Source organism: Mauremys reevesii, linkage group 8 (genome assembly GCF_016161935.1).
Source record: "Mauremys reevesii isolate NIE-2019 linkage group 8, ASM1616193v1, whole genome shotgun sequence".
Lineage (NCBI taxonomy): Eukaryota > Metazoa > Chordata > Testudines > Geoemydidae > Mauremys > Mauremys reevesii.
This window is the reverse complement of record NC_052630.1, coordinates 81,264,758-81,325,242: the sequence shown is the minus strand read 5'-3', so window position 1 is coordinate 81,325,242 and position 60,485 is coordinate 81,264,758. Positions and strand designations below refer to the sequence as shown.

The 60,485-nt window shown below is 42.6% G+C and overlaps 1 protein-coding gene and 1 pseudogene across 4 annotated transcripts; both read left to right on the top strand.

The window, feature by feature from the left end:
- The first annotated feature begins 14,310 nt into the window (after positions 1 to 14,310).
- Positions 14,311 to 26,391, top strand: LOC120371022 (annotated as a pseudogene).
- A 3,205-nt stretch (positions 26,392 to 29,596) lies between these two features.
- DNASE2B (deoxyribonuclease 2 beta) lies at positions 29,597 to 58,460 on the top strand. Of its 4 annotated transcripts, none has more exons than XM_039485237.1 (6): positions 29,597 to 29,791; positions 47,187 to 47,364; positions 51,295 to 51,376; positions 52,982 to 53,143; positions 55,057 to 55,254; positions 57,831 to 58,455. In XM_039485237.1, the coding sequence occupies exons 2-6, from the start codon at positions 47,251 to 47,253 to the stop codon at positions 58,184 to 58,186; spliced, it is 912 nt and encodes a 303-aa protein (XP_039341171.1). In that variant the 5' UTR covers positions 29,597 to 29,791; positions 47,187 to 47,250; the 3' UTR covers positions 58,187 to 58,455. The 4 variants fall into 4 exon arrangements, with proteins under 4 accessions (XP_039341171.1, XP_039341170.1, XP_039341173.1 ...); XM_039485236.1 differs by lacking the exon at positions 29,597 to 29,791 and adding an exon at positions 43,267 to 43,559; XM_039485238.1 differs by lacking the exon at positions 29,597 to 29,791 and adding an exon at positions 43,595 to 43,690.
- Positions 58,461 to 60,485: the final 2,025 nt, after the last annotated feature.

The window sequence follows — 60,485 nt, the reverse complement described above, 5'->3', positions numbered from 1 at the left end:
CCCCTTGCAAGCCCTGGGAATTTTAAATCTCATTTCCTGTTTGCTGGCTTCCCAGAGGAGTTTCCCAGGTGAGCATGGCTGGCCATCGCCCCAAACGCACTCCTGCTTGGACCACCTCTGAGTTGATGAATTTGATCAGTATATGGGGAAAGGAGTCTGTTCAGTCACAGCTGCGAGTGACCCATCGGAATCGGGACACATATGGGCAAATTTCTCTGGGCTTGTGTGAAAAGGGCTCTGACTGGGACATGCAGCAGTGCAGAGTGAAGATAAAGGAGCTGAGGCGGGTGTACCATAAGGCATGGGAGGCAAACCGTCGCTCCGGTGGTGCACCTAAGACCTGCTGCTTCTATAAGGAGCTGAATGCTATCCTCAGTGGTGACCCCACCTCCATCACCGATTGCCCCGTGGATACTTCACATGCAACTGAAAGAGGGGTTAACCCAGAGGCAGAAATTGTGGATGAAGACGTCGAGCTAGAAGAGGAGGTGGTGCTCCCAGCTGGGTCACCCGGTGGAGCAGGCAGCCAGGAACTTTTCTCCGCTCCAGAAGTGCTCAACAGGGAGCAGGAAGCAGATGAGACTCTGGATAAGTTGCTGTGGCTTGTGTAGGGAATCAAAAAGTGGGAGGCAGGTAGTGTTTTCTGTGAGCTGGACATTGCCCTGTGCAGCTAATCTGCGTGGCCAAGCAGGGTGTTGATGGACATCGAGACCTGCAGGGAATCCTCCAGAGAGAGGCTCTGGAAAGTTTCCAAGAGGTACTTGTTAATCCTCTGCCGCAGATTCCAAGGGATTGCAGCCTTGTTAGTTTCCCCATTGTAGGAAACTGCACCATGCCATTTAGCAATCATTGGAGCTGGGACCAAAGTGGCACATAGCTGAGCTGCGTATAGACAAGGGTGAAAGCCACAAGCATTCAGCAGCTGAACCCTGGTTTCCCTGGTCACCCTCAGCAGCAAGATGTCAGCCAGCAGGTTAGCCGCCTGTGAAAAAGTGTGGGATAATTTTAGGATGAGTCCCCTGCAAGCCGTGACCTTTTTGTCCGTATGCACAACTGCCTTCCCCTCATTCCCAAAACTCACCATGATTGGGGTGCTTGCAGAGCTGTGTGCCTGCCTAGAGTCTCACCAGAGAGAATGTGATTTCTACTAGGAAAATACCAGTTTTACTAAAATATTTCAGTTGTTTGCTGGAATGTAAGAATCCTTCTTCTGTTCAGCACAGACCTGGAAGAACACACCACACACACACCCCGGACCGGCTGCGGCAGATAAGAAAAAACCCTTGGCACAGTGAAGAAGACTTGTTCCGCGAGGTTATACAGCAGGATAAGAGACAGACCAGGGAATGGAAAGAGTGCTGGGAAGCCTAAAGGCAGGACAGAAAAGAGAGTGCTGCTTTTGCTAGGCAAGCGACAGAGCGGATGATAAAAGTTATGGAGGATTAGACAGAGATGCTCAAGTCTCTGATACAGCTGTAAGACTGAGCAGATCCGAGTTTGAATGGCACTGCAGCAGATGCACAATTCTTTGCCAACCACACCCCCCTCTCTGCCCACACATTCCTTTTCACTTCACAGCACTCCTGAGTTTCCCCAATACTCCACCCCCTCTCACAGCTTGCACAATGATAGCTGGAGCTACACACCGTTGTGAGGTTTTACCCTTTTTAACAATAAATAAATGCTAAGTTATTTAATGGTACAGCGTTTTTATTCTGTGTTCTACAAAAGCAGAGAGCAATCAATTCACTCTCAGGAACAGGTTCCTAAAGCATTGTGTTGCACGCATCTTGGGCCCCAAAATTGTACATGGCTGCAACAGGGAAGCAACTCCAAAGCAGACATGTGTTCCTGCCCCTCATTGTCAAAGTGGTTCCTCAAAGCCTCTCTGATGTTAATAACAGCCCTCTGGGCTCCCCTGACAGCCCTAGCATCCGGCTGTTCAAACTGCCTCAGTGCTTCACACTTGAGCAAATATTTCACTCTTAGATTCACACAGATTATGCAAAGTGCAGCACATGGCTATGACCATGGGAATATTATCCTTGATAAGGTCTAGCCTGCATTTAAACACCTCCAGCAGGCTTTCAAACGGCCAAAGGCACATTCAACTGACATGCAGCACCTACTCAGCCTGTTGTTAAAATGCTCCTTGCTGCTGTGCAGTTGTCCTGCGTAAGGTTTCATGAGCCAGGGCTGTAAGGGGTAAGCTGGGTCTCCCAGGATTACTATGGGCACTGGTGACTCACAGGTGGTGTTTCACTGACATCAAGGTGGGATGGTCAGGAAAGGTGCATGACGTGCACATCTTTAGTAAAACAGATCTGTTTAGAAAGCTGCAATCAGGAACTTTCTTTCCAGACCGCAAAATAACCACTGATAATGTTGAAATGCCAATAGCGATCCTGGGAGACCCAGTCTACCCCTTGCTCTCATGGCTCACGAAGCCATATGCCGCCCATCTGGTCAGCAGTAAGGAGCAGTTCAACAATAGGCTGAGCAGGTGAGAATGGTGGTGGAATGTGCCTTTGGGCATTTAAAGGGTTGCTGACGCAGTTTGCTCACTAGGTTAGGCATCAGTGAAAGCATGGTTGAGGAACCCAGAAGTCACCATGGGTAGTGGGTCACATGCTCTACTGTTTGTGGTCCAAGCACTCGTAATGAAAACTTCCCCCATTTCCGCTAGGTGACCCTATGTGATCTCAGTCTCCTGAGGGTGAAAGAGCAGATGCTGTGAGCATTTGGGAGCAGACCTGGTCCTTATGCTGCTATGCTGTGTACTGCAATGATGCCAGCAGAGCTAATAATGGAGTGGTGTGGGAAAGTGTCCTACCATGGTGGAAGAAAATAAGGCAGCCCTCCCCAGAAACCTTCTGCAATGGATTGTAGAGTGCCTCCATTAAAGTTTCCTAGAAATCTCCATGGAGGATTCCCAGGCCATCCCCGTGCACATAAACAGTATTTTCCGAGGGGCACCCTCTGCGTAGCTGGAATGGCCACTGTGAAGCAGATACCCACTGCACTTCACTTTTTCTTCAGATTATACATAAACTATAAGAGTATGGGACCCCTACAGTTTGACTGGAATTGCATACTCACCAGAGGTGTCTTCCCTAGCATCACGCTCGGCCACCATGCTGTCCTGTGACCGGCTGGGCTCCGGGGTTAAAAACAGCTCCTGGCTCTCGGGGAGAATGGATCCACCACTCGCCTGTCTCCCATTCTCCTCTTCCTCATCCATAATGTCTTCCTTGTTCTTGCCTGAGGTAACTCGGGACTCAGACTCCTGGGAGATGTACGTGCTGCCTTTGGGGGTAGTGGTGGGGTTGCTGCCGAGAGTCAAATGCAGCTCATCATAGAAGCAGCATGTCTGTGATGCAGAACCAGAATGACTGTTCGCCTCCCTTGTCATCGAGTGCACCTGCCAAAGTCCTTTGATTTTCACACAGCCCTGCTGGACGTCTCTGCTGTTTCCCTTCTCCTCCATGCCCCATGTGATCTTTTCATAGATGTCTACATTTCGTCTGCTGGATTGGAGCTGTGCCTACACAGACTCTTCTCCCCACAGACCAGTAAAGTCCGCTTCCAGGCTGGCGCATTTTTGGGGTGTTGAGTCACCATGATCAGCTGGGCTGGCAAGCTCTCCACACTGCTCAAACAGAAAATGGAAATTCAAAAGTTCCCGGGGCTTTAATAGGGGAAGGGCTGTGTCCTGTGTACCTGGCTGCTAAGCAGCGGAGTTGAAAACTATCTCCAGAGCCGTCACAGCAGAGCACTGAGAGACACTGCTTGGAGGCCAATTCAGTTGGTTTACACCAGGCTGCATCTACACCACCTCTCTGTCAGCTCATCAACATCAAATTAAGTGTTCTGTCTCTCACAGAGGTGGCGTAATTAAGTTAACATTAGAGGTGAGTTAGGTTGGCAGAAGGTATCTGGCTCTGTCATGCTGGCCGCTAGGAATGACATCAGAGAGCCCTATGTACGTGCGGTTTCCTTGGTTCTGGAGAGGGGCAGGTTACTCTGATGCTGAGCCATGATGAAGTTCAGAGGGGTGCATGTCCCTTATCTGCCCCCATTACCATAGTATCTGAGCATTCCACAAACATTAATTGTATTTACCCTCACAACACCCCAGGGAGGAAGGAAGGAATTATGAACCCTATTTTGCAGATGGAGAACGGAGGCACAGAGCAGCTAAATGACTTGCCCAGAACACCCCTCACAACATCTCCATCCAATGCTCCCCACTGGCACTTCCTCCCTTTTCGGGAACCATCCTCATCCACTTTTCTTCTCACCCAGTTCTTCTGCAGGCCTTGTTCCCAGGAGCTGTGCAAAGATAAATTGGAATGAAGATCTGTGGAGGGGTCCTTGGGAAAAATTCAAGGGCATGGAGCTCATTTGAAAGATCTCCCCACCTTCCTGAGCATCTCTGTGGGTCCCATCATGCAGCAGGCCTGGACAGCAAGGAGAAATGTGGAGGAGCCCGGCTCTCCCTCCTCTGCTAAAAGCAAAGTTAAAGTCCCCCATCCACCCCATTCTGTGCTCCCCCTTGTCCCATTCTCTTCCCTATGTCATGCAAGGTGATACAATGTCATCACCACATGATGGCAACACCCACAACTACTTACAGCCGGTAGAACTGTTGAGCTCCCCCTTCTATTGGGCTTTACTTCAACCACTCGGTACAGAGTCCCTGCTTGACCTCTTCTGTCAGTGCAGTACAGGAGGGGACTCTTTGGGGCACCCAGAAGGCCCTTGTTAAAATTCTGCCACCACATTGCGTGAGGACTGGGACTATTTCCAGGCCCTTTAAGGAGTTCTCTCTTCCCTGGATACTACTAAAGCTTTTCCAGAAAGATTTGTGTCTCTTGCTCATAAAATACTTCTGAAGAGCTAGTTCTATTTCCTTAGAATGAGCTTGACTCCACTCTGGCAGTATTTATAAAAAATGCTTAGGGCAGAGTACACCTCATCTGTCTCCCCTACACTCCTTTCAAATGAGACGTGTTTCATATAGTGCTGCACTATCAATCCACTCAGTAGAGTTTTCAGGGGGAAAGTACAAACATCTCCAGAATGAGTTGCTTGCTAACTTGGCTACATTCAAAGCCCCCATATGCTCCATAGCAAGCTTGACCTAAATTATTTGACAAGGCCTCCAAGTTTCCATGGGGGCTCCTGCAGATTCAGTGGCATCTTTAGATACATTAAAATGGAGACTATTAATGAAATAAATAAGGGAATGAACACTAATATCAGTGCCTCATCCCTTTGGTTATTTAATTTGATATTAGATTTCATTTGTTTCATGGACTTTAAATGTTTAATTTTCAGTGTGTTGCAGGGTTGTATTGAATATGCATAATTGTATGCCGAGAATTGAGGAGAGGAAGAGTTGGACTGCTGGTTAGGGAACAGCTGGATATTTCTGGTGCAGTGAAAGGTGTGTGAAGCAGTTTGGGTTTGCATGGTCAGCTAAATGTTTTGCCTAAAATAAATTGTTAGTGAAATAGATAACAATATTAAAGCAATAAAGGTGTGAGATACACAAGTGTCGCTAAGAAACTCATTTATTTCATGGTCTCAGTCTCAAAATGATTCTTGGTTACATAAGGTTGATACCACTATCACATAGCAGGGGTCACCATTCACTGCCTCCAGTGGTTCCTCTTACATATGCCCTATTTTTGAAAACCAAATCCAAATAAAACATAATATCTACTAAAAATAACAGCCACAAACTAATATGGATACTTCATAAAATTCACCAATACAGATGTCTAGACTGGCAGTCTGGGCATTGGTCATCTGTCAATAACTACCATCTGATTTTCTGTGGCTTTTTGCTCATGTGGCAGCTTGTTGTTCTCCTAACAGGTCCTGGATTTCCTGAAGGGCAGGTGTGGCTTTATATGTGGGAGGTAAATGCCAGTAACTTTCTGTTAGTAGTAATTAGGTATAGCTTGAGCTTTATTAATAAATACATGTGCATTACATGTGCACACTAGGAGCATTACATGTTTCCATAAATGTTTTACACCGTTTACTACCTTTCGTTATTTCAGTATTAGTATTAATGTCAAAAAGTGTACCTGGGACTTTACACAGACATAAGAAAGGTCCTGCCACAATGAGTTTACACTTTAAATAGACAACACACAAACTACACAGAGAAGAGCAATGGGTTATACACCTAGAGTTTTCGCCCCAGTATTGTTTTGTTTTTAAAACTGTTTTCCCCTGCCTAGTTTGTCCATTTGTTTTTATTAACCTTTGCCTTTTTATTGTCAGTTTATTTGTAACCATTTCCAAAAATTGATATTTACTTCACCCCTGTCCCTTCTCTGCCCCCACCCCTTGACCCTCATGATCAGCATGATGCAAACACCCAACAGGGAAAATTTCAGTGTGAACAGTTACAATTTGAGAAAGTTATGAGCAACTGAAAACGAGATCTTATAATGGGAAATGTAGACAACCTTAACTCTAGGAGGCACTGCCATCTTCACCTATAATTCCCCCACAGAAAACTTTAACATAGTTAAAGAAACTCTGTTAAGTTGAAGATGCTATAGAAGCAATTAAGTCAGGGAGACTCCATAAGACACCTGGAACCAAATAAGAATGGATTAGAGGGAATCCAGGGAAACAGGCTAATCAGATCACCTGAAGCCCATTTAGAACTGGCTGGGACTAGTTTAAAAGGAAGCTCCTTCAGAGAGGTTAGCTGGTAGGAGCTGGGAGTAAGAAGGTATGTTGTGGGAAGACTGGAAGAAAGGAGGTGTGCAGTGAAAGAGCCGGGAGAACAAGGGTCTGTTTGGGGAAGTAGCCTGGGGAAGGGCAATAGCTCTGATAGTATAGGAAAACTACCTGTTGTCGGTGCCATTAGGGTTCCTGGGCTGGAACCCAGAGAAGAGGGCAGGCCTGGGTTCCCCCAACCCTCCCCACACCTCTACAAAAACGCTCCCTGAGTAGGAGGACAGGGACTAAAGAGGGCTCTTACACCAAACCCATTGACTGGCTGATGATGATGGATCAGTAAGCTGTAAACCTTGCCTCTAGGAGGGGAGAGCAGCTACACTGAGGGTCCCAGAAAACCTCCGAGGCAAGCCCAAACCACCTAGAAGTGCAGAACCCCCTGAGACAAAGCTGAAGTTCTGCTACAGTGGGCAGAAGGTCCCTCTCAGTGGAGCCACCCCATACTGCTGTGTCAAGCATGGCTGGAAGGGGAGGCAATGACTTCTGAGTTTCCACTCAGAGCCAGCTGCGATGAGGGGCTGGGCTCCTTCGTCTCCCCCCATGCTCCCCTTCACTGCAGTGCATCTCTGTCAGAAGTACCAGAATGCTGTTCCAGCTCTGGAAAAAAGTGCTAAACACCATTGTGTTCTGGCACCACCTGAGTGCTGCTGCAGAGGCAGGCTCGGAAACTATGATCAAGGAAGCGTCTGCTGCTGTTTGTTTCTACTGTGTTCAATGACACTGGACTTGATGAACAATATTTGTAAATAAGTAGGATTGCACCAAAGAAATAATTGGCTTCTACTGTAATTTCGCATTCTCACCAGAACAACCTAACAAGGCTCCAAATATTGGCTAACCATTCCACCCAAAGAGACAACAATACAGTTACTTTAGGACCTTGTAAAATGTATGAGGTTTTTTCTCAAGTGTGCACTACTTTGCATGTATTGACCCAGGGCACCATTTGCCATCGTGTTATCATGTTTGCCTAGTGTGCTTAGGTCTCTCTGAAGTTCCTCATAATCCTCTCTTGTCCTGGCTAACCTAAATAAGTTTGTGTCACTTGAGAATTTTGCTAGTTCTCTACTCATTTCCCTTTACAAATCTTTACTAAATATATTAAACAGCACAGGAACGAACATGGAAATTTGAAGCATCCCTCTGTATTGTTTTTGTTATGAAGAAAATTGACCTTTTAATCCTACTTTTTTCTTTCTCCTAGCTCTTTTTTTTTTATCCATGACAATACTTAACTTCTCACCCCATCTCTACTTGACCTTTTTTGCAGCCTTTTGTGAGGGACCTTGTCAAAGGCCTTTGGGAAATCTAAATAAGGTCAACTGGTACTACTTAACTGAAACATTCAATGAAATTTAAGAGTTTAGTAAGAATTTCCCATTACAGAAATCATGCTGGTTAGACTCTCTATTATTATGAACTTCCATGTGTTTTATTTTATTTGTAGTAATCGTCTGTACTGCAACCAACCACCAAATACCCATGGAGCGCAGTTTGGGAACTGTTATTCTAGGAAAAATAGCCAAAAGCCAACATCACCAACAAAAAGGTAAATACCAAGCTAATCCATTTTTTAAATGTTTATTAATGTGCACAGACATTTTTGTCTTAATTGTTCATTTGAGGATAAGGATCAATGTTCTGTGTGAATGATCAAGTCCTCGGCTCAGAATTCTCTCCTTACGTTCCTCTTGAAATTGGTATTTTGGACTGTTGCTGATCCAGGGCACTTTGCATTTATATTTCATTCCTAACCTATCTATTTCAAGGTACTTAAATAAAAAAGAATAAACAAAAAAAATCAAATTCTTGGTTCATTGCTGTAATCCTTGTTAAAGCTGTACAGTAGAACCTCTGAGTTAAGGACACTGCGGGAATGGGGGTGTCTGTAACTCGGAAATGTTCGTAACTCTGAACAAAACACAGCTCTGGCTCCAGCAGTTAACACTCGGGGCCTACTTCCTGAGGCAGCTTCCTTGCAGACAGCTTCTTTCCGGGGCAAGCGTGTCCCCCTCCCAACTGGGGTGAGGGGGATGGTGGTGAAAATAGTGTGTCCCCATCCATGTGTGTGTGAAAAGAGTGCCCCCTCCTGGTCTCCGGAGTGATAACCACACTCACGGCTTACAGGAAAGCAGTGGAGACCCCAGTGGTGCTCCTGCTCCAGCTGGCAGTGAGGGCTCACAGCTCTGCCTGTGAATCTCAGTGTCTTCAACTCCTTCTAGCTATAAGTGGGTGCCCCGTACGTGGGGGGGCGGGATAGCGGTGGGGACAGGCAGCCCACATGTGCCTACCTTTAAGATGCAATACAGGCACAGTACAGTATTTGCTTTTTTTGTCTCCGTTGCCGCCTGATTGGTTACTTCTGGTTTCACATGGTATCTGGTTTACTGATCAGTCTGTAACTCTGGTGCTCATATCTTTGAGGTTCTACTGTAATTCCCTTTTAACTATAGTTCTCCATATCTATTGTTCACTAAATAGTGGTTGCTATTTCAAAGCCTTACCTTCCCTATTAAACTTCATTTTTTCATTTTCTTGTATTTCCTCTGTAAATATTTTGCAATGTCATATTTTTTTCCCTGCTGTACCCATTCTTTCTTTTTCAACCTGACCCTAACTCACTTCCAAGTACTTTAACCTACATTGTGGTAAAAACACCAGAAGCCATCAGAACCTTATCTATGCTACAGTGCCGATTTGTGTTACCACAGGTAGCATTTATGGGATTTTTTCCCAAAACATTCTTATGTGTAGACACTGTCTAAAGGTCAGTTTATTCCATAAATGACGCAGAACTGGACCAGCCACTGGTCAGTTAACCCAAAATGAAAGTCCCAATGTCTGTCCTTATTACATGACCAGAAGCAGCTTCTCCCATAGGATCAGCTAAATCTGACAGTTACAACTCTAGGATAAGTGCTATTTCGCATTTGTAACTAGGATTAGCACAAGACCACAGGACCCAACAAGCTTATTGGAGACCTTGGCCTGGTCTACACTAGAGGTAGGTCGACGCAAGGCAGCTTACATCAACCTATGTAAGTGTTTACACTAAAATTTTGCTCCTGCTGACGTAACTGCCCCATTATGCCGACTTCATAACTCCACCTCCACAAGAGGCATAGAATCAGTGTCGATGTGGTTAGGTTGATGCAGTGTCAGTGTAGACACTGCGTTGCTTTCATCCATTGTTACCAGCTTTCAAAAGCCATACCACAAAGCCCTGCACTAACAGTAAAATCGATACAAGCGCTCCTGGTGAGGATGCACACCGCCAACACAAGGGGTAAAGTGTAGACATGGACAAGAGATGTAATTACTGCGGCAGCTGTATGCTGACGTACATTACGTCGACTTAGTTTTATAGTGTAGACATGCTCACAGTGTCTCTATTAAGAAATGTTTGTTTAGCAGTAGTTTGTTTTAATTCATTAGTTAGGGCATTTACTAAAGTATTGTACCCTTGTTAGTGAGCTGATCATATTCTTAACAGGTTCAGTGTTATTTTCTTGTTTTTGTAATTATTTTAACGGCCTCTTCTCTGCTCCAGAAAGTTTTAGCATTTATATACATCGTTGTTGCTTGGTGCAATTTTTGGAAGAAAAGCCTGGGGACATTAGTAGCCCACCCTTCTGTTTTGCTGAGCAGGGTACAGATGTCTTTTTACAAGCATGCAATGAGCTTCTTACCTGTCATCTCGCAATGTGTAATCAGAGCTCCTGTTCCAACAAGAAAGGCATCACAAGTCAAGTAAATCTGTGCATTTTTGGCCTAACACCTTTACTGATGGCAATTCTTATTAAGCCTCATTAAATGGTTTCTAGATTCCTAGAAGCACTCCCAATTCTTCTCTTTTTTGTAATTTTATATCAGTGATTTATCAGTGTAAATTAACACAATTGCTCCTTTCAGGATTTCCTTTTAAGATTATCATTTTGTTCATCCTTATAGCTTTGTATAATACAACAATGAAGAAAACAACCTTTCCTTTATTGATAAGTTTCAAGTATTATTGGAAACATAGTTTGTGTTAAACATGATTTATTTTTCTACATATCATTGCTTAAAGGCTTTTAGTTAGCCATTCCCCTTGCCACTTCTGGTTGTGAAGCCCATAAAGATTTTCATGAGGCTCAACAGTTGCGGAATCTGTGTCAGGACCAAAATTAGCTGGCATTACACCAGAATAATCTGCATTTTTTTTTAAAAGCAACCCCTGTTTAATTTTTCTCTCATTTACAGCTGCAGTCATTAGGAGTAACTCCACTGAAATCATATGAGTTACACCACTGTAAAAACAGGTCACATGACAGGAAAAACAGGCCTGAAAACTCTGGCCTGCACCCTTTTTCCACTAGCCCCATATAGGGTTGCCATATTTCTAATTTCTGGTAACTGGACCCCCAAGGCCCATGCCTTGTGCTGCCTCTTCACCAAAGGTCCTGCCCCTGCTCCCCCCCTTCCCCGAATGCCCCCACCTTCATCACTCACTGGATCATCTCAAGAAGCCTGCCTGCAGGTAGGAGGCAGCCCTGGCTGAGCAGCAATTCTTGAGTGGCCTGAAGAGAGCAATTATATGGTCCCACCCTGTCTCAGAATTTGTCCTCAACTTATTCTGGAGTTTGAGATTAAAGAACAAAACTCTCAGGTGAAATTCTCCCCAACAGCATGAAGCTTAAAAGTTCAGGTTCTATGCAGATGGAATTTGGAAAGGTAAAATTCACCTTCCCCAAACCAGCACCAGGGTCTGAGATTGCTGCTGTACAGTGACCCTCAAAGCTGCTTTGGACAGGAAAAGCAGTTGCAGCCTCCCTGTACCTAGCTGCCTAGGACATTGGATCTGCACAAACACAGAGCTGCAGCCACCTCAGTTCTGTCCTGGCCTCAGATTGGTTAGTATGGAGACTAGTTCCATGACATGTGGGTGTGCAGACACTCCTGCCTGGTTGCTCAGCCAACCAATGCCCAGCACAACTGCTATGAGGGATGTAAGTGGTATGGAGGGCCAGCCCAAGACCCTCAAAACTAATAGTTAATTGCATCTATGTGCAAATATGATGAGACCTGCATGTGTAGGCCCTAAGATTTACCAGCCCAAATAAATCTAAGTAAAAAGATTTGGGGTCATCACAGCAGCCATGGTACAGTTGTAATGGTGAAATTGACTTCATCTGTAACCTTTAACATTTTCAAAAAGGCTTGCTGAACAAACATTCCAAGATGACATGCAAGTATATTTGGTTTCCTTTTGAACATCAAACCACCCATGATTTTAATAAAGCTGTGAAGTATCTCTAGTTCTGGGAGTTCTCTTGTTTCATCGTCATAGTAATTAAGCATCTTGGCACAATTTCGTTCCTTGCAGATAAAAATAATGATTTAAAATATATGCTAATTCATCTAGAACAGTGGTTTTCAACCTGTGGTCTGTGGACCCCTGGGGGGCTGTAGACTATATCTAAGATGTCCAAAGGGGTCCGCACCTCCATTTGAAATTTTGAGGGGTCCACAAATGAAAAAAGGGTTGAAAACCACTGATCTATAATATGGATTTGTATATATTGACACAAATAAATATCACTTAAGTAATTTGAGAATATGGGGGGTCTCAGACTTTTTTTTTTTTGCAAGTTTATGTCCACAGTGTTCTACGGTTCATTAAAAAAACCCAAACACTACAGGGTGAGTTGTGCTGTAAGAAAATAACATGAAACAGTGAGCACATTCTAGAAAATATTGGAAGGAGAAAGGACACACATGCCTCTGGCTTCCATTTGAGGAACATGTCACAGCTGGGTGAACATTATCAAAATAAAAAGCTTTGAAAATCATAAGACAGTGTGGAATAGACCTGTGATTATGATGGCAGCATTGTTAAAAATGACATATTTTGCATTCAGAACCTGCCTTTCATCTGATGATCACAGTGTTCTTTGCCAGAAGAATAACGATTAATATCCCTATTTTACAGATGGGTATAGTGAAACACACAGAGATTAAGTAAATTCCCTACAATCAAGCACAAAGAGAATCAAGTTTCACGGCTGGTTAGAAAACTCAAGAGTCCCAACTCCTAGTCTCCAACACTTACCAAGAGACAAGACTCTTTTAATAATAAACCTCCTTTCACATCTATTACAATATTTGGCACATAAACCGAGTTCTCTGTCAAAAATGCTGTACTTTGTGTACGGACAGCTGTAGCTGTCCACATTCACTCACCTGGCTCCACAACTACTGTCAAAAGTATTAGCAGGGTTATTAATTCAAAACCAAACAATTTATTAACAAGATGACAACTTTAATACAGCCACATTTTTAGTGTATTGAACCATTTATTTTCATTCATATTTATTTCTATGTTGCCTATTTTATATTAGTGTTTTTGATTCTTTGACATGTAAAGATCCAATGTTCCCACGCTGAGCAGTTTACAATCTAGTATTTTTCCAATAAATACTTAGCTTATATGTAGTGGTTTTAAACTTCAAGATGCTTTATAAAAGCTAAATAATTAATCCTAATCCCCTGCAGGGAGGTGAGTAAGTAAGTAAAAATCATTTTATGATGTGGAAACTCAGGCAATGCGAAGTTATGCAACAAGCCAAGATCCCTTAGCGAGGAAGATAACTAATTTTTCTGGCTCTACAGCCTGTGCTCAGACGCTCTGATTACATCAGCTTCTCAAACCACTTAAAAAGGACAATTTACATATAGTAGCTATGTTAAACAGGAATAATTGAAGTATTTTAAATCATTGTGTTTTTCTTTATTAAACAAGTTGCAGTAAGACAGGCAGTTCTAACTCATTTGAAGCAATAAAGGCAGTAACATAAATGCAGCAGCTGTACATGGTTCCTTTGTTCTCTCCTGTAAATAGCTGGTTTTTTGTTGTTTTTTTTAAAGACTTTTCCAGCCAGCCCAGTACATTTATATATAAGCTATCTAGGCCTTTCTCTGCTCCCCTCTCACCCAGATTCATTCCTTCCCTACTTGAATGGGCCTTTTAGACAGACAAAATTTCCCCTCTCTTAAACATATATACACACTGCTTCTTTGCTCCCTATATTTGTAAACAGACCTTCCCTTCTAGGGAGCCTGATTTCTACCCCAGCCCCCACTTTATTTTAACCCCTGCCAGTTTTTCCCAACCACTCCAGCCTGCCTCTGGATTTTTACACAATTCCACTGAGAGCCCACTCTCACACCCAGCCCTATTCTGCAGGAGTCCCCATCAGTGAGGGACATAGAACACAGGCCAGAACCCAACAGGTCCTCCCACAGGGGCCGATCGGTGCGCATGACCCTCTCCTCGCCTTGTGTGCCTCTCTGTCCAAATATACCTTTACAAAAACATGGAGAAGCACAGAGGGACACGGTGTAGATAACTTTAACACAAACCTGTTTTCTTTTTTAAAACTTGTGATATTTCTCAGCCATATACAACTTGAGAATAGAGAGTGCTGAGAGAAATAGGAGTTTCACTGGATCGCCTATGCTCTCTGAGGACAGAGACTGACTGTTGCTGTTGAGACCTCTGACAAGATGGTAAATTATTATGACGTTCTAGGAGTGCAAAGAAATGCCTCTGCAGATGACATAAAAAAGGCATACCGAAAACTGGCATTGAAGGTGCACCCTGATAAAAACCCAAAGAACAGAGGCATCAGAGAGGAAATTCATACAAGTCTCTAAGGCATATGAATCATAGATATTAGGGTTGGAAGAGACCTCAAGAGGTCATCTAGTCCAACCCCCTGCTCAAAGCAGGACCAACACCAACTAAATCATCCCAGCCAGGGCTTTGTCAAGCCTGACCTTAAAAGCCTCTAAGGAAGGAGATTCCATCACCTCCCTAGGTAACCCATTCCAGTGCATCACCCCCATCCTAGTGAAAAAGTGTTTCCTAATATCCAATCTAGACCTCCCCCACTGCAACTTGAGACTATTGCTTCTTGTTCTTTCATCTGCCATCACTGAGAACAGCCTAGCTCCATCCTGTTTGGAACCCCCGGTCAGGTGGTTGAAGGCTGCTGTCAAATCCCCTCTTGCTCCTCTCTTCTGCAGACTAAATAACCTCAGTTCCCTCAGCCTCACCTCATAAGTCATGCGCCCCAGACCCCTAATAATTTTTGTTGCCCTCTGCTGGACTCTCTCCAATTTGTCCACATCCCTTCTGTAGTGTGGGGACCAAAACTGGACACAATACTCCAGATGAGGCCTCACCAGTGCCAAATAGAAAGGAATAATCACTTCCTTCAAGCTGCTGGCAATGCTCATACTAATACAGCCCAATATGCCGTTGGCCTTCTTAGCAATAAGGGCACACTGTTGACTCATATCCAGCTTCTCGTCCACTGTAATCCCTAGGTCCTTTTCTGCAGAACTGCTGCTTAGCCAGTCGGTCTCCAGCCTATAGCAGTGCATGGGATTCTTTCTTCCTAAGTGCAGGACTCTGCACTTGTCCTTATTGAACCTCATCAGATTTCTTTTGGCCCAATCCTCCAATTTGTCTAGCTCACTCTGGACCCTATCCCTACCCTCCAGTGTATCTACCTATCCCCCCAGCTTAGTGTCATCTGTGAACTTCCTGAGGGTGCAATTCATCCCATCATCCAGGTCATTAATAAAGATGTTGAACAAAACCGGCCCCAGGACCGACCACTGGGGCACTCCGCTTGATACTGGCTGCCAATTAGACATTGAGCCGATGATCACTACCCGTTGAGCCCGACAATCTAGCCAGATTTCTATCCACCTTATAGTCCATTCATCCACTCCATACTTCTTGAACTTGCTGGCAAGAATACTGTGGGAGACTGTATCAAAAGCTTTGCTAAAGTCAAGATATATCACATCCACTGCTTTCCCCATATCCACAGTCAATTATCTCATCATAGAAGGGAATCAGGTTGGTCAGTCATGATTTGCCCTTGATGAATCCATGTTGACTGTTCCTGATCACCTTCCTCTCCTCCAAGTGTTTCAAAATGGATTCGTTGAGGACCTGTTCCGTGATTTTGCTGGGGACTGAAGTGAGGCTAACCGGTCTGTAGTTCCCCAGGTTTTCTTTCTTCCCTATGGGCACTAAATATGGGCACTATATGTTTTCCAAACATCCAGACCTCCCCCAATCACCATGAATTTTCAAAGATAATGGCCAGTGGCTCTGCAATCACAGCAGCCAACTCTCTCAGCACCCTTAGATGCATTAGATCTGGACCCATAGACTTGTGCATGTCCAGCTTTTCTAAACAGTCCTTAACCTGTTCTTTCACCACTGAGGGCTGCTCACCTCCTCCCCATACTGTGTTGCCCAGTGCAGCAGTCTGGGAGCTGACCTAGTGTGTGAAGATCAGTGCAAAAAAAGCATTGAGTACTTCAGCTTTTTCCACATCATCTGTCACTATGTTGCCTCCCCCATTCAGTAAGGGTCCCACACTTTCCCTGACCACCTTCTTGTTGCTAAACCCTTCTTGTTACCCTTCACAACCCTTGCTAGCTGCAACTCCAATTGTGCCTTGGCCGTCTTGATTACACTCCTGGATGCTCTAGCACTATTTTTATACTCCTCCTAGCCATCTGTCCAAGTTTCCACTTCTTGTAAGCTTCCTTTTTGAGTTTAAGATCACTGAAGATTTCACTGTTAAGCCAAGCTGGTCACCTGCTATATTTGCTATTCTTTCTGCACATTGGGATGGTTTGTTCCTGCGCCCTCCATAAGGCTTCTTTAAAATACAGCCAGCTCTCCTGGACTAGGTTTTATCTGATGCCCAAAAAAGCAATGTCTATGACATGTTTAGGAAGGAGGGTAAATAGAAAAGAAGAGGTGGAGGGAAAGGTAAAGGCAGGGATGGAAGTCACCTTGATTCTGAATGCTCATTCAGTAGCCCCAACACAGATGTGTTGAGAGGAATGGACTCTTTTTCAGAGAGACTCTGGGATGATCTACTTGATAGCATTTCTGGCTTTTAGAGAGGACTCCATAGAAGAAGCAGCAAAGGTTGTAACGGATGCTCTCTGTATTTTTGAGACATGTCAGGTATTGGATTTACTTCATTGGGTTCCTAGTAAGCTAGGGGCTACTCTTCATCCTCCATCACATCATTGAACAGTGGGAAGGCAACTTCAGATCAGTCATAACGACCAACAAAATAGTTAATGGCATCAAAATCACGACAAAAAGAATTGTGATGAATGGAGAAGAGAGAGTAGAAGCCATTATTGACCATTCAAATTCTCAACAACAATTGGTAAGAAGCAGCTGCTATACTTGGATAACACATGTTTACCAGAAATGTTAAGCTATGATGATCTCCATTTGAGGGACTAACAGGAATATTGAGGCTATGGGGGAGATTTCAATCAAAATCTGCTTTTGACTTACTGTGGCCTAATTGAAAGTATTTATAAATAAATAGTTCTTCCAAAGTCAATACATATGGGTGCCACTGACTTTTCAGTTAATTCTTGGACTATCATTAATGCTTATATTTTATCTTTAAAATTGTTGTGAATTCTTTGTGCACTTTGTATTTATTAAGATTTATTCAATGTGAACAATGATCAGAGTTCAGGCCAATCAATACGTAAACTAGCATGAACCTTATGCTTTTCTTTATGTTTGAATTGTGAAATGGCTAATGTGCTGCGAAGTTAACATTCCCAGGACAATTTGTAAAGAAAAATGTAGCACTAGACGATGTAAATAAAAAACAAGAATGAATTTCTGGTGGGATGATTTTTTTGTTTCAAATAAATGCTGGCAGCTTAGTCCACTATAATCATGGGCAAATAGCAATGATTAAAGGCAATGGACTGAGTCTTAGTTTGCTAGCCAACTCTAAATCAATAAATGCTGTTATTTTGTGGAAAAAGTACATAAAACTCCAAAATGGGAAGTGAAAATGTCCACAATGCAATCACGCTGCTTTGCTCATAAATTGTTTTGCAGTAGCGGTTGCCATGTTTTCAAGCAAATAAATCCCTGTCTTTGTATGGCTTTTATAATAAGGCATGCAGACTTTCCAAAGGCCACCGGAAATGAATTGGATTCAGAAGAACCCAGCTTCATTTAATTTCTGTTCCTCTTTTGATCAGTACTGCTAACTAGCTCATACAAGCAGAAACATAACGGAAAGCACACTAGCAGCATGGAAGAAAATTCGGAGGGAGAATGTACAGTATAGAAGCAAGTTTGCTACTGTCCATTATTTTATAGTGTATCTTTTTCTTCCTGTTTATCAATAGCGTTTCTTGTGCAGTCACAGATTCTACATTCTGTGCTTGATTTGATAAACACTTGTTGGTGCCTTTGAAAAAATTCACTTAGCAACGGATTGGGAGTGTTTTGAAAGAGGAAGCCAAAGCCAGATGTTTTTCAGCTAACTGCTCCTCCTAGTCCCCTCACTAAAAATGTAATTGATGTAATGCTGAGGAAGATACTATACAAATAAATTCTATTTACCTCTCTCTAGTTACAAACACGCATTCATACAGACTGGCACAGACCATTTAATCTTCTGTGCATGCGTGTGCTCTTGAACACCCTACATATTCTCTGTGTGTATATGTAGATAGATGCTGTGTTGTGTACCTACAAATATTGGCTAGAATTTAGGTTCACAGTAGAAAACTATTGCCCCATGATTTAAAAAGGCAACCAGCAGTAGGATATAATGTCAAAAGCTGCCAGCTATGGCCATAATTACTCACTGGGGGTCACTCTGTCAACCTACAGGACAATGTGTTTTTTATATACACTACATTCCCCAGCCCATATATTTTATTATTCACTTTAAAAATGGTTCACTGCCCTAATTGATGCATTTCTCTCCTTTCACTCATAGAGTGCCATTCAGAGGTGATGTGGAAGGGAATGTAATTTATGTGTCACACAAGGATTACAGGGCTTAGATCAAAATATAAAACTGGGGCCTCACTGTGAATCATCACAATTTTAAATGAACAATTCCTCACATTCCATTGCATCTTTGACCATTTTCATTTCCCCATTCAGTCCCATCCCCGCCATCCCTCTCCTCTCTCTCTACGGTATCAGCTTGTTTAACTTGGTCTTTTTTCCCTCTCCTTTCACATTCCACCCCACCATCTTTTCACCCCCTTGGCCCTGTCACTCTCAGGGGTTATTTAAAGTATCAGTTATTGTATTAGTTGAAAACCACAGTACAGACCAGTTTCTCATTTTTAGGGACATATCATTGAAAATAGCCCAAAATAATTGTTGACAAGTGCATATTAGTATCAATTTATTAGTAGTATAGATGTATATATTAATATATATTTTAGTATCTCAACCAGTGGCAAATTAATGCACAGGTCCATGGCCAATTTGGGGGACCCCAGAAAAAATCTCATGATGCTAGGACAGGATGGTTTAGCTGCTGCACCCTCTGCTCTGCTGGCTGTGTTTGGGGCAAGGCTTCTTGGATGAGCCAGTGGGGGGATCAGTTGGTGAGTGTGACTGGAGGAAGCAGCAGCTGCCTCTTCCTCTCCTACTTGTTGTTTTCTTCACTACTGCCCATGGCTTCTTGCCGTCACTGGTGACGGGCTCCCCCTGCATCCTCCCAGGCGCGGGTAGCTGGAGCTAAGCGGTGAAGGAAGATGGGGAACACTGCCTGCTGCGTCTCCTCCAGCCCCAAGCTGTGCAAGAATGCCCACTGTCAGCTGGAATCCTACCACCCTGATCCCGAGCTGAGCTGCAAGGACACAGGCTACAGCCAGGCATGCCATTTGGGAGGGCAGGGGCGGCTTCTGCCCCCCTCTGAATTTCGTACAGGAGGTGTGCTCCCAGGTAGAGCTCTTGACTGCACAGCATTAATGTGGAATGTGATTTCTGCAAAGGAGACCTGCTGCACCAGTTTGTGCCTCTGGGGCAGGGAGTCAGTATTTTGTTTACAAACAGGTGCAGGGTGATTAAGATAAGAAAGGGCTGGTAATTAAGTAAAGGATCTGGAAGTCCTTAGATAAGCCTGTAAAACAGGTTTCAGAGTAGCAGTATCCGCAAAAAGAACAGGAGTACTTGTGGTACCTTAAAGACTAACAAATTTATTTTAGCATGAGCTTTCATGAGCTACAGCTCACTTCTTCGGATAAAACAGGAATCCCTCTGCAGGGATAGGGGTGTGGAAGAAAGACTCAGAAGAAATACAGCCAAGCCCTATGAGCCAAGTTTATATTCTGAAAAGAGGGAGGGATATTGTATAAGTGAAAAGAAGGGACTAAAACCCAGGGAAGGGCTAGCACTGGTATAGAGAGGTTCCCACTTTACCTGTGGTACTTATGTGGCCTCATCACCACAGTATCTGAGTGCCTCACAATGTCTTACCTATTTCTCCTCACAGCCCCTCTGTGAGGTAGAGCAGTGCTGGTATCCCCATTGTACAGATGGGGCACTGAGGCACACACAGACTAAAGACCAGTTTTCCAAAGGTATCTAGGCACCTAGATTTTCAAAAGTGCCTAGAAGGTTAGGTGCTTTGTAAACCCCACTAGATGCCTAGCTTCATCTCTGGATGCCTAAAAACCTTTGAAACTCTGTCCCTAACAGGAGCGGCGCCAGGGTTTTTGGCGCCCTAGGCGCAGGGCCGCCTCTACCCATTGCGCCACCGGTCCCGCGGCTCCGGTGGACCTCCCGCAGGCGTTCCTGCAGAGGATCCGCTGGTCCCGGGGCTCCGATGGACCTGCTGCAGGCGTGCCTGTGGATGCTCCACCGGAGCTGCAGGACCAGCGGACCCTCCGCAGGCACACCTGCGAGAGGTCCACCGAAGCCGCCTGCCGCCCTCCTGGCAAAATGCCGCCCCCCCCCCCCAAATCCTGACACCCTAGGCGACTGCCTAAGTCACCTAAATGGAAGCGCTGGCCCTGGTCCCTAAGGCACTGTGACTGGCCTGAGGTCATACAGGAAGTCCATGGGGAAAGCAGAACCCAGGTTTCTCAGGGTTAGCTCCCTATCCACTGGACCAGCCTGCTGCAAAAAAAGAGAACACTGACAGATGGGAGCAAAACCAAGAAGGCCAGTTCTCTGAGACTCTAGCAATCTGTTCCAGGCAATTAGGAAGGATGCCATGTTTGATAGCATGAAAAGCAGCACAGAGGTCAGGAAGGATGGAGAGTGAGAGTCAGATGAGAGGAGATCACTTAACTCACAAGGGGTTGCAGGTTCTGCCCCAGGCTGTGTTGTGGAGCAATGCCTGCTGTGCAGTTTTAGATTTTAACTGAAAACCATTTTGTTTTGTCATTTTTTGTTCTGAGTTTGAGAAAAGGAAGGAATGAGAAAGTGTCATATGAGTATCAGATGTGTTTATGCCTCAAATTCTTAGGGTTTCAGCTGTATCCAGGCCAATTCCAGAGCAAAGAACAGAAATTTCATCCATAAAGTCAACGAGTATTGTCATGAGTTGTATTATTCACTGGGGCACCATCTGTGTGCTCAGTACTGTTCAAAATGTGCCAGAAAATCTAGTTCCTGAGCCAACGTGTATACGATGTGTAGTCCTGGATAAGTTGGCTCAGATATTTAAGTATGAAGTGTATAGTTATTGAGCACGTTACCACATGTTCACTGTGATGTTAATATCTATTAGTGGAGGCACTGATGGCAATAGAAGTTTTACTTGATTAAGGACTAGAAGATTTGACCCTCCAACTGTCTTTCAAGAGGAAGAGCTGCCCAGAGCTCCTGTGCCTGTTCATTTTCCTTTCCTGCCTGCAGTGGCCCTGATATATCTCACCGACAGCCGTCTCAATTTTTTTCTCAACTTTAAACTGAGTAATTTTCTTGAGTGTTGGTTTTAAATATTCTCCTGTAACTCAATCACTGTAGTGTTGTTTTTAAGGGCCTTCTGGAAAGTAACTAGCCTGAAACAGAAGTAAAAGCAGTGATGCCAACTCTCATGATTTTGTCATGCATCTCATGATAATTATTGTTTTAATTAAAGCCCAGCTCCTGGAGTTAAGTGGATATGTGATGATTTCAGCCTTAATTCTTAAAGAAAAATGAAATTTCGAGCCTTCATGCCTGTGGAGAAAGCTTCAAAATGTCATCCCAGTGCACCCTCAAGGCTCAAAAAGCAGAAGGCAAATAAAAAGAACACCAAATCTATTATTTTTACATAAACTCATGATTTTAAAGCCAATCCCATGATTTTTGGTGAGCCTGATTCATGATTTTTGAACATTTGGGACTGGCAATACTGTGACTTCAAAGAGTCACTTTCACTCCTGTTTAAAGTCAGTTTCTAGTCTATTATTTGCAGTGGGGTAACACCACTAGACCCCAGGCAAGTGCAGTATTAAATTCATGGGGCCTTGCTGTAATAGATTCTTTCCAAAAGTCAAATGATCTATTCCAAGCTTGGTTAACTGCAAAAAAAAGTGATAGAAAGTTATTTAGATCTTTCTGCAGTTGTTTTAATTGTTGTATTCAAGAGTTAGTAACAAAATAAGAATATATATTAAAATTTTAAATTTTAAACGTAAACAGTATCCCTTAAGTAACTTGACACAAGATGTCAGAACATGTTAGTACTAGAGTTGAGTGGGTTTAATATTATTTAATTTTCTTTCTTTCTATAGGAATTAGATACAGTGCTCCTGTCAGCAAATGCAACCCCCATAAGCACACACAGAGTCATGGGTGGGGGGAACTCTATGCTGTCTGCTATCCTGCTCAAGAGGAGAAACATGGAAACCCCCAATGCCCCACCCTGACACACATCAGAGCCCCCTTCGCCTCTTCCTTGCCTTTCAATGTTCAGTCATCTCTCTCCCCCTGGCATGAGCTATTCTTTCCCCTCCTCTTCCAGTTTTTTTTTTCCTGTGTCTTTTGGTGATTGCAAAATATGTAGTAAGACAGAGGCTTTGTTTGAGTTTTTTATGCCTCCATCCAGTTTGGAGGACTTTGGATGCCTATATCCCTGCATCTCATGATGTAGCCCTATTTACCCCCACCTGAATCCCTGAGATCTTTGTGGATCCCACCTCCCCATGCTTGTGGTTCACAGCCTTTGGATCTTAGTGTGGATTCTGGCCATGTACATTGTGATATGCCATTATTTACCCCCCTGCTCAGCTGTTATGAGCTCTTCCATAGTATAGTTCTCCCATCTTAGCATTGGATGAAAGACACTAGTTCTATTTACCCCAGACTGTACTTTTAAGATCTTTATGTGCATTTCCCCATTCACCCAGCGTGAACTGATGTGGTACTGTTTACACTGGTCCACAACTTCCAGATCCAACTCACTCAACTATGAATTTCATAAATGAATTGTGGCCCACTCAAATTTACTTAACAAAGATCATCAGTGGAATCAACTGTTGTCATGGGCTAATGGTCATCTGTTGCTATGTGAATGCCAAAGCCAAGCCTGGCTGGGGGATAAAACATAAAGGACAAACCCAGATAGTTATAGAAGTGGGAGTTGTCTCTTTTCTTTCCTCCTCCTCCCTCCATTCCTTTTTATTCTCCTACTCCAACCCCATGCCCTTCTGCCTACCTCCCCATCTAGTGCCACACGCCTATTGTGAGCAATGAGTTGCAGAGACAGTTCTATTATTGATTTAGCTGTCACCAGGGGCGGCTCTAGGAATTTGGCTGCCCCAAGCACGCCGGTCCCGTGGCTCCGGGGGACCTCTTGCAGCCGCCTGCCACCCTCCCGGCAAAATGCCGCCCCAAGCGCGCGCTTGGCGCGCTGGGGTCTAGAGCCGGCCCTGACTGTCACTACTCCTGCAAATAGCTGCTCCCCAGAGGGAACAAGGAGTTCACTGCTCATCATCTGCCCCCTTAAAGAAAGGAATTCTTCTCACTTCCCCATCTCCACCATGGAGAGGGGGAAGACCGATATTTTTCCTGTGGAGAAGAGATGGATAGGGAACCTGGCTGGGTCACCTTTCATCGGGTACTTCTGCTCCATCTACTAGCAGAACGGTTGGGAGCACCAGAAAATCCAGAGCAGGCACCCTCACTTTCTGCTGCTTCTGCTTTAAATCTCCCTGCCCAGTGAGTCCTCATTTCATCAGCTCTCCCTCTGCTGCTACCAGACACAGGGGATGCCTGCTTTCTTACTCGCCCTCAGAGTTTAATCCCTAGCTGTACGTCTTCATCAGGGTCTGATTTGGCTGATGCAGTGGAATTATTATGCCAGTGCCTGGATGAGGTTGGAGATTGGATGAAGCCTACCTGGCTGCAACTCAATTCAGACAAGACAGAGATGTTAGTGGACTGGGGGAACTAACCAGAAGAGTTGGCCGAACTTGTATCAGTGCCCGTATTGGAGGGTGTAGAACTGCCAGATGTGACAAAGGTGCTTCCTGCTAAGGTGTTTTATTAGCTCTGGGGCTGGTCATCCAAGTAGAAGAGGAAGCCAAGAGCACTTTTTTCCATCTGTGCTTGGTGGGGCAAACGTGAACTTCTCTCACTGACCTTGCCATCATTTCCCATGCTTTTCTCACGTGATTATGTTGCTGCAGGGTGCTCTACAAGGGGCTGCATGGTGAGTGACTCAGAAACAGAAGCAAGAGCAGCTGCATGCTTATAGTGCTGCCAGCTCTATGATTTTTCACCTGTGACATGATTTTGGCTGAGGCTGGAGCCAGTCTGGTGATGACAGATGCTCCAGCCCTCTTGTAAATTTGAGCCCTCTGATTGCCTGCCTGCCCACTTGCTGCCTCCTGGTACTGAGCAACCAAACAAAGCAGCAACAGGAAGAGGTCTTTCTGCCCCAGGATCCTCACAGGAAGGGAGGAGGGAACTAAAGAGCCAGTAGCTCAGCATGGCTTCACTCCATCCACCCCCTCTCCTTTTGTGATCAATGGTAATGGGATGGGGCCTCTGCTCCTCCTCTCTCCTCCTTTCTCCCTTCCTGCAGCACCCAGCCTGGGAAGGGACAGAGGGGGGTGAAGTGGGGTTACTACCTGGCTGGTATTTGACAGGCTTGTCCATTTTTTTATGGATTTGCCAGTTGCCAGAAAAATAATTTAATCTCTCTAAAGATTTGCATTATCATCACAATACACTGGGATTTTAATTTTCTAATGTTAAAAGCTTCTGTGTCCAGCTAAAGATGCTGCAGTGTTCCCAATTGCACAGATTAAGCAATAACAGATCAAAACTGTTGAAAACATAGCGGCTGTAGTGCCCAGCAACATGCAAGCATATCACGTGTGTGTGAGAGAGAGGGTTTGATATCACAGAGTGCAGGGGCGGCTCCAGACTCCAGCATGCCAAGTGTGTGCTTGGGGTGGCATGCTGCGGGGGGTGCTCTGCCGGTCGCCGGGAGGGTGGCAGGTGGCTCCGGTGGACCTCCCGCAGGCGTGCCAGCGGAGGGTCCGCTGGTCCCGCGGCTGGGGTGGAGCATCCGCAGGCACGCCTGCGGGAGGTCCACTGGAGCTGCGGGACCGGTGACCGGCAGAGCGCCCCCCGTGGCGTGCCGCCCTGCTTGGGGTGGCGAAATCGCTAGAGCTGCCCCGACAGAATGAGGAGACGTGCGAGGAATATTAAATAATGGAAGATCACGGTGATGGTGCAAGTGATTCTACTACACCCCGGGGTGGCGGGGGGGAGCTCACATCAGAAACTGCACATTCAGTGACAACTGGCTAAACAAAACCAACTGCAAAAACTGTCTGGCAAAATGTGCTGATCAAAACTGGGGGGGTGCCAGTTTTTTTGCATTTCAAAGGTGAAATGCCCATGGAGCTGCCTCTCTCAGCCTGGGAAAAGGGAGAGGGCATCCCACTGTAGCCCCTCCAAGCCTGGGAGGGGAGTGAAGGATGCCCAGGGCGAACAGAGCGGGGGGAACTGAATTTATGAAATTGAGGTTGATATTAATTGCTGAGCTGGGGATGAGCAGATGTGGTGTTGAGAACTCCTGCAACAGGGGGCACAGTCACTTTAATATATTTGGTAGAGTGGGCATCAGTAATTGGCACAGCCACACTGGGAATGAGCAGGGCGAATTCAAAAATCAAGACACACCAAAAACACACAATTGAATCTTTCTTAAAAATTCCTGTATTTCTGAATTTTTTATTTTTTTTTCAACTACTACAATATGTACCAAAATACCAGTTTATTCATCGTACACAAAGTAAATGAAGAGTATTAGGATAAAGGAAGGGAAGGGGAAGCAACATATCTATCTTCAGGGTTCACATTAAACACAGACCTCTAAAATGTCAGCCCAAATCCCTTTGAATTTTTCAGGCATTCCCTTTCTGTGGAATGCCAGTTGTGCATTAGCTGTGTGGTCAGCCATATCATTGGGTCAGGCATCAACATTTGATGGGGATTGACTTTTCCATTTTTGCAGAATCAGTGTTTTAGCAACCAAAGCTGCCTTGTTGCCAGGAAATCTTTAGGTATCCGGAATATATTCAGGAATGAAATTTAAGGGGAAGGATTCCATAATTCATTATTTTTGATCTCTTGAGGGGTCCGACTTCTAAATTTTGATCTCTCAGGTTGTCGATACTGTGCTTATCAAATGCAGTTTTACATCAGGAGCAAAAGATTTATATGAACTGAAGAGAAAGTATTACACCATTGCTGTGGCTTCCTATAAGCTTTCAAATGGCATCCAGGTTGTTGACTTTAACCTATAAGGTCCTAAACAGTTTAGGACTTGCCTACCTTGTAAGATATCACCAACTCGCCATGCCATCCTACTGCATTTGAGATCAATGGAGATCATTTGTCATAAACAGATAGTTAAGGGTTAAGGTCTCTTTTACCTGTAAAGGGTTAACATGCAGTACCTGATGACCACCTGACCAGAGGACCAATCGGAGACAGATTAATTTCAAATCTCTGTGGAGGGAAGCCTTTGTCTGTGTTCCTTGTTTGCTCAGAGCTCTCTTTGGATCTAAGAGAGGCCAGTCATGTCTCCAAGTTCTCCTGGAGTAGTTTCTACTATTTAATAGTGAGTATTAATTAGAAAGGCGGATTAGTCTTTTGAGTTGCTTTCTATATTTGCAATTGTGTGTTTGCTAAAGGAAATTCTTTATTCCTGTTTGCTGATATTGCTTTTACTGAGAAAGGGGGAGGGGGAATTCTCTCCAGAGATTGATAAGTTTAGACCCTGTGTATTGTTCCAGCTTGGTATCACAGAGACAGTTACTTTCTTTTTATTCTTTAATAAATTCTTTTCTATTAAGGACTTGGTTAATTCCTTCTCTTGTGGAGATTCAAGGGAAGGGGAGGGGGAGGGGAGTCCCTCTTTGTGTTGAGTCAAGGATTTGACTCGGGGTAATCTCTCCAGAGCAGGCTGGAGAGAGGGAAGGGGGGAGGGGAACTGGCTGTTTCTCTCTCTCTGGTGAGATTCAAGGTGTTTGGATCTGTGTTCCCCAGGGGAAGTTTTTGGGGGAACAGGGAGTGTGTCAGACACTTAAAAACTGACTGGTGGCAGCGAGAACCAGATCTAAACTAGGATTTTTAGTTTAGAGGAAAACCAAGGCAGGTCCCCACTTTGGAACCCAACAGCTCCAAGTGGGGGTGAGACCTATGACATCATCTGACACACCCTCAATATTAAAGAATGCAAGCTGATGACAGTGGGTGTGTTCTTCATGAGATATCTTTGATTTATGAGCTTCCCTCCCCCAGTCACAGCAGTCTGGATTAGTTAACCTTCAGGGCCCTGCAGGCCCATCTTTGCATGTAGCATAATTGTGCTGCCCATGCAACAGACCTGGGAGGGGTGTGTAACATCAAAGCAACCTCAGTTTCCCAAGCATCCATTCAGGATGTGTTCCCCAATTTCCAGTGTCACCCATTGCATGTGATCCTGCACAGTAGAGAAAACAAGTCTAAATGTATCGTGTGAGGAATTTAACGTGCAAAGGCTTTGGGGTTCGGATTTTCAAAACACTTTTAAGTGACTTACACAGAAGTCTCACTGGATTTAAGCACCTGTGTCACTGAGGAGTTTTTGAAAATCCTGCCCTTGGAAACTAAAGGCAGCAATTACAAGCTGATGGGAGTTGAGCGCAATTTAGCTTGTGGATGTGTCAGATGCATATCGTGAGCACGTAGGTGTAAAAGGGATTATCTTCCTATTTAATATCTCTGCACAAAGGTATGTGCTGGTGTAACTAAACATTTTAACTGAGTAGTAAATAAGACTGTCTACCTATTTGCCCCCCTTCCCCCCACAAAAATAATGCACTAGCTCGCTTCTTCGGTTGACTCCTGCCTGCTCAAAAATCATGACAATATTATGAAATTAAAAAAGATCTGAAGAACCCTACAGAGATAGCCCAATACCTTTAAGCATTTCAGTGATTAACACAGAAACAATTGTATAGCTGCATAATCCCCATAACTGGTGGTTTGATTAGCAATAATGCAACAGCTGTGTAATCAGAACACTTACGTGGAAATTCAACACAGTTTGTACTATTAATATTGTAAAGAATATATAATATATAGGTAGGTAAATTTGGTTTTATTTAATCATTTGCTTCATGAAGAAATCAGTGTCCAATTGAATTTACATTGGAAATGCAAGTAATAATTCTCTCTTATTAAATTTACAAACATTATGTTACATCCTAAGCTATGTAAATCAGTGTAGTCCATTGAAGTTATGCCAGTTTACATCACCTAAGGATTTGGTTTCATGCTTATAAATTAATGTTAGTGTTAACAGGAAGAATACATTCATGTATGAACATTAATTAACAATAATTATAATGTGTAGGACCTATTTAGGATTTGTTATAAGCAAAGCACCTGCAGGTCAACATCCTCATTAAGAATCAAATTCAATAGAGAGAAGAGTAATTTAATTCTATTTCAGTAATGCTTTCCTTAGTGGCAATTAGAAAAATGTGCTTTGATCTACAGTGGATTCCATTCTACAATAATCTATATGAGCCCTTATCAACAGCACCTTGAAGATGATGAGCGTGATCCTGCCCTCTATATGCGGGCAAAACTCCCTTACATGCAAGATTGAACCTTGTGGGACAGAGACAGAGAGACTCAGTTTTCCCCACCCTTCCCCTCATAATGTGAGTATTAATCCTTTATGTCTACTCTATTTAAATTACCTGGCTACAGTTCCTTTTCTAGTGGGTCGTGTTTTGTAGATGACCCCGTGCATTTAATATTTTAAAAATTCCCTCACCATCTTGTTGTTAGTCAGTCCCTGTTTTTTCAGGTCTATGATGTCATAATAAAAGTTGTTCAAGATGACTTCAGTCTCCTGTATCTGAAACCATAAAGTGTGCTACTACTTTCCAGCATGACAGTCTGATAAAGTTTCCATCAGTTGTAAAGAAAAACAATGGAAAGGTCACAAAAGGAAGGGGAGTGCAGCAGAGGATAAAATAGACCCATTTTAGAAACACTTGAACATTATTCTGTAGCATTCTTCCCTTTCGTTTCTGAGTCTACTCCTGTGAAGTGCTGAATGCCCTTCACTCCCATTATCTTTGTAGGAAGTGCTCTGTATTTAGACCATTAACTGTGGTCTAAATAAAGACTGGGAATGGTTGGGTCATTACACCAATTTTTCTTCTTATTTCCTATGTTTTTCCTCCTCACACCTTCTGGCCATCTTCTTAATCATTTCAAAAGTTTTTTTTTCCTCCTAACGATAGCTCATCTCAATTGATTAGACTCTGCCTGTGCCTATTGCATATTTCACCTTTTCATTTCTGTTCTTATATATATATCTATGTGTGTGTGTGTTGTCTCCTTCATTGCATGAAGAAGTGAGCTTTAGCTCAGCTCATGCTAGCTTTACAAGTCTTTGTTAGTCTTTAGTTTATTGCCTGTATTTTCTCTGCATTCTCATTTTTCCCAAACAGCTAGCTGCCTCTTCAGGCCATTTCATATTTTACTTAGGTTATCTAGACAAATAGGCTCAGCCTGAACTTCTCAATGGATCCCACGACTGTACTTGCTTCATGAGCTAAATATGAAATGGTGAAAAAGATACCTGTGGAACTCTCGCCAGAGTGAGCATCTGAATATCATTGACAGTCTTCTGGTGAGAGGGTGAGTATTCCCCAGAGTCTGGTGGCCCAGAAAATGCCTCAAGGACACTCTTGTGAACAGTGTCCCTTAAAAATATTGTTTGAAACTACAGATCTAAAATTACCGACGAAACATTTTATTGTACACAGGGTTGGTACTAAGCCCTTTCCCCTGCCTTCCTGCCCAGACAACCTCCCAACCCTATAATATTGCAAATAAGCATTTATTTAAAGTATTTAGCAATTCTGATGCAACTTCATATTTTGCAGAGGTGCTCTGTATTCAAATACAAACTGCTCAGTCCAGATCATCAGCTGGTGTAAACTGGCACAACTCCAGTTGTTTACACCAACTGACAATCTACCACTCAGAGCCTTATTTTCAGAAACACTTGAACATTCACAACTTCAGCTGAAGTCAATGGGAGCTGTGGGTGCTCAGCAGCTGTGAAAATTAGGCCCAGAGAATTTAAATAAGGCAGTTTTAATCATAACAAAAAGCAAGCTGATGTCAATTGCCCAGCCATAGAGCATTCACTCCAAGGTGCAATTTTATGCATTTGTGTGGTATCTAGGTATTTTTAAAAATTAAGCACACAGACATATGTGACTGAGAACCAAATTCTATACATTAGAAGTTAGAGTTGAATCCTAAAAAGGTGCTGAGCCCTCCTTTAAGGAGTGGCAAACTCCCAATCCAGCTCCTATTAAAGTCAATGGAAGTTGAGAGCACTCCACGCCTTACCTTTTTAGATCAGCCTGTTAGAAAGAGCTAGGACTTGTTTCAGCTCTCACTGAAATCAGTGGAAGGACTCCCATTGACTTCAATGGGAATTGAATTGGCCATTAGTGATGTGGCATAAGAGGGTGATTAGGAGGGCTTTTCCTACCTATGAATGGAAAGTAGTATTGTAGGAAATACACTATACATAGACTAGAACCCTGTCAAAAGTTCCTCTTTCATATCTATTCCAGTATGAGTTCTCATGTGTTACATTTGGATGGCAAGTAGCCAACGTGAACACTTGCAATTTGGACTACTTGCAGATACTGGTTTTTGTACCCACAGCTTCAAGTTGACAGTAGGTACTTTCAGTCATCACCTCTAGTGCTACAGCTAAAACTTACTACTGCATATCCCTGTAGCGTTGTGAGGATCATAGTATTCTGAGGGGAGGGATAACTCAATGGTTTGCGCATTGGCCTGCTAGACATAGGGTTGTGAGTTCAATCCTTGAGGGGGCAATTTAAAGAACTAGGGTAAAAATCTGTGTGGGGATTGGTCCTGCTTTGAGCAGCAGGTTGGACTAGACCTCCTAAGGTCCCTTCTAACCCTGATATTCTATGAATATCACCCAGGAGATTTCTGGACTTTTTATTCGAGAAGCTTTTTTGGATGATCACACTGGGAAGTTTCATATGTCTAATCCTTTTGATTACACTGATAACTGAAAATTAACTTTTGTTTCACTATGGAAATAAGATTATTCTCTGAGCAAGAGAAGCTAGTTTTTCGTTTGGTCCCAGGTGACAGCAACTTTCAGGTGCATGGGTGGTTGATGTGTCACAAATCTTTCTATTAAGATACTTAAGAGTTATCACTAGTGACAATTGAGAAGTATTTCATTTTCTAAGCACTGGAGAAACACATGCCCCACATACATATCCATACGATGTATGTACAGCATGTGGAATCAGCCATGTAACTATACCCAGATGTCTCAAAAACTGAGATGCTACAGGTCCAAAAAGGAGTTTACTCTTCTAAACCAGACACGGATAAACTTCTTTCTGCTGGTAGGGACTGGATGGCTCAAGGGACTGGTAATCAGAATATAATCTTACCAGGGAGCTTATATTCTGAAAAATGATTGTGTAAAAATGGCATCATGAATAGGGATGATTTAAGGTTTTCCATCAAAACTGTTTTTTGATAGAAAATTGGATTTTTGACAAAACAAAATTTTTCATGAAAAAAGTCTGCTTTCCACATAAAATGTTGTTTTTGTTGAAATTTTTTTGCAGAAAACCAAATACTTTTTTTTAGAAAAATCTGACTTTTTTTAGAAGAAAACCAATTTCCTGACTAGCTCTAATCATGAGGTTTCATATTTATTCTGTCATTGATTTTCAAAACTGTATTTGGACAGTCCTAACTCCAGCTCTGTATAGACTCTGAAAGTCAACCTGTGTGCGAATCACTATCTCTTAGCTGTTGTAGCTCTTGCCTTTGTAAGACTAATTTTTTTTTTAAAGACTGTAATGGAATTTTTTACTTTTGAAATATTGGCCACTTTGTGTCCAAGAGGTAACTATAACAGGACCGCTTGGAAATAGTGACCATAATACAATAGCATTCAACATCCCTGTGGTGGGAAGAACACAACTGCCCAACACTGTGGCATTTAATTTCAAAAGGGGGAACTATACAAAAATGAGGGAGTTAGTTAGTCAAAAGTTAAAAGGTACAGTGACTAAAGTGAAATCCCTGCAAGTTGCATGGGCCCTTTTTAAAGACACCATAATAGAGGCCCAACTTCAATGTACACCCCAAATTAAGAAAAACAGTAAAAGAACTAAAAAAGAGCCACGGTGGCTCAACAACCATGTAAAAGAAGCAGTGAGAGATAAAAAGACTTCCTTTAAAAAGTGGAAGTCAAATCCTAGTGAGGCAAATAGAAAGGAGCACAAACACTGCCAACTTAAGTGCAAGAGTGTAATAAGAAAAGCCAAAGAGGAGTTTGAAGAATGGCTAGCCAAAAACTCCAAAGGTAATAGCAAAATGTTTTTAAGTACATCAGAAGCAGGAAGCCTGCTAAACAACCAGTGGGGCCCCTTGATGATCAAAATACAAAAGGAGCGCTTAAAGACAATAAAGTCATTGCGGAGAAACTAAATGGATTCTTTGCTTCAGTCTTCACGGCTGAGGATGTTAGGGAGATTCCCAAACCTGAGCTGGCTTTTGTAGGTGACAAATCTGAGGAACTGTCACAGATTGAAGTGTCACTAGAGGAGGTTTTGGAATTAATTGATAAACTCAACATTAACAAGTCACCGGGACCAGATGGCATTCACCCAAGAGTTCTGAAAGAACTCAAATGTGAAGTTGCGGAACTATTAACTAAGGTTTGTAACCTGTCCTTTAAATCGGCTTTGGTACCCAATGACTGGAAGTTAGCTAATGTAACGCCAATATTTAAAAAGGGCTCTAGGGGTGATCCCGGCAATTACAGACCGGTAAGTCTAACATCAGTACCGGGCAAATTAGTTGAAACAATAGTAAAGAATAAAATTGTCAGACATATAGAAAAACATAAACTCTTGAGCAATAGTCAACATGGTTTCTGTAAAGGGAAATCGTGTCTTACTAATCTATTAGAATTCTTTGAAGGGGTCAACAAACACGTGGACAAGGGGGATCCGGTGGACATAGTGTACTTGGATTTCCAGAAAGCCTTTGACAAGGTCCCTCACCAAAGGCTCTTACGTAAATTAAGCTGTCATGGGATAAAAGGGAAGGTCCTTTCATGGATTGAGAACTGGTTAAAGGACAGGGAATAAAGGATAGGAATTAATGGTAAATTCTCAGCATGGAGAGGGGTAACTAGTGGTGTTCCCCAAGGGTCAGTCCTCAGACCAATCCTACTCAATTTATTCATAAATGATCTGGAGAAAGGGGTAAACAGTGAGGTGGCCAAGTTTGCAGATGATACTAAACTTCTCAAGATAGTTAAGACCAAAGCAGATTGTGAAGAACTTCAAAAAGATCTCACAAAACTAAGTGATTGGGCAACAAAATGGCAAATGAAATTTAATGTGGATAAATGTAAAGTAATGCACATTGGAAAAAATAACCCCAACTATACATACAACATGATGGGGGCTAATTTAGCTACAACGAGTCAGGAAAAAGATCTTGGCGTCATCGTGGATAGTTCTCTGAAGATGTCCACGCAGTGTGCAGAGGCGGTCAAAAAAGCAAACAGGATGTTAGGAATCATTAAAAAGGGGATAGAGAATAAGACTGAGAATATATTATTGCCCTTATATAAATCCATGGTACGCCCACATCTCGAATACTGTGTACAGATGTGGTCTCCTCACCTCAAAAAAGATATTGTAGCACTAGAAAAGGTTCATAAAAGGGCAACTAAAATGATTAGGGGTTTAGAGAGGGTCCCATACAAGGAATGATTAAAGAGGCTAGGACTCTTCAGCTTGGAAAAGAGAAGACTAAGGGGGAACATGATAGAGGTATATAAAATCATGAGTTATGTTGAGAAAGTGGATAAGGAAAAGTTATTTACTTATTCCCATAATACAAGAACTAGGGGTCACCAAATGAAATTAATAGGCAGCAGGTTTAAAACAAATAAAAGGAAGTTCTTCTTCACGCAGCGCACAGTCAACTTGTGGAACTCCTTACCTGAGGAGGTTGTGAAGGCTAGGACTATAACAATGTTTAAAAGGGGACTGGATAAATTCATAGTGGCTAAGTCCATAAATGGCTATTAGCCAGAATGGGTAAGAATGGTGTCCCTAGCCTCTGTTCGTCAGAGGATGGAGATGGATGGCAGGAGAGAGATCACTTGATCATTGCCTGTTAGATTCACTCCCTCTGGGGCACCTGGCATTGGCCACTGTAGGTAGACAGATACTGGGCTAGATGGACTTTTGGTCTGACCCGGTACGGCCTTTCTTATGTTCTTATGTTCTTAATAATCATATTTTATATTGCATATAACATTCTAATTTTTATTCTTTGCATTATTTTTGTTACTGTTTTAGACTTGTCTATGGAGTTGTAACTATAATTTCCTATAATTTACTCCATTTCTTACCAGGACTTCAGAGCAACTAAAGAAAAGACTGCCCTCGGATAATATTTCCAAGGAGAGCCTTGTGAATGCATGGGCAGGACTGAAGGAGTTTAGTCAGTGCTATGTAAATAGTCATGCATTGCAGGTATGAGCAATGAAACTCCTAGTTTCATACTCCTAGCATATAAAATGATGGGGTCTAAATTGGCTTTTACCACTCAAGAAAGAGATCTTGGAGTCATTGTGGATAGTTCTCTGAAAACATCCACTCAGTGTGCAGTGGCAGTCAAAAAAGCAAACAATGTTGGGAATCATTAAGAAAGAGATAAATAATAAGACAGAAAATATCATATTGCCTCTATATAAATCCATGGTATGCCCACATCTTGAATACTGTGTACAGATGTGGTGCCCCCATCTCAAAAAAGATATATTGGAATTGGAAAAGGTTCAGAAAAGGGCAACCAAAAATTATTAGGGGTATGGAAGGACTTCTGTATGAGGAGAGATTAATAAGACTGGGACTTTTCAGCTTGGAAAAGAGACGACTTAAGCGGGATCTGATAGAGGTCTATAAAATCATGACTCATGTGGAGAAAGTAAATAAGGAAGTGTTATTTACTCCTTCTCATAACACAAGAGCTAGGGGTCACCAAATGAAATTAATTGTCAGCAGGTTTAAAACAAACAAAAGGAAGTATTTCTTCACACAACCCACAGTCAACCTGTGGAACTTCTTGCCAGAGGATGTGCTGAAGGCAAAGACTAAAACAAGGTTAAAAAAAGAACTAGATAAATTCATGGGGGATAGGCCCATCAATGGATATTAGCCAGAATAGTCAGGGATGGTGTCCTTAGCCTTTGTTTGCCAGAAACTGGGAATGGGAGTCAGGGGATGGATCATTTGATGATGACCTGTTCTGTTAATTCCCTCTGGGGCACCTGGCATTGGCCACTGCTGGAAGACAGGATACTGGGCTAGATTGACCTTTGGTTTGACTCAGTATGGCCATTCTTTTAGTTTATGTTCCTAACTGTCAAGTATCACTGCCTCGATTTTAAGCAGCTCCTTTGCTACCCAGGGCATTTCTTTATTTTATCTTTTATCTTATCTTATCGTATCTTCTTATCTATTGTCTTAAACTTATTACAGTGCTGTTTCAGCATCTATGAAATGTTTATTAAAAGATTAAATCCCCTATTTTATGCCATCAGTTGTTAAATGTTGAATCAATTAACTTAATCATGACTTTCCTTTGGCTCATGAAAGCTTTGTGCGTTTTAACATTTGATGTGTTGGCAATGAAATAAACTTATGATTATATTAATTTTCACCGAGCTCTTTTTTTACTAGCAGAGTGAAAAGATAAAATGTAGCATTGACTGAGAGGTAAATTTCAAAGCTGTGTAGGAGGAACATTTTGATAGAATTATCTTGCAAGAAAAAAAGGAAGTAGTTATAAACCTTTTCTAGCGTTACTCCTCACCTATGCAGTAAGCCCCAAAGAACTATTAAAGGGCTATATGATAGTGAGACTGGCAATAAAAGGTACGGCATTCTGGTGACTTGTGATAAATGTTTTTTGCTTGCTAACATTTTTAGCTTTTATACATGTGGTAATGAGTCTTTAGACATTGAAAAAGTGAGATCCTATCAGTGTATTAAAACCAGGAGCTTTTCCAGAAAATGAAATATCTTCTTTAATTTCATTCAGGTTTCTTTCTTAGCTTTTGCCAGGAAGTTCAAAAAGGAATTTTCCCAGAAGGATGAGGAACCCAAAGTCAATGCTGTTCATGCCGCCAAAAATTAAAATCAAAATCGTAGTGTTAGAAAGGACTTCAAGAGGTCATCTAGTCCACACCCCTGTACCACATATACCTGGACCATCCATGACAGGTATTTTTCTGACCTATTCTTAAACACGTCCAATGATGGGGATTCCACAACCTCCCTTGGAAGCCTATTCCAGTGCCTAACTATCCCTATAGTTAAAAAAAAAATTCCTAATATCTAACCTACATCTACCTTATTGCAGATTAAGCCCCTCGGAAGCCTATTCCAGTGCCTAACTATCCCTATAGTTAAAAAAATTTTTCCTAATATCTAACCTACATCTACCTTATTGCAGATTAAGCCCCTTACTTCTTGTTCCACTTTCAGTGGACATTGGGAACAATGGATCACTGTTCTCTTTATAACACCCCTTAGCATATATGAAGATTGTTTGCACGTTCCTCCCTCAGTCTTCTTTTCTCAAGACTAAAAATTCCCAGTTTTTTTTAACCTTTCTTCATAGGTCAAGTTTTCTAAACTTTTTATCATTTTTGTTGCTCTTCTGTGAACGCTCTCGAGTTTCTCCACAATTTTCTTAAAGTGCAGTGCCCAGAACTGAACACAGTACTCCAGCTGAGGTCTCACCCGTGCCAAGTAGACCGAGAGAATTACCTCCTGTGTCTTACATGCAAAATGATATATCTCCATATGACATTAGCCTTTTCCACAATTGCATCATATTTTTGACTCATATTCAATTTGTGATCCACTATAACCCTTTTTTGCAGTATTGCTGCTTAGCAAGTTATTCCCCAGTTTCTAGTTGTGCATTTGATTTTTCCTTCCTGAGTGGTAGTACTTTGCACTAGTCTTTAATGAATTTCAACTTATTGATTTCAGACTAATTTTCCAATTTGTCAAGGTCATTTTGAACCCTAATCCTGTCCTCCAAAGTGCCAGAAATCCCTCCCAGTTTGGTGTCATCCACAAATTTTATAAATATACTTTCCTCTACATTATCCGAGTAATTAATGAAAATATTGAATAGTATTGGTCCCAAGACAGGTCTGACTAGATATCTCCTCCCAGTTTGACAGTGAACCATTGATAACTACTCTTTGAATATGGTCTTTCAATCAGTTTTGCATCCTCCTTATAATCATTTCATCTAGACCACATTTCCCTAGTTTGTTTATGAGAATGTCTCATGGAACTGTGCCAAAAGCCTTGCTAAAATCAAGATATATCATATCTACAACTTCCCTCCTATCCACTAGGCCAGTAACCCTGTCAAAAATGGAAATTAGGTTGGTTTGTCATTATTCATCTTGACAAAGCAATGTTGGCTATTACTTATAACTCTATTATCTTCTAGATGCTTAGAAATAAATTGTTTAGTCATTTGTTCCGTATCTTTCCAGGTATTGAAGTTAAGCTGACTTGTCTGTAGTTCCCCACGGTTCTCTTTATTCCCCTTATTAAAGACTGGTTCTATATTTGCCCTCCTCCAGTCCTTTGGGGCTTCATCTGTCCTCTATGAGTTGTCAACAGTAATTGCTAACAGTTCCAAGAGTGCTTTGATTAGTTCCTTAAGTACCCTACGATGAATGGCATCAGGACCTGATGACTATAATACATCTAATTTCTAAACAGTCTTTAACCTCTTTTTTCCCTATTTTGACTTGTATGCCTTCCTTCTTGTTGTTAATATTAACTGTGTTAAGTATATTGTTACAATTTACTTTTTTATTGGAGCAAAAGAGTGAAGACTGAAGCCTTCTTGATGTTATCCATTATTAGTTCTTCCGTCCCCATTAAGTAGAGGACTTACACTTTCCTTCATCTTTCTCTTGCTCAAAAGTTATTTATAGAACCTCTTTTTATTGCCCTTTATATTCCTTGCTATGAGTAACTCACTTTGTGCCCTAGACTTTCTGCTTTCCTTGCTATTCAAATCTTTTGTACTCATCCTTAGCAATTTGTCCATCTTTCCACTTTTTGTAGGATTCCTTTGTGGCAATAGTTAAATGTCTTTATGAATTTTAAACATCTCTTTCTATAGAAAATCAAGGCCAAGATTCACTAGAAATTTGTATCTGATTCTGCCTTTTCTACTGGTAGAAATATGAGAAACACAATCCGAATGAGCCTTTTAGAGCTGTCCACAAATGAAACTGATCCTGTTAAGATACAAGGGGACATGCTAGATAACCCAAAGAGGTCCCTTCCAGTTCTAAGAAGACTGCAAATGAGGCAATAGACTGGATGCATAATAGGATTAGTAATTCACTATAAAGTCTTTAATCTTTAGGTTATGAGTCTGAACCCAGACTTAATCAGTAGCAATTAAAAGTTGTTACTATCTGTTGGCTGTTCAGTAGCTAATGAGTTTTTTGTTGTTGTTTGCATGGCAGCATTACCTAGGACTTCTAGTCCCATTGTGCTTAACACTGTAGTGATCTCAGTCCAATTCTCAATAGTTACATACCCCTGTCACATAAAACACCAACACATTTGGATCTAACGGGCACTCCTGTTGGCAGTCACAGCAATGAATTGGAATTAGGGCTGTCTATTAATCATAGTTAACTCACGTGATTAACTCAAAAATTAATCATGATTAAAAAAATTAATCGTGATTAATCACACTGTTAAAAAATAGAATACCAGTTGAAATGTATTAAACATTTTGGATGTTTTTCTACATTTTCAAATACATTGATTTCTATTACAGTAACTCCTCACTTAACGTTGTAGTTATGTTCCTGAAAAATGCGACTTTAAGCAAAACGATGTTAAGCTAATCCAATTTCCCCATAAGGATTAATGTAAATGAGGGGGTTAGGTTCCAGGGAAATTTTTTTCACCACACAAAAGACTATATTATATATATACACACACACAGTATAAGTTTTAAACAAACAATTTAATATTTACACAGTGATGATGATTTTGAAGCTTGGTTGAGGTGGAGAAGTCAGAGGGTGGGATATTTCCCTTACTGCTAAATGATGAACTAGCAATTGGCTGAGCCCTCAAGGGTTAACTCTCTCACTCTACAAGGCAGCAGACTAGAGGGAGATATGCGCATTTCCCCTTTAAGTACACTGCCTTGTTAATTACCTCAGCTACTGCAAGCTCCCTCCCTCCTGATCCCTGGTGTGTCCCCCCTGCTCTATGGAAGATGGGGTATGGTAAGCGGGGTGCAGGAGCAGGGGGACACCCTGACATTAGCCCCCCTCTGCCTTCCCTCCCCCCCCGCACAGCAAGCAGGAGTCTTGGGGAGCAGCTCCAAGGCAGAGGGCAGGAGCAGCACATGGCAGTAGGGGGAGGGACAGCTGCAATTGGTAGCCTGCTGGGCAGCTGCTGCACAGGGAACTTAGAGGAGCGGGGAGCTGATGGGGGGGCTGCTGGTCCTCCCTGGTTCCAAGCCCCCACCAACTAGCAGCAATGGGCTGCTCTTCCTGCAAACAGTAGACAAAGCGGGCAGCTGCCAAACAACGTTAGAAGGGAGCATTACACAACTTGAAACGAGCATGTTCCGTAATTGATCAGCCATGAAACAACGAAACAACGTTAACTAGGACGACTTTAAGTGAGGAGTTACTGTACAACACAGAGTACAAAGTGTACAGTGCTCACTTTATATTATTATTTTTATTACAAATATTTGCACTGTAAAAAATGATAAAAGAAATAGTATTTTTCAATTCACCTCATACAAGTATTGTAGTACAATCTCATTACTGTGAAAGTGTAACTTACCAATGTAGATATTTTTTGTTACATAGCTGCACTCAAATATAAAACAATGTAAAACTGTAGACTACAAGGTCACTCGGTCCTACTTTTTGTTTGGCCTATTGCTAAGACAAAAAAGTCTGTTTACATTTACAGACGATACTGCTGCCTGCTTCTTATTTATAATGTGAGAAAGTGAGAACAGGCATTCACATGGCACTTTTGTAGCCGGCGTTGCAAGGTATTTACGTGCCAGAGATGCTAAATATTCGTAAGCCCCTTCATGCTTCGGCCACCATTCCAGAGGACATTCTTCCATGAATATGATGCTCGTTAAAAAGATAATGAATTAATTAAAATTGTGACTGAACTCCTTGAGAGAGAATTGTATATCCCCTGCTCTGTTTTACCCGCATTCTGCCATATGTTTCATGTGTTAACACAAATATTTGGATGATAACCCAGAACATGTTCATTTTAAGAACACTTTCACAGCAGATTTGACAAAATGGGAAAAAAGGTACCAATGTGAGATTTCTAAAAATAGCTACTGCATTCAACTCAAGGTTTAAGAATCAGAAGTGCAGTCCAAAATCCGAGGGATGAGGTGTGGAACATGCTTTCAGAAATCTTAAAAGAGCAACACTCCAATGTGGAAACTACAGAACCTAAACCACCAAAAAAGAAAATCAACCTTCTGCTGGTGGCATCTGACTCAGACGATGAAAATGAACATGCATCAGTCTGCACTGCTTTGGATCATTATCGAGCAGAACCCATCAGCAGCATGGACGCATGTCCTCTGGAATGGTGAGTGATAAAGGGACATAATAATATAAAGTGAGCACTGTACACTTTGTATTATTGTTTAAAAGCTCAGTTAATCACGATTAATTTTTTAATCGCATGATTAATCGCGACTAATTTTTTTAATCGCTTGACAGCCCTAATTGGAATATATATTTTAAAATTGGTAGCTAGACAATTAACACCCTAATTTACATATGTAAATGTAGCCTGAAATTCTGCATTTTTGAGCACCCCAAAACTCTCACTGAAGTCAATGTGAGTTTTGGTTATGCAAGGAATGCAGAATTTGCACAAACACATTTGAGTGTTTACACACAAAAAATTGCTTGCATGAAGATATGGGTGAAATTTTAGAGGTTAGGATGAGGTCCTTCTGGCCTGATTTGTAATATTGAAATTGCATATTGTTAGAAATAAAGCCCAGGCATGCCCATGGGTTTTGCGGTATTGGTGTAAACTGGGCAGTTGGACTTAATGTCTTTGGAAGTGTAATTACTGTTACAGTAATACTAATAATCATAGGCTATACTACAATGTATTAATCTGAGCAGGTCATTTTCAGAAGACAGTTACATTTTGTGTATCTATAGTAGTAGTGCTTTGTGTACAATTGTAATTGTTTTGTGTTTCGGAAAACTATACAAATATAAAAGCTGGATCCCGCATTACTTGTTCACTCATAATCTAGTAGTCAAGAATGCAAAATCAGACTTGTATGAAAAACGCTGAGTGCCCCTACTTTGTTTTAGAGCTCTGGTGAACCTAAGATTGTGTTCTAAATGCTTTAACTCCTGTAACCATTCTAAACCTGTCTTTGTCTTTAATCAGTAGAGACATTAAGGAAGTAGAAATGATGCTGCTGGAAAATGATTTATAATTTGCTCAACATACTGATTCTGTTTGACTTCACAAAAGTGAATTCCTTCAGGAACAAAGATAAATTAATGGAGATGGGGAACAGCATTCTATAAATTAAATACACATTTGTAAATAAAACTGCAGTGCATTGTAGTGTGACTTTTAAAAAATAAACTGAGAAAGAAACAAATTTATCCAGAATAAATATGCTGCATTATACTAGTCTTTTTATATACCTTTTCTAGACGCTGACATGATACTTCTTGACATTTACCACATGACAAAATGATGAAATAAAGTGTTTGCAGATACCCAGGATACATTGTTCTCTAGTTTTGATCTAAGAAGATAAATAATATGATAATGTACACTGGCATACAGAATACAACATGCACAGTTTGTCCTGATTACTGTAAATGTTTTGGATGAAAATAGATTTTGTGGATGATGAGGATGTCACTGAATTCTGGCTATGTCATTCTATACACCTAATCAGCATGCACAGTAGGTGACAATAACTAAAGAGTTGCATTTATCAGGGACTCTTATACTTGAGGCTTGATCTATATTTAAAAGTTAGGTTGACAATACCACACCCTTGACCACTGTAGGCACAACTAACCCCCAATTAGCAGCTTTGTCTAAAGAAAAGTGCTTCTATTGATTTAGACTTTGTTCTGAGAGTAGTGTTCCTACAGGGATGGAAAAACCCCTTCCATTGGTCTAGGCTGCATCTACACTTTGGGTTTATGCCAGCATAGCAATGGTGGTGTAGTTCCTGTGTTGTGGTATAGTAACACTCACCCCAAGAAAAGGGCAGGGCAAGCAAGAATCAGTGGACTGAAAAAATCCACTACTTAGAACTTGACTGTTAGAAGATATAATGTCAAAACACTACTGGTGGCTGGTCTGATTGAACAATAAGATCTGAAGAAGGCTAAAGATGAGGTTTCATTAATGAGACTGAGAATTTGGTCCACAGTGTGGCATAATTAGACTATATGAAATTGATAGAGCAAAAGGATAGCTGATGAAAGTAAAAAGGCTGTAACAATATTTCTTTTTAAAGCTCTTTGAGATCTACTGATTAAAAGAACAATATAAGAGCTAAGTATTATTATTATTTATTATTTACCATATTCCGAAAAAGTGCACAGCTGTCCCACCACAAAGGTACTTTCAGACAGGTATGAGAACAGTGTTGGCTTTGTCATACAAAAGACTCCACCAGAAAATTTAAGAAGGGCCCAAGTTCCAAAGTTCAGATCCAGAACTGAATTCATACTTTTACCAAAGTTCAGGGCTACAAAATCCAAGGGGTCCAGTCCAATCAAATGCAAAAAAGATTCACAATAGGAAAGGTCAGCCAAACCTAACAATTTCTTCAAAATATAAAATAGATTATCCACATTTGTGTACCAGATGAGAGAGCCAATGTTCTGTATGAAGAAACAGTACTTGAAAAGAGAGTGACCCAGTAGCTTAGCATCTCACAAGAACACTCCGTGCTTTGCAGCACTGCAGCTGGTCGGGAAATGCGTTTTTATGGCTGTGAAACATTGTGTTGAGAGCTGACGAGGTGGAAACTAAATCAGACAAGAGAAATGCACTTCACAAAACAACTTCTCCTTTTAAAATCTGATGTTTGCTCATTCTGTAGAGCTGAGACCAGAAATGACTGCAGGACCTTTATGGAGTTGTGTTTTTTTGTTGTTATTTAGTTCCATCAGGTCCCTGTGGGCAGCTGAAATTTCCTGCAAAAGTGAAGATGGTGACCCGGTTGATTGGTAGGTAAAGAACATGTATGGAGAAGTTTTGGAATGTAAAATCATTAAGTAGATGGATCAGAGAACTGTAATGCATATGAATTTGTGTCTCAGTCTCTTCTACTTTGGAGGTAGCCGTTGAACCATGGCTGGTGAGTGAAATGTAGATTACTGAAATCTAATTGAATTTCATTGTAACTAACCCATCATTGCATTATGACTAACTGCAAAATGATCGTTGGTTGACAAAAAAAAAAATCCTAATTTCCTGTGATCAAAGTGAGCATGCAAGTTGTGTTCTTATGGCAAACCTCCAGGAGGTAGGTGCATTTAAATCAGCATTGGTAGCATCCAGGTTACAGTGAGTTGTTGCGAAAGTGACTTTTCACTGCTAGGAACAGGGCCAGCTCCAGGCACCAGCGCAGCAAGGGGGTGGCACGTCAGAGTCTTTGGTGGTAATTTGGTGGCAGGTCCCTCAGACCCTCTTGGAGGGAAGGACTGGACGCTGAATTGCCTCCGAAGAATGAAGCGGCACGGTAGAGCTGCCGCCGAAGTGCTGCCGATTGCGGCCTTTTTGTTTGTTTGTTTCTCTTCACCGCTTGGGGCAGCAAAAAAGCTGGAGCTGGCTCCGGCTAGGAAACATGGTTGAAAATAGGAAAGTTGGGAGTCTTTGTTATTATCTCAGTCTTAGGCCAGTCCTCATAAGGTGTCTGTATCATAACAAAACATTGGCGTGAATTGACCCCCTTCCTTGAATTGTTTGAAAAATAAAACTGAACCCCCTCCAGATGGATCCAGACTGAGCATATTGGCAAGCAGAGTGTGGGAAAGTGCTGTTCTGTGATTAAAGAGAGGATATCATCTTCTGGGTCTGTAGGTCATGTGGGGCTGTCAGTCTCCAGAAATGCCAGCACTAGAACTGGCAGCAGTGTGCTTAAAGTATTAAATCACTAAACTGATTGATCAGATAATGCACCTTGACCATGAAAAGTGTTAACTATTATTATTATTCGTAAATCTAATCACAGGTTTTAGCAATGGAACAGGTACTGTTAGAAACACTGATCACCAAAGATAAACATCAACCAATTTTAAAAAGAAAACAGTCATTTCTTACAGATTATCCCAATGATCAATCTGGATACAAGTTACATACTTGGAAAATTAGGCCCTGATTCTGCTAACACTTGTTGAGCACATGCTTTACTTTAGTCACGTGACTAGTGCCATTGAAGTCAATACTTTATAGTTCGTAAGACTGTCTTTGTTCTGTGACTGCACACTGCTTAGCACAATAGGATCTTGTCCTAGGTGCTACAATAATAAAAATAATAATGAATGTTTGCTGGGTCAGATCCTTAGCACAGCCTGTCGACGGGGTAAAGACAACATCACTTTTCAATCCCTTCAGCGTAGAATTTGTACATGTCTTAGGGCTAAAAGAAGAACATATTTCATCATAATATAATGGCAAAACACATGAACTTACTGATCACTAATGCTCAGGGAAATTCCTCTACTCTGCTTGTTATGAAAGATTTATGAGACATCATATCCCTTAGGCCTGTACATTTTTGCTGTTCAATTATATTGTTTATATTACACAATCATGGGCATTGGCAATGCAATGAGTCTATGACTATTTAAGACATTTCAAATGTTCAGAGGCAGGTAGCTAAGGCCCCAACCCTGAAAAATGACCTGTGCAGGTGGACTCCTGCATCGATGTGAACCATGTAGATCAGTTTATAAGACTGGTTCCCAAGATACATAGAATCAAGTTTTTAAGGGGTAAAAAGTGGGAAATTTCTTTCAAAGTACGGCTACTTGATCAAGAAGGCCACATGCTTCACTTTTTTGGTAATTCAGTCCTGTTGCTAAAAAAATATTCAAGGGTTACTTGATTCCGATTTTCTGTGGTCTGAAGTAGCAATGAGGAGCAGAAGTGAAACTGTTGCATAAAACTTCCTATTGCACAAAAGACAATTGCATGCTATAAAACAGATTGCACTGAATTCTAATTACAGTATTCAGTTAGCAGCAGGCTAACTTAATATTCTTTGGTTTCATTCTACAATATTCCATAGTTGCTTATTATTGGCATTCTTGCACCTTCCTCTGCAGCATTTCATACTAAACTAGATGGATCACTTGTCTGATTTACTATGGCAACAATTATATTCCCAAAACTCATCTGGAATAAACTCTGTATCAAGGGAATAAGTTGTCAAATGACTCCAGGTATTTACATTACATTTAGGAACTCATCTTATAATCTTTACTCATGTAAAACTCGCCCTGTACTCAGTAAGAGTTTAATCTGCGCAACGGATTGTAGAATCAGTAATCTTTTATGAGGGCAGAATGTGCCTCTTCTTCATTCATTTGAATGAACTTGGAAGTTTTACCACAAAAAAGAAAACCAGCTCCACGAGAGGTGTACAGCCCTTACTGGTGATGCTTTTGTGGTGATGTGCAAGTGAAGACACGTTCATCCTGTTTACACAGCTTTTAGCCTCCGGAGGATATCCCACAGTACCTAGGTGATCACTCTGGCCAGCAGCTCTGATGCCAGGTAAACAGATGTCCACTCCTCCCCCTGTAAAGCCCCGGGAACTTTGAAACTCCCCTTCCTGTTTTCTTGGCAAGTGCTCATTTATCTGGCCAGGTGACAATGCCTGCATCAGGGACCAAACGATCCCCTGCTTGGCGCAATGCTGAGCTACTGGAGCTGATCAGTGTTTGGGGAGAGGAGGCTGTGCAGGGACCCAGGATGCCCTGCGATCACACACATCCCCTTCCCACAAAACTGGAGAGAGCTGCACTGTGGGATAGCTGCCCTACAGCGCTGCTCTCATCAGCAATGGAAGTGCTGCGTGAGTACACAAACCAGCGCTTTACTTTCACTGAGTCCCTATCACTGGTGAAATTTACAGCGCAAAAATGCTGCAAGTGTAGACATAGCCCTAGACTCCTAGCAACATCTGTGAAACCCCTATTGCCTTCTGCACGTTTTCAGAGGTGTAACTGATTGAAACTTACTGAACGATTCTGTTGCTGAACCACAAGGAGGAATAGAATCTAGCTCATTCTGTTTTAGCTGTGTTAGGGCTCTGAAGGGCTAACAGACGTAAAAAGCAATAAAAAAGATTTTCTGTCAGCAGCTGTGACACAGACAGCAGAATTCTTGAATAAGACAGTGTCATTTTTCAGTGTAGAATTGCACTGCAACGTATTCTACATAGCAATGGACGTGCTTCAGGGTGTCTAGAATACTAAGGGCCAAAGGCAGGCCCACCACTGTAAGTGGATTTAACTCCCTTAATTTCAATGGAATTACACCCACTGACATTAGAGCTGAGCGTTGCCTAAGACTTTTGTTTCCTCTGAAACAAAGCTGCGTAGAGCTGCCATCCACAATGGCAATCCTGGAACACTGACTCACGCTGTGGATATGTTTCTATCTTATATATTTTTGGAACATACTTTTAAAATGTTTTCAGTTGAAGTTTATTTTCATGGATATAGTTCTCTCTGCGGGAGGCCCTGCTGACTCAAAGCTCTCATGTGGCACAAGGCAGAAGGGGCTATGGTTTATCCATCCCAATAGAATGATTTATAATTACTAATAATCCTTCATTGTTGCAGGTTTCTTCTTTACAAGTTACCAAAGTATATAAGAAAAGCGAGTCCCGGGACTGGGCTGGAGTACATGTACATGGATTCTTTGACACAAGCTTGGCAACTGAGTAAATTCCTGATCAATATGACACAAAGTGCCCTGGGGCAAACATTAAACCAACTTTATGAAGCTTATAAATCCAAGGCAAGGCATATTTCATCATCATTTTTAACACATTTTCTTTATATTTTAGTTTTAAAAATACTTCTAAAATGTAAATGAAATGAAACCAGTGACTGAGCCAAAATAAGTGTATATATATAACCATCTTGTGACCTGATTGATGAGGTTCAACTAAAACATCTTATTTTAATAAAAAGAGGAATACACTGACTGATCTGCACCAACATAGGTCTGCAAACATTCATGGACGAGGCAGATTGCTTGCAGGTTTACTGGAAGGCCCTATGTATTTGAGTGAGTTCTCAGTTGTAAAACCTTTCACACAGTTTAAAAATTGCTAAGGATTCCTTAGATTGTAAGCTTTTTGGGGCAGTGTGATGTTGTTTAATTAAAATATAATCATGCAAATCATTATTGCTACCACTGTTATATAATTGCAACAAATCTTCTACAAAGATGGCCAGAAAGGATTAAACAGCTTGCAGGCTGAATGACTCAAAGCCAACCTTTGAAGTCATGTTAGAAAGTATGCAAATGGTAATGAGGGCCATTCAATGTTAGATTGGCTAGAACTTTGAAATGAAAACCTATATTGTTAGAAGTTAGACATGATACTAATTGTCTGTGTGTACTCATAAACATTAGCCATGTAAACAGACAGTTCCTGTCTGTCACTATAATTATTAATTCAGAGATTAAAAGGGAATATTAACATTTAGATGAATCTTGGGTGAAATAATGTCATTGTCTATATGTGTCTTTGAAGTCTGTGATAGACTGACTAATGGATAAATTGCTTTATGTTAATTTGTGTAACTAATTACTGGTGGTGCTTAGGAAACAGAAAGTTACATCAAAAGCCTATTGTTTACCCAGGACTGTATGGTCAAGTGGCTGCTAGAAAACTGTATAAAAGGTCCCAGTCCTTTTTATCTCAGATCTGGTTAAGCCTCATCAGGGGAAGTTTGAGTCACAAGATTGAGATCCCAGTTAAGCTGGTACACCCTGAATATGATATTGGACATTGGACAATAACCTATGGACTAAATTCTAAAAGAACTCTTTGCAGCTACAAAGCTCACCATCTCTGCTATGAATCTGAACCTCAAGAATTGAACTCATGTCTGTATGTATATTGATCTTTTAACCATACTCTCTCTCTTTTCTTTTTTAATAAATTTTAGTTTAGTTAATAAGAATTGGCTGTAAATGTGTATTTGGGTAATATCTGGAATATTCATTAACCTGGGAGGTAATGTGTCTGATCCTTTGGGATTGGTAGAACCTTTCCTTCTATATGATTAAATAAGATTTTTATTAATCCTCATTATATCTGACTTGGATAACTAGGTGGAGGCCTGAGGCTGGGTTACTTTAAGGGAACTGTGTTATGGATTTCTGAGTAACCAGTGAGGTATAGCAGAAGCTAATTTGAGCTGGCTTGGTAAATCTAGACAAATTACAGGATTGGGCCAAAAGAAACCTGATGAGGTTCAACAAGGACAAGTGCAGAGTCCTGCACTTAGGACGGAAGAATCCCATGCACTGCTACAGACTAGGGATTGAATGGCTAGGCAGCAGTTCTGCAAAAAAGGACCTAGGGTTACAGTGGACAAGAAGCTGGATATAAGTCAACAGTGTGCCCTTATTGCCAAGAAGGCTAACGGCATTTTGGGCTGTATAAGTAGGGACATTGCCAGCAGATCAAGGAACGTGATCATTCCCCTCTATTCGACATTGGTGAGGCCTCATCTGGAGTACTGTGTCCAGTTTTGAGCCCCACACTACAAGAAGGATGAGGAAAAATTGAAAAGAGTCCAGCGGAGGGTAAAAAAATGATTAGGGGACTGGAGCACATGACTTAGGAGGAGAGGCTGAGGGAACTGGGATTGTTTAGTCCGCAGAAGAGAAGAATGAGGGGGGATTTGATAGCTGCTTTCAACTACCTGGAAGGGAGTTCCAAAGAGGATGGATCTAGACTGTTCTCAGTGGTAGCAGATGACAGATCAGGAGTAAAGGTCTCAAGTTGCAGTGGGGAGAGGTTTAGGTTGGATATTAGGAAAAACTTTTTCACTAGGAGGGTAGTGAAGCACTGGAATGGGTTACCTAGGGAGGTGGTGGAATCTCCTTCCTTAGAGGTTTTTAAGGTCAGGCTTGACAAAGCCCTGGCTGGGATGATTTAGTTGGAAATTGGTCCTGCTTTGAGCAGGGGGTTGGACTAGATGACCTCCTGAGGTCCCTTCCAACCCTGATATTCTAAAATTCTATGATCTAAGTATTGGAATATCCACCAGCTTTGAGGATTGTTTGCCCCATTCTTTGCAGTTCACCCTAATTGAGTGACCTCAGCTGGCTCCCCTGGGACCTCAGTCCCAGGCAGGAAAAGTCTTTTTGACATGTATTTGTACAGCATCTAGTGCAATGGATTCCTTGTCCATGATAGGCTCCTAGGTGCTACCGCAATACAAATAATAAAGTATTATGCTAAATAATATATTGCCAATAGAAAAAATATTCAAAAGTCAGATTTTTACATTGTCCCTATGGGCCCTCTCTTGTCATCCTTACTCATGCTGAGCAGTATTTGAATCTTTATGTACTTCCACTGAAATCAATATGACTACTCACAATGCAACATACTATTTGATGGGCCTGGTATTCCACTGCTCCGCACATTGCATAGTCCTTTAGACTTGTGCAAAGTGGTTGAAAATGGTATTAGAGCCAAACATTGTACACCCACTATACACAGATATAAATGACTATACAAGGAAGTGGAAAATCAAGCTCAGCCTAAATACAGTTGGCAGAATTGAGCTTTATGTGTGTAACTATTCTTTGCTGTCCATATAATCTAGTATGTAAATTTTCCTCCTTACTGTTCTGAGCACAGTGTTTCTTAGCTCTACAGTTCTGAGTAACTTCACAACTGTCCATAATCTAGAGAATGTACCATCGCTTTCCCACATCTCTGGTCACAAAGAGGTGAATTAGATGTTGAGCGTTAATCTTGGCTATGTCTTTTCATTTTCCTTGTGGGTTCAGGTTAGAACTGTAACATTATTTTAACATATTTAGTTTATTTGGATTTGTGTATGGGAGAGATTTCAAAAAGCTAATCAAACATTTGCATTATCCTTGTGCTCAGTAAGTGGAAGATGCTGTTTACAATCCCACACTGTAGCCAATAGTAGCTAATCTTTCAGTTGTGCCAAGACTTGGGGAGAACTCTAAACTCTACTGAAAATGATTAGGCCAGTGGTTCTCAATCTATTTACCATTGTGGTCTGCATATGGAACTCTCTAAGTATTATATGGGCCACATCTGCATAGTATATACTACCTGTATAGCCCTGAGGATGTCACATGGGCCGCAGCTATGTGCTGATTGTGCCGCAAACGGACCGTGGGCCGTCATTTGAGAACCACTGGATTAGGCAAAGAGAGCTTTTAGGAAGGACAGGCTGGAATATGCGTGCGACTAATATAATATAATATTAGGAACTGGTCCTCCTAAAGAAGAACAGTTGGCACGTCTGCATTTCCTAAACAAGCATTTGACAAACATTTTCTCAACATGTGGTTGTAAATCAACAACAGACTGCAAAAGAAAAAGCTGCACTGCAGGTTGTTGCCCAATAAAGCCCTTACAAATCGTGTTATTGCACATATCTCACCTAGCCGACTCTCTCGGAAGGCCTCTTCTACTGTTCAGGAGAACATGCATTTTTGGTTGCACTTCATATTACGTGAAAGAATCGAAATCTCAAAGCTGTATTCTGTTCTAATTTACTCCAGTGCTAACCCCATTCAAATCAATGCAGTTGCAGCCATGTGAGAGGAGAATTTGTCCCAAAGTTTTCCATCTCTGAAGTTCTTTATTCTGTTACAAATAAAAATACTTTCCTTTCTTTGAATGTAATGTTTCACTAATTGGATATTTCTCTGCAGAATGACAGCACTGCCTATGTGATATACAATGATGATGTTCCTCACTCAAAGCATTACAGCTGGAAACAAGGACACACTAAAGGTACAGGGATAGTCCTATAGTACTGTTCTTTGCTTTTTTCTTTATGGATGAGAATTTCTGTCTTTATCTATCTCTATATATTGAAAATGAAACCCCTGTTTGAGCCAAAGCAAAAGAGCAGTTTGAGTGGAAAGGTTTGTCGTGTAGGTAATATTAACACATGCCAATGCTGTATCTACATTTTTTGGATTTCCCTTCATGGCATCTGTGCTATAGAGCAGCTCCACATCTTCAGTGCCCTTACACCCTTCTCACTGGCACTGAAATTAACATTCCTCACTTTTTTGCAAGTAGAAAGCCACACTCTGCCCTGTGCCCAGTTGCAGCCAGTGTTGCCAGAAATACTGGCTGGGACAGCAACAGCTTTTCAACTATCCTACGTGACAGAATGAGAAATACAAACCCCCAAATTCTGCTCTACAGATAGAAAATTACATAGCGGGTAAGGAACTGAGCCTACGATTCAGGAAATGACTTAAGCATGTGCTTAAGTCCCACTGAAGTCACTGGGACTTAAGCACATGCTTAAAGTTAAACAAATGCTTATGTGGTTTCTGAATTGGGGACTCAGTGAATTTCTAATTGTTCCAAGGGGGAGGGGGCCAGATTTGGCCAGAGTCCCTGTAGAATGAGCAGAGTCTTTGACGCCCTAAATCTTCAGATTGCAGATGTGATAAGGTCCCTGGAAACCTTGTCTCTTCTCTACCTCCATGGCAGTATGCCTGCTGTGAGAGCCATTTCCCCCCACCTGCTGCCTCCTCTAAGCCACGCTTGGGGGGGGTGGGGGGATTTGCTCAGTGGTGGTGGACACCATGTTGACAGGGTGAGTTTTCTCTTACATGATGAATCCCTATCAGGCTGGCTGAGGATCAGGTGCTATGGTGTGGAGACAGAGTCAAAGCCATTATTCTTATGCTGTTAGATTTCTAAATATAATTTAGATGGGAAGTAAAAAGGAGGTGTTGGCCTTTCCGCTCATTAAAGATCCCATGGTACTTTTCCCAAAGTAGGGGGTCAGCTCCAGTCAGGTTCCACTGGAGAGTTTATTAATCACTTTCTTTCCTAGCATGTCATGCAGCATTGTCATGAATCGGTGATTCTGTTCCATACAGATGGCTGCACTTTGGTGGTAGACAAACTGACTCCTGTATTTATAGTTTGTAAAATGCTTTGGGATCCTTTGAAAAAAATATGCTGTAGAAAGACAATACAAAGGAAACTAAGATAGCTGGGTTGTATTTCTAGCTTAGCCATAAACTTTCTGGGACACCAAGGTCAAGTCATTTACCCTCTCTATGCCTCAGAGTCCACATTTATAAAATGAGTCTAATACTTACATCAAAAAGAGGTATGAGGATGAATGCATTAATATTTGTGAAAAAATTACAGATCTTTGAATGGGAGGCACCTTAGGTGTAAAAAGTGTCGTTGTTGTTGATTTATTATCTACATAGGTAATATATAATATTAGCATAAAGAAAGTTAAAATAGGACAGTACCATCCAGTTTGAATTGTATTGCCCTCTGGTATTAGAATAGTACAATGTTCTTATGTATTTCCTAGATGGGTTTCTTAATTTATCTGCAATAACTGTACTTTGACAGGATTTCTGTTCTTGGACAAATCACAAGGTTTCTGGGGGATTCACAGCATCCCTCTGTTCCCTCCATTTCCTGAGGAGGGTTATGGATATCCACCAACCGGAAAGCAAAATGCACAGATGGCCATCTGTATAACATTCAGATATAACCAGTTTGCAGAAATAGGTATGGCAAGCTCTTCCTTAATCAGTTTGTGTGTAAAGGACTTTGAAAATGTAAAGCTTTGTAAAAGTGCATAATTGTCATTAATAATAATAATTTAAACTTTCTTCATGATTTAAAATACTCTGATAACATCAAATGGGCATTGATGGAGTTGGAGTAATAGCACTGACACATCAGAAGTATGTTTGCAATGTTGTTGTAGTCGTGTTGGTTGCAAGGTATTAGAGAAACAAGGTGGGTGAGGTAATTTCTTTTATTGGACCAACTTCTGTTGATGAAAGAGACAAGTTTTCGACCTACATTGAGCTCTTCTTCAGGTAAAATATGGCATGTATTAATAGCAGGGGTGGGAAGATAGAAATTTATACAAGTATCTTTTGTCACATAAAATATCAATACTAAAAACAAATGGAAATAAATCTCTTGAACACCTGATTCAGAAATACTGGCATGTACCTCAGAATATAATTCTGCTCTGAAAAGTGACTGTAAAAAGTATTGTGGGATGCAATGTTCATTGTCCCTCAATGCTTTTCATATCATGTGTGCTCAGTTTATGAGTCAAGAGATGTCTCACTGAATTACTAGCCCTGCAAACTCAACCTGGATTCTGAAAGTCAAGTTCTGTTCTTTCCTGCTCACACATCTTCAGTGATAAAGATCCTGCATGTCACTTTACATCCCTGGATCACAGTATAAGTTCCAATCAGTTACACCTGTGAAACCCTTTCCCCAGCAATAGGACTGCAGAAGGGTCCACAAAGGTGGACAGAAACTCAGTGTCCCAATGCCCTGAATTTTAGGTGCCCTGCCAGTTATTGGAATCCACGGCCCTGAGTTAGGTGCCCCTGTACAATGCCTGGGAGAGAGAGAGGCACCTAAGAATGGGATTCACATCTAAATTAGCAAATAGGAAATGCTGAGGACATGGGCGGGGCTTATGCCCTGTTCCTCAAAGAGAGCTAGGAAGCTATCAGGAGGCGCATCCTGCTACATGGGATTCACTCACCTAGAGTTAGGTGCCTAAACCAGGTTAGTCCTTTCTTGCAAAAACCACTGATGGTGCCCTTAAGCCCAGTGTCACTGAAGCAGGGACTGGAACCTCAGTCTCCCAAGTGAGTGCCCTAACCACTGGGCCATAGAGTCATTCTCACTTTTTCTCTGGCCCAATGTATATGTAAGTATTTTGTACAAACTTCAACAGGAGGGTCTAAGAAACATCTAGCCCAGATACCCATAGCAATGGTGGGCATCCTGCAGCTGCAGGCTGCACACGGCCTGTCAGGGTAATCCACTGACAGGCCTCAAGACAGTTTGTTTACACTGACCATCCGCAGGCACGGCCACCTGCAGTTCCTAGTGGCCACGGTTCGCCGTTCCTGGCCAATGGGAGCTGTGGGAAGCAGCGGCCAGCATGTTAGACACCTATATCTTAGTTAGACACCTACATCTTTTTCTGGATCTACCCTCAGTGACCCTTCTGCAGCCCTATTGCTGGGAAAGGGGTTTCACAGGTGTAACTGATTGGAACTTAGACCCTAATCCTGCAGACATGCCTGTGCTTACACATGTGACTTGCTTCCAATGGGACTGTATGTGTGTGAAGTGTCTGCAGGACTGAGGCCTTCACTCACCGTTCTGTCAGTGATGCACAAGAGGAAATAGAACCCAGCTTACACTATCAGCTGTGTTGAATTGGCAGGGCTCATAGGAATAAAAAGCAGTAGAAATAGTTTTTGCACTAAAGTCAGTAAATCTGACCTTGAACATATTAAAGAGAGAGGATGTGAGGAGTGAAAAGGCACCACATTTATATAATTACTTGTCAGATTAGAACCGTACTTTAGGAACTTAATTGCTTATCTTTAATAAGTCCTAATCTTGTACTTGTTAATGTCTTTGGTTTTGTTCAGACAAACAGTTGTTATGCTACAATCCAAACATCTACAGCTGTTCCATCCCTGACATCTTTCACCCTGACCTCCCAAATCTGCAAAAGCTTTGTGTAGGTTCTGCACTGCCTCTAATCCCTTGGCGCCACCTCTCCAAACTCCAGTCAGCCCAAGGAGAAAACTTCCTCCACTTTGCTAAATCACGCTTTTTTGTTGATGGTAAGAAAAACTGTCCTTATCAAATACATGCTCTTGGGAAATGAACAAAGCATTTTCTTGAAGGGAAACAGAGAAGTACAACCACAGACAGGAACATAACAGACGGTAGGGAACATTGTTGCATCATAATACTGACACTTTTGGAAACCACTAACAAATACACAAAATAGGAGATATACTAGTAGCAAGATATTCAGTGCAAAGAGAAAAGCTGCATGGCAGTTTGTATTGTAAGGTGTTCAGTATAGGGATCTTCTAAAAACGACTCTACTTTTACTACTCATAGGAAAAAATGGGCTTGTGTATTTCTCTTTTGCTGCTTCAGTATGTAAAAAGAAGGTATGAAAGATTTCTTTTTCAGTGTTTGGTTGGTTGCTTGCTTTTTCCTGCTTATTCTTTGCATTAGAGCAGGCCTGCACAACATACGGCCCGTGGACCCTCACTGCGTGGCCCACGAGGGGATTCTAAATCCCCCGCACACGGCGCTCTGCGGGCACCCCAGAGCCCTTTGAATCCCGGCCGCGGCCGGGAAGCAAAGAGCTCTGGGCTGCCGGCAACCGCGGGGAGCCCAGAGCCCTTTAAATCCCAGCCGCCGCCGGGAATCAAAAGGCTCTGGGCTGCCCGCAGCGGAGGGGAACGCAGAGCCCTTTAAATCTCAGCCGCGGCCGGGAGTCAGAGGGCTCTGGGCTGCCGGCAGCCGCGGGGAGCCCTGAGCCCTTTAAATCTCAGCCGGGGGGAGTCAGAGGGCTCTGGGCTGCCCGCAGAGATTCCCAGCCGCGGCTGGGATTTAAAGGGCTCAGGGCTCCCCACGGCTGCAGGCAGCCCAGAGACGTTTGAATCCCGGCACGCCGCCGCTGTTTGCCCCCTCCCCGGACCCCTGCCCCAACTGCCTCCCAGGACCCCCCCCCCCTATCTAACACCGCTGGTCGTTGTCCCCTGATACCCCTCTCCCGGGACTCCTGCCCCTAACTGCCCCGCAGGACCCCACCCCCTATCTAAATGCCGCTGCTCCTTGTCCCCTGATTGCCCCCTCCCAAGACCCCTGCCCCAACTGCCCCTTGGGACCCCAGCACCTATCTAAGCCTCCCTTCTCCTTGTCCCCAACTGCCCCCTCCTGAGACCCCCCAACTTTCCCCCAGGACCCCACCCCCTACCTGTCCCCTGATAAACCCCTGGGATTCCCATGCCTATCCTACTGCTGCCTGTCCCCTGACTTCCCCCCTGAACCTCTGCCCCATCCAACCACCCCAGCTCCCTGTCCCTTGACTGCCCCTGGAGCCCCTACCCCTTCACCAACCCCCAGCCCCCTTACCGTGCCACTCAGACCAGCGTGTCTGGCTCCATGCAGCTCCAGACACATTGCTGCCATGCTCCCCCGTGGAGCCCACAGCCCCCCTGCCCTCCCCAGCACCTGCCTTCCAGATTTGAACACCTCAAAATTCAGGAGTGCTCAAGCTCAGTTTGGGCAGCTGTTACTTCATTTCTCCCAAATCACATATACTGATCCACTGTAACTTGCTGTAGAAAAAGCAGGATAAAATTGAGCAAGAAATGCTTATTAGCACTGGAATTGCTATTTTCAACAGCCATTGCCTTTTTGTTTGTTTAAAAGGAAGACAGTGATATTGCATTGGCAAATTCCCCATAGAAAGAAAGAGTGGAACAAAAGAATAATAAAGGCCCCTCAACTTTTCCTCATTTATGGAGGACAGTCTTATAATATGCATCCAGATATCCTCCAATCACACAAGCTGAAAATTGTTCCACTTTACTGCAGCTCTGTAACCATATGGGAACCAATCCTGTCTGTGTTTTGTGCACATCCAAAATTCCTGCTGAATGACCTGCCCTGGGAGCGTTACCAGTGACCCAGGGCTGGGGAGGCAGGAGGTGTGTGTGGGGGGGAGGCACTGGTGGGGGGGAGCCCAGGGCTGGGGCAGCAGGGGAGTACAGGGGGGAGCCCAGGGCTGGGACAGGGGGCAGCCAAATATTTTTTTGCTTGGGACAGCAAAAAACCTAGAGCCGGCCCTGCCCGGTTCCCCCAGCCGCCAGAGCCCCGAGCCCTTTAATTTGACCCTGAGGGCTCCCAGCCACCTCTTCAGCTGGGAGCCCCCAGTTGATTTAAAATAAAGTATCACCTCCCCACCCCCAACCTTCCTTTTTGGCCCACAGCTGTTTTGGTGGGGCGGCACTGGGGAAGGAGGGTTTGTTTCTGCAGGGCTGGACGGCCCTGGGGCGGGGTGTTTCTGCGGGGCCGGGAGGTTTCGGCCCTCGGCTGTTTTCTTTGGAGGAATGTGGCCCTCGCCGCTTTACGAGTTGTGCAGGCCTGCATTAGAGATTCAGGTTGTCTCTTCTCTGGAAGACTGTAAGGTGGCTGGAGGACTAATGACATCACAAAAACTAAGAGATTGAGAGCTGAGCAAATGAGAGGGAAGGAAATATTAGTCAGACTGTTTCAAACTGTACTTTTTTTCAGTTTTCTTAACGCCTATTTAGCTCTTATAACTAATTTAATGTCTTGGAGAAAGAAAGTCTTTGTTAAAGATTATTTTCCCACATCTTCTAAAATTACATAGATATCTACGTAGCCTGGATGGCTCAACAGTTGCAGACAGATTTGTTAGCAGAATCCTGGCAGCATGATGGACAGGAGCTTCCGTCAAACTGCTCTCTCCAACACCATGTCTACAACATAAACCTCATTAAGACACCATGGAATTCCACTTTCAGTTCATATTATGATCACTCTAAATGGTGTGTTTCCTGGAGATATGAAGATCAGTGGACGTGCATTGGAGACTTAAACCGTGCTCCTCAACAGGCTTGGAGAAGCGGTGGGTTCATTTGTACCCAGAATCCGTACATTTACAAAGCTTTCAGACACACGATCTTCCATTACCATAGCTGTAATAACTCCCGAAGATGGATATGAATGAACCACAGTTCTCAAACACTGTACACACTTATTACATAGAGTATGAAGATTCCCCTCCAATTCTGCTCTGAAAAATGGCATTGTAAATTTCTGTGTTTTTTGCCTCTTGAATCATTTCTACAATAAAAGTGCTCAGCTTTTTACAAGTAAAAAATTTGGATTTTTGTCTAGCTTCTAGCCCAGTAAGCTCAATCAGGACTCTGAGAGTCAAGCTTTGGTGTTTCCTTCTCTGACCTTTTCAACAATAGGTTCTGCTTGTCACACGTACACAACCTCATTGCCTTTGGTTGCCATTGCATAGATGTAACTGATTGGTGCTTAGTAAGCAATGCTGTTGATGAGGCATCAGAAGGAACAGAATCCAGCTCACTCTCCATAAACTATTTTGGTTGTACAGGATTAATGGTCGTAATAAACACTGCTGTATATATTTATCACCTGTGGACTGCTCAGGTGAAGTTAATGAGAAGTCACTGAAGTCAATGGGAGTCTTTTCATTGACTTCAGTGAGACCTGGATCATGTCCTAGAGTTAACAAACATGACTGAATACAGACAGGAAGGCAAGCAGACCTGTGGAGTAAGAAGGTGCTAGTTTTACGCTTACTTTTTAGAGAAGAAAGACACTTTAAACCATCATTTCTCAATTTTTCAGAGGCGATTTTAGTGCATGAAGAAGTTACTCACTTTGTGCAGTAATGATGGTTCTTTGAAATGTGTCCCCGTATGGGTGCTCTACTACAGGTGTGTCTGTGTCCCTGCACTGCTGATTGGAGAACTTCGGTAGCAGTATCCATTGGGCCTGCACATGCGTTGTCTCTCCTTGTGCTGTACCACGAGGCTAGTCAGCTCATCCAGGCTAACAGCCCTCAATTCCTTCTCTACCACCGAGTCATAAACGAGAACTCCAAAGTAGAAGGGAGGAGAGTAGGTTGTGGAACTCTCACGCATCTTGAACAACCATCGCTACTGCAGAGGGTGAGTACCTCTTCTTCAAGTAGTGTCCCTATGGGTGTTCCACGATAGGTGACTCCCGAGCAGTACCCCTTCTGGAGGGCTAGGCTTTGGAGTTGAGTCTGTTACAGATGACAGTACTGTGGAGCTGAAGCTGGCATCAGAAGCAGAGTCCCCAGCGAAGATGTGGACTGATGCCCATGTCGCCACCCTGCAGATCTCTGAGATAGGGACATCCTTAAGGAAGGTAACAGATGAAGAGATCGATCTTGTGGAATGTGTACGGATCGAGGCAGGAGGAGTCACGTTACGAATTTGGTAGCACTGTCTGATGCAATTCAAGACCCATTTAGAGAGTCTTTGGGCTGATATTGCTGAGCCTTTGGATATTTCGGGCATAGAGAGGAAAAGCCTAAGGGACTTCCTAAAGGCTTTTGTCCTATTGAGGTAGAATGCTAGGGTTCCCCTACTGTGTGCATATAGCATCCCTATTGTCTTGGAGAGGCTTGGGGGAGAAAATGGGAAGGTGGATTGACTGACTCACGTGAAAAGGGGAGGTTACCTTAGGGATGAATCGTGGATGCGGCCTGAGTGTAACCTTGTCTGGAAAGAATGCTGTATAGGGGGGATGTGCCATCAAAGCTGCAAGAGGCACTGACTTTCTAATCTGCCTGGGGGTGCTCAACCCTCCAGCTCTGCCCCCGCCTCCACTGCACCTTTTTCCCTGAAGCCCCCACCCTGCCCCCACCTCTTCCTGCCCACATCCCAACACTGCTCCACCCTGCCTCTTCCTGCCCTGCTCCACCCCGTCTCTTCCTGCCCTTGCTCCTCTCCCTCCCCCCAGCACCTTCTGCACACCACGTTAACAGCTGATTCACACGGGCTGGAGGCACTGGGAGGGAGGTGGAGGTGCTTATTGGCAGGGTCACTGGCAGGAAGGAGGCACTCAGGGGGAAGGCAGGGAGCTGGCCATCGGTAGTGCTCAGCACCCAACATTTGTTCCCTCAAATCCTTCAAGGTGGGGAGGGAGGCAAAGAGCTTCACACCCTCGAAGGGACAGGTCCTCCACTGAGGTCTGCACCTCCTTCGGGAATCCCAACAGGTGGACCCATGATGCCCATCTCCTTATCACAGCCGTGGGGATCTAGCTGCTGTGTCGGTGGCATTAAGGGCCAATTGCAGCAATGTTTTTACCACCAGTTGTCCCTCCTGAACGATGGCCTTGAAGGATTCTTGATGACTCTCTGGCAGCTTATCAATAAAGTCATGCAATCTGTTGTAATTCATGTGGTCCTATTTCAATGCAAGCACCTGGTAATTGGCAATACAAAACTGTAAGGTGG

What these genes read in the sequence shown, in the direction of transcription:
- DNASE2B (XM_039485236.1), top strand. Translation starts at nt 43,414, where the DNA reads ATGTTTGCTCATTCTGTAGAGCTGAGACCAGAAATGACTGCAGGACCT. An exon ending in GATGGTGACCCGGTTGATTG is followed by an intron (nt 43,560 to 47,186) that starts GTAGGTAAAGAA and finishes TCATTGTTGCAG; the next exon opens with GTTTCTTCTTTACAAGTTAC. An exon ending in TAACCAGTTTGCAGAAATAG is followed by an intron (nt 53,144 to 55,056) that starts GTATGGCAAGCT and finishes GGTTTTGTTCAG; the next exon opens with ACAAACAGTTGTTATGCTAC.